This window comes from the organism of the source record quoted next, unplaced genomic scaffold (assembly GCF_019419815.1).
Source record: "Pyrus x bretschneideri cultivar Hongxiangsu unplaced genomic scaffold, Pyrus_bretschneideri_v1 Contig89, whole genome shotgun sequence".
Lineage (NCBI taxonomy): Eukaryota > Viridiplantae > Streptophyta > Magnoliopsida > Rosales > Rosaceae > Pyrus > Pyrus x bretschneideri.
Window position 1 is genome coordinate 744725 of NW_025999830.1, and position 72089 is coordinate 816813.

Consider the following 72089-nt stretch of genomic DNA (forward strand, 5'->3'; position numbering starts at 1 on the left):
CACATCATTTGATGCTCCAACAGTTTTCTCACGGAAGATGGAATGCAGAACAGCCGCAATTGTTTGTGTCCTTCCCATCACCAGGAGACCACTACTATCTCGGTCAAGTCTATGTACCTAAGAAATACAAACTTCTTATCCAGAAAAAGGGAAGGAAAAAGACAAACAAACAACACACAGAGGTTGTTCAAGGAACGGGGATAACCATGCATAGGATTCAGATTGTTGTGGCGATAGACAAGACCATGCACGTACACATTTGTTGCAATGATTGAAATTCTAAAACAAGGATAATTCTAATCTACACATATTTATCAAACTGTTTATTCTTTTCATTTCTACAATGTATTGATAAAAATTTAAACTCAGAATATTACACAGAATATATCACATATTTATCAAGTATAGATTCATAATACCAGAACGTCTAAAACATTTGGTATCTTCTCTGTTAACAAATTCATGCATTCACTCAGGCTTATGAAGCAATATAGCTCGCAACTGGTTCCACCTCGTTTAACAGGAAATGCGTGAACACGCTGCTAGACTGCTAGTCAATGAGATGGCTCTAAATTGTGGCTTGATTCCATGCAATCAATCTCCCTCTCCTCCTTCCACTCCATACTCACCCTAGATTTTTCCTATTATATGAAAGGCTCCCATTCCAAAGTTTAGAAGTCTGACAATATTTTGCGTACCATACAGCTACACATGAATTTAACATAAAGATACTAAGATTGCCTACAAACTCACCAGCCGAGGGGGTTCTGACAAGTCATAACTCAAACAAGCGGTAGCCAGTTTATCTAGACTTCGTTTGATTCCAATCCCACCCTGTGCAAACATCATTTTAATATCGGTATGAAATAAACTACCTACAAACCTAAAGTACCAACAGTAACCTTGACTGAAGCATCAACAACTCACCTGAACAGGCATTCCAGGGGGTTTATTGATGACAATGATGGCTGGATCCTAATATCAGAATAACGAGTAAGTTGGATCATATATTGTAAAAAAATTAGCTGGCTGAAATTTACACAACAGGGACCAACGTTAAGAACCTTATACAACTCCAGGCTCCGGATAAAGTTGATTTCTTCTTCACTACAATGACATTCTTGTTTATAATTGGACGACTTGTGTTTGTCAGCAGGGAACTCTTGCACACTAAAAGGAAGATGTATTCGATCTCCTATGTTCATGGAATCTTTAGCCGCCACCTTCCCATAAATTAAAATCAGATAGAAACCTTTCCCATGTTAAATTACACAAAACAAAGCTCTATCAATTTAATTTCCCAAACGAAAACATACATAAAAACCCGAAACAGTATGAATGTAAGAGAAATATCAGTTACCCTTTTAAGTGGGCGCTCATGTGCTTCAACAGCTTGACCAGAACATGATTCTCTTCGAACCTGTAACAGCAATCAAGCAACAACTTTTCAATCAACCTTGAAATCCCATATGTAATTTGCAATCAAACTTCAAATTTCAAAATAATTCAATGTGGGTGCGAGTGTGGCGACCTGTCTAAGGCGAAAGAGCTTCTGAACGAGGCTTCTAGGAAGCTCCGGGCAGCACCGAGTAACCCATTTAAGCGCCGTCGTGGTGGTGGTGTCGGCGGCGGCAGAGGCAGTATTTGTGATTGTACCTCTGCCGCCGTTTGAACGATTGCGAGAGAGCTCTTTACCCACAGCGGCGCCGTTTACAGTGGCAGTGAACGAAGGTAAAGTGAACCATTTTTGACCGCCCTTTTCTTTCTCTTCGTCAATTGTTTCAGAGGTGGCGGCGTAAGATCGGCAGTTGTAGAAGGCTGAGAAGCATATTCTGGCGCTGCCGAACTCGGCGGAGGACGGTGGTGGACGGGAGAGGAGGAGTCGGCGGAGGAGTATGGGGCCCACCATGCTAGTGATTTTGGGGTTTTAGGAGGACTCCGGGTTTTTTCCATTCGCTCTTCTTGCTGCGCAAAATAGGTTTTCAGAAACCGGGAAATTAATGAGGGTCTCCGGCGCCAGTAAATTTATGTCTTATGGGCCCCGAATTAATAATAAGCCCAAATGGGACGGTTAATAAGGGCGGGCTAAGACATCGGCAACATGATTAGTTTGGGCCAATTAGGCAAGGCCCAAACCATGCAACGTGGAAAGGCCTTGTTTGCACCAAAATTGTTTCTCAGCTTCATCACTTTCTTAATTAAGAATGTAACGGCTAGTCTGTGCACTCAATCCAAATATGATAGATGTAAGGCTGAGCTCAATTCTGGTTTTGTAAGGCAAGTATCGCGGGAGGTGAGATGTCTTCTAGCCAAATGTTGATGATGTATTTTTTTAGGTTTTCATCTAGAAACAATTTGTTTTCTTCTAAGATCATCTCTAATGGTTGGGCTAAAAGCCAAATATTTTAGCCCAGAAAATTTAACTTTTAGCCCATAAACAGTTTTTCTGTTCCAACCGTTCTGGCCTAAAATTTTAGCGCGTGATTATTAAAGAATGCACTTAGACTATTTTTTTCTTAAATTAAATTTTTTAAAAATAAATAAATATGAACACTATCATAAATTAATTTTATGAACATTTTAATCTAAAAAAATTTAAATTCCGATAAATATTGAAAAATCACTAAATTGTAAGAGAAAATTGAGTTTTGTGTGGATGTTTGAACAAATACATAGGTATTTATAGAGTTTTTGGGTGAATTTTCAGTTAAATAATTTTTTTTAAATTATTTTAGCGGTTGGATTTAAATTTGAGCCGTTAGATCTTTTTCTGTATCGTTAGATTTGATTATATTCGATCTCAGCCATTGGATTCAATAATATATAAATATAAAAACAAAAAAAAAATTTTGAATCTAGGTCGTTGGATCAACCAACGGCCTGATGATCACGACCGTTGGATGGAAGGAGCCGTTGGGCTCATGCGGAACGTGGCCGATAGGCCCACGTGGGTGGGTCCCTCGCGGTCGGAAGCCTCGTGCGTTAGGCGTGTTGGATGATTCAATAGGCTGCGTTTGGCGCCCAAATGCTGAAATGCAATCCCTTCGGTGGGGCCCACACCGACTTTTAGGCTAAATTTTGGGCGGAATTTGGCCTCAGTTCCCCATTTAGCTTTTAGCCCAAAGTTTCCCCTTCGGTTGGATTGGGTTTGGGGAGAAATTTAGCATTTAGCCCACCATTGGAGATGGTCAAATAGTTTTAGGTTAACATTTTAGCCCAAAATTATTAAATAATGAATTTAGTCAAAAAAAAAAATTAGTAATCTTTTTTAAAATAAAATTTATGTAGATTATCATATTTTATTTTTATAAATATTTTAATATGAAAATATTTAGAATTCAATAAAAGTTGAAAATTCACTAAACCGATCCCATGAAACATGTACTTATAGAGTTTTTGGGTGAATTTTGATTTAAATAATTTTTTAATTGTTTTAGCCATTGGAGTTAATTTTGGGCATTATATCTTTTTTTTTGTTATATTTGATTATATTCGACCTCAGTCCTAGGATTTAATGTGTTTAAAATTTTTAAATTAAATAGGTTTGAATCTAGACTGTTGGATGGTTCAATAATTAAAACTGTCAGATCAAGCAATAGATGTTGAGCTCATTTATGTGGTCAACATTCTTGTTAAGGGTGGGCCTACTTCCTCTAAGACCTCCCGTGTCTCGCACGTTGGGCGTGTCGCCTTGTTGCACCCTCCATTTTTCTGGGCGCGTCTATGCACATAAGTGGGCCTTTTTTAACCATAGCTAGAATTTTGAGTTCAATTTGTCCAAATTTTAGGTTTTAACCCAAATCTTATTTTAGGCCCAATCATTGTAGAACGATTGGGTTAGTTTAAAACCTAGGTTTTAAGTTTTAACCCAAGAGTTGGAGATGGTATAAGAGTTGCAACATTTAGCTAACGGCAGATGATGTTTTATAATGGGAGTTGTGAGCTATTTCTAGGGAGATTTAAAAATCTATGAAACCCTAGAAATCGATTTTCAAGTGCAATGTCTAAATCGGGCATTAGTCATCTCAGAGCTCAAATATTAAATGGATAACTATGACTTTTGGAGAAGAGCAATTACATATTAATATTTTTAATGTTTACAAATGAAAGAAAAGTAATTGTTAGATAAACTTACATGGAGCTGCTCAATTGTGTCATCCCCGGGTCGAACATAAACTTCCTTGAACATGTCGATATCTGGAATCTTAGAATCCTCCTGAAAATAAAATGTTAAAGAAATAATCAAATAATCCAAATAAAAATCAATATAATTACAATTGAGAAATAATATACTTTTACCTTTCGTCACTTCTCTATCATAAGGAGACGGGCTTCGAACCATGTGGTGGAGGAGTTTTCTTTTCAGCGTATTTGTGGAACCATGATTTTCCAGCCAGAGGTAATGCTGATTTGAATACAGTTATCTCAGAAGTCTGGTCATGTAGTCACCAGCTCCGAGTGGAGCTATATTAGACTAAGTAGTGGTGCCACCATCATTGTACTCCGGGGCACTAGGCGGAGTCTTAATGACTCTGCTGGATGACCATGCTTTTTCTGCAAGACACAGGATCTGATCCGGATATGGATAAAATCAAATCCTATAAGTCTTGGGGTTTCTTCAACCTAAGGAATGGAATGCGCGGCAAGTAATCACAACTCCTAAGAGGATGAAATATCTACTTCTAGATATGCTCTAGGATTCTTCCAGCTTAGAACGAGAATTTTATCCTAAAAATGTCTATCTCTCCACGGTATAAATATACCCCCTACGGTTCATCTATGGTAACCCAATCTAAACACTTGAATTCTCTTACCTACTGCTTGAGTCCAAATTCATTTAGTAACTTAACCATTGGAGAGCCTTTGGCCGACACCCCCCCCCCCCCCCGAGTCCTAGGCTTGCTTTTGTTTCACTATTTTGCAGGTTGCTTTTATTTACTTAGATTTATGCTCGACTACCGTTCACGGTGGTGAGCAAATTTGGTTTTAACAATTAGTGCTTTCATTGCGAGAGAACTTATATTCCTCTCGTCCAGATCACTCTGCCAACCAACATGTCAGAAAACTCGATTAATCATATCGGCTTCGCACCCTATCAGAGCAGTACCCGTTAGAAAACTGAGTTAATCATATCGTCGTCAAGATCCAAATCTCCAACACTTTGGTAAGCCACGCCTTGGTCGGCAATGGCTCCAGAGTCCACGTCATGTTCAAAGACATCGCCGAAAAGATGGTAATTCTCAACAACATCAATAAAGGGAAGACAACTCTTCACCCTTTCAATGGGTAACCGATATGATCCCAGGGAATGATGAAGGTAGCAGTCCAAGTAAAACTCTATAATCACTTCATGACTTTTCACGTGATGGATTGCCCGACTCCTTATAACGTTGTGCTGGTGTAGAAAAAAAGATGAGAAGTGGAGAGTATGTGCGGATTTTACAAATCTAAATAAGGCTTGTCCAAAAGACCTATATGCACTCTCATAGATTGACCTATTGGTAGATTCAAATGAGGGCACGAACTATTGAGCTTTATGGAAGCTTACTTTGGATACAACCAGATAAGAAAAGGAAACAACCTCCTTTGTCCTGGTCCGAGGAACATACTGCTACAAAGTTATACCTTTCGGACTAAAAAACGCAGGGGCAACATACCATCAACTTATCAATCAAATCTTCAAGGAAAAAATCGGTGACACAATGGAGGTCTACGTGGATGACATGGTTGTTAAGAGCAAAGAAAAGAAGGTTCATATAACACACCTTCAAGAGTCATTTGATTTACTCCGGAAATACAACATGAAGCTAAATCCAAATAAATCTACATTCGGAGTAACGTCAGGCGACATCTTGGGTTATATGGTTACCAAGCGAGGAATTGAAGCTAACCTGGATCAGATCAAGGCCATCATAGAAATGAGATCGCCCAAAACTATGAAAGAAATATAAAGTTTGACAGGACGAGCAACTTTTCTCAACAGATTTCTCTCACGATCTACTGACAAATGTAAACCGTTCGTCACGGCAATAAAGAAGAGAAATGGTCTACTCTAGACGGATGAATGCGAAGAAACCTTCACTAAACTCAAGGAGTACCTTTTCAAACCCCTACTGTTATCCAAGTTGATCGACAGAGATAACCTGTACTTGTTGGAAATTTTGAGTAGAATTTTCTTTGTCTCACATTAGTCATTCCCAATAGGTTTCCTCACTTTATAAGGCTTTGTCCCTTATAGAAAGTGATTGGAGTGATAGGCCTTTGAGACTAAAATTAGGCTCACCCTTGGGGTTGGGCTTTAGGATGTACTAATTAATTGGTAATTAATATATAATTAACTATCAAGATGGGCCTTGGGCCTTGGGGCTCTTAGGCTCGGGCTCTAATAATTAAATTAATTAATTATTTTTGAATTTAATTAATTATTTTTAATTAATTTCGAATTTAATTAATTAATTGTTTTTTACTAATAGACTCATCTTTTCAGATGAAGTCTGAAATGTGAAAGAACGCAGAAAGAAAACACCCATTTGAGAAGATGTCTCCCAACAGATGCATCCTTTCCTCATACTTGTTGTGAACATGCATAATCATATTATATATACATCCATCTGCATGGCATTTAGAACACGGAAAAAACAATTCTTCTTCTATAATCCAAAACATCCTCACTGAGAGAACCACATAGAAATTCGCCAGAAGTCAAGTTTTCCGATGCTGGAATTCTGACTTGATCGTTGAATCCTGGTGAAGTAGACGTCCGTAGAAATACAAGCACTAAGTAAGGACGAAATTTCTATTTCAAGGGCATTGCAATACACAAGCCTCGATCTTCAATATTTATGTTCAATATTATTTCGTTGTTCATACTCTGTTAATTTCCTATTCACATTTATTATTTATTAGTATATATAATTTTATCATAGATTGTTGACATATATCCAACAATACTTGTACTTGGCTGTATCCGACTTAGTGGTAAGCGCATCTCTGATTCAAGAAGACTCAGGGGAGCATAAACTAGTATATTGCACATCAAAAGATCTTCTCGAACCAGAGACGAGGTATCAGAAAATGGAAAAACTCATCATGGTACTAGTAACGATAGCTATAAAACTCCGACAATATTTTCAGTCATTCAGAGTAATCTACATAATCGAGTATCCATAGAGATCCATTTTACACAGCTTTGACACCTCGTCTAGAGTTACCAAATAGGCCATCCAACTAGAACAACATGAGATAATTTATCGACCGAGGACCTCAATCAAGGCTCAAGCAATGGCACACTTCGTAGCTAAATTCACACCGGTAGCTCAAGGTACCACAGACACAGTCAGTTCCCAAAGTGCCTAGGAAAACCTATGCATTTGGAAGCTCTACATAGACGGATTGTCCAATATACATGGGGCCAGCGCAAGGATGGTGCTTCAAACACCGGATGGATCCATACTTTAAACAAGCTCTGGAACATGGGTTCAAAGCAAGCAACAACGAAGCAGAGTATGAGGCCCTTTTGATGGGGCAAGAAACAACGAAGCAAAGTACGAAGCCCTCTTGGAAAGGCTCTGGGTTGCAGAAGAACTCTAGGTAAAAGAACTACTAATCCATTGTGACTTGATGCTTATAGTTAACCAAGTCACATGGGATCATGCTGCCCACCATCCCATCATAGGACTCTACCTGAGTAGAGTTAAAGCGCTACTTGAGAAGTTCAAGAAATATGAAATCACACAAATTCTCTTAGGAGAGAACAGCCACACTGACGTATTTGCCGGGATGGCTTGAAACATAGGTTACTCCCTCCAACGAGCGATCCCTTTCAAATATTTAGAAGCCCACAATATCCATCAGATGGATCTCGAGGTAGTAGCCGTCATCGATGCTTGAGAAAATTGAATGGATGAAATCATTGACTATACAGGAAGAAATACTACCAGGAGATTGCAATCTAGCCGGAAAATTAATCCAGAAGACGTCAAAATATACAGTCATCCGTGGGAAGCTCTATCCATGTTCCTACTTTGGACCCCATACCTTGCGCGTCATACCAGAGATCGGCCTGTAAATTATGAATGACATCCATTCTGGGGTCTGTGGTAATCATGCCAGAGGAAGGTTGTTAGCTCAAAAAGCAATGACCGCAAGTTATTATTGGCCCACCATCCAACAAGATGCAATTAGCTGAGCCTAAACTTGCGACAAATGTCAAAGGTACGCTTTTATGAACCATGAACACGAGGAAGAACTCAATACTCTGATAGGTTCATGGCTTTTCATGCAATGGGGCATCGATTTAGTAGGACCCCTTAAGAATGCTTCAGGAAACAGGCAGTACCTGTTCGTGGCAACATACTACTTTTCAAAATGGATAAAACTGGAGCCACTAACAATAATCACGGCCACAATCATCAAGTATTTCATTGGGAAGAACATCATTTGTCGATTCGAAATTCCCTACACCATACTAATTGACAATAGGCTACAATATACCAGCTCCGAAGTATGGACTGGTACCAGCCAATAAAATAAGTGTGCCAAACCATATTCACAGACAGTTTGAACTTTCTTCCCGCGATCTTTTAAGTGTTTATGTAGATGAAGTATGCATCTTTACCCTTAAAATAATCGAAGCTTCATTTTCATGTTTTGCTTGTTATTCTGTATTTCTTGATTCACGAGCCCATGTAGTTTGAGTTCATCAATAATGATGGATGAGCTGAAACAGGTGAAGAGCTTTGAACCCCATGCATTTTTTATTTTTATTTTTTTACATTTCTAGTCCCTTTACTTTTAACATATATGCTATTCTTGATTTAACAACTGTTGTTCATAACATTTGAGCGGAGAACTTCTTCCAGCAATTATTAACAAATAACATTAATTCATCACACAAGTATTACAGCTTGTATAATATCTAATATGATAAACTCACGAGCATATCCAACAAAAGTAAAATGAAAATAGGTGAGCTAGTGGTGCATGCTACTGGCACCAGAATAATGGTGGCCAACCCCTGGACTGGGACCAGAGTTGTCTTTGATTTGATTTAGAATAATCCGAACAGGCAACCTCCCTCTGTGTCCTCCACCACCTTTGCTTGGTCCTGAATACTTCATCATCCCAACTAACAAACCATCCGTTGTCCTTGTATGATCGGTTAATCGCCGAGCTTCCATTAATCCAAGAAGATTAAAACTCAACAGAAGAAGGAGAAGAACCATAACACCAAAATATTGAGTCCCTCGTTTTCCATCCATTTGTAATTCGAGGACTTCAAAAGTTGCATAAAAATTTCAGAATGTTGATTGGTGGTAAGCTTCACAAGATTGCAACAACTAACTCTAAGTAGGTCCTTTTATAGTTTTATGGGAACCCATGCAATTGTGAGTCTGAGGGTTTAAAAAGCAATAAGGGTTATTTTTGTTATTAATTTATTTGTATGGACGTACCTTTCACCTGCATTGACTCCGTATCAAATTTTTTTCATGGAAAACAAAGGGAACAGCGGAGTTAGGAGGAAGAGCATTATGAATTAGAAAAAAAAGCACTACAGTTTTCAATTTTCTTGTTCATGCATGTAGAAATAGACTTCGATAATTAGATTCATATCATTATTTTAAAGAAGTAACATGGTCGATCATTTTGTGATTACCACAAGGTCTGTTGACCTCTGCACAAGATAAAAATCAGCAATTGCGGTTTTGCTCGACCCACGGGATGCTCCTTTTGCACATTATGACCCCCAAAAGGTGACATTTTCTTCTCCCTCACGACATGCAAAAGAATACATCATGATCGATATATTCCTGTGTGATATTACGAGCAATGAAGAAACTCTGTAATGGTATAAGTCAAATTGGGGTAGCCGTAGCGAGGATAAACCTCCACGTACTACTCGTTAGTTTTTTATACTTTAAAATCATTTACAAAACACGTAAACGTCTTATGCAATTCTGGTTCTAATCGATTTTTTATTCGTGCAAGTTCAAACTCTTAAACAAGTTGAGCTGTTTAAGTTCGAGTATCAAATTCAAAACCAAATAATATTAGTTAGAAAGAGTAATGCAATGACGTTAAGTGCATACTAAAGTTTTTATATGCTTCAAGTAAAATATACCCTCCACATCCTCTTTTTATTCCTCTAATCCACATCAACTCTATGTGATATTGATACGCACGCAAAAAGTACAGAACTTTCGGTGTGTTACGAAATAATAATTGTTCTAGTGCCTATAACTCTCACAACATTAATTTGACTCTACAGATTTGGTCAGCACAATATATGATGGACAAAGCCACTTCCATGCAAACTTTCAAAGTTTAGTCACATAAGCAATTAAGGGCTTCATGCAAAGGATTTCGTTGAGGTTTCATTGAGATTCAAAGTCACTTTCGACGATTCCAAATCCAATTGATGATAATATACTTGGTCAGTTTCGAACTCCTGGTACCATGCATGGAAAGATTTCGTCCATTAATTTTCATGTATCGTCCCTAACATGAATGGACTCTTGCCCGATTAAATACACTCTAAGTCAGGTCTCCATCTTCCAATTTGAATTAAAACTCCTTAAAGAGCTCGAAGTTGATGGGTGTTAGTATATTTGGTGGTGTATGACTACGTACAGGATTCATTTATAGGTAGCCCCAAGTTCAAGTTATGAAGAAAGTTCATTTATGATAGATTGCTACACTAATAAACACCGACATGTGACTGTCTATATGACTGTGACACCATCATATAGTGTTACAAATATATTCTTATTATATTTATAATATTATTCTCTAGGTCCATGAAATATCAACATGTTAAGTCATTCACGCATATGTAATTGTAACACCGATTGAGTGTGAAGTTGGGGGTGATCTTCACCCACAATATAATTCGAAAGATAGAGCATTTTCTTTTGAGAGTTTTCAAAGGATGAGTGGTGAGTAGTACTACTACTGTAATTATTTTATTTGATAATTAAGCTAATGTTGACTCTAAAAATTACAAAGCCTATGTGGTGCGCATGCTTAGCAATTATGAGCTAACTACGTCCTTCTTATGACTGCGGGCATGCCAACTCACAACCGAACTTGGTCGGGCAAGTAGAATGATGGTGTCGAATGCACTGTTGACTTATGTACCGAAGTGATTACGATTAAGAAAGGAATGCGTCTTGGCTTTGGGTTCTAGAAGATAAGGTTACCAGATCACTGTGAAGCTTAATAAACAAGTTTGGCTTTTGTTATGCTGAACAAAGGGTAATAGGTACCATCTCACTTTGTCAAAGCTAATGAGATGACCTCTTTAGCCTTAAGAATTAGGATTCTTCGTTCACCAAGACTTGGATGGATAACCAACCAACGAGTAGCAGTGATGTTCACTAATCAGAATTGAAGGTACTTTTGAATCACCCAATTCTATGACTCCAGTGCTATTAATCCAAACTGAAAATGTTGCCAATTGTCAACAGAGTGTTGTAAGTCCAAACTGAAGATGTAAGATAGTGTTTTTCCCAGATAATGTGAGAAGGGTTTCTAATAAAGCAAACAATTTTTTTGCGTAGAACTTTTTTAGTTGTTTGTTAAGATGAAGGGGCTTTCAATGTTTTAGAGACATTTCTATTTATAAGTGAGGTATCTGTGATAAAACAAGCATGCCGAGGCAAAGTCCTGATGGGACTGTGTTGCTCAACATTCACTTGAATTTTCCTTTATCCCTTCTTAGCCTTCATCTTTATCCGTCTTGGCTTCTTTGATTATCACTAGTACTATGAACCTACCCCTGTTACAAGGTGTATTCATATTTACCTAGTCACGCATGCATTCTGATCCTTTGAATAATTAGCATTTATTCATATATGACTTGACCACACTACCCACACTTAATCTCTTCACAGTCCTACCTTCATAAGGACTTGGTCAATCCTATCTATGGCCAAAAGCCCATTGGCCTAAGTAAGGCATACTAGGCCAAGAACTGTGGTTCTCGAGTAAACACATCTCGGCCCAAGCTGTTATTTTAAGCCCAGATATTGCTCCCTCACTTCTGAAATACTTGGCCATGAACACTTGGCCTGAAGGTTTTTAAGAAGTGAATTTTTTCTATTTTTAAATTGCCTACTATCTTTCATTAAATGCCTTCATCTTAGTTTATATGCTAACTTCATAGTTACCTTAGCATTGGTACCATTGGGCGTATCAAAATATTGACCATAAAAATTACAAAGCCTCTGTGGTGCATAAGTCAAGTAACTATGAGCTAACTACGTCCTTCTTGTGTCTTTCTTGTGAATGCAGATGTGCCAACTCACAACCGAGCTCAGTCGAGTGAGTGAAATAGATGTGGTGGTGGTGGTGTCGAATGCACTACTGATTTCTATACCATAACAATTCTAGTCGAGGTAAGAACGTGCCTCAACCTTCTAGAACTTGAAGACAAAGTTACTAGATTATTGCGAAGTTTAATAAACAGGTTTGTCTTTTGTGTGCCAAACAAGGGGTAATAGGTAGCACTTCACTTTGCTGAAGCTAATGAGATGACCTCTATAGACAAGAGAATTAGGAATTCTCTATTTGCCGAGACCTGGATAGATAACCAACCAACGAGTAACAATATTGTTCACTGATCTGAATTGAATGTCCTTTTGAATCACTTGGTTCTATGGCTTTAGCTTTGTTAATCTAAACTGAAGATATCCATGATTGCCAACAAAGTGTTGTTAGTCCAAACTGGATATGTTGAAGGGAGCGTTAGGATAATGTTTTTTCTCAGAAGATGAGAGAAGGGTTTCAAATAGAGTGAAGGTTTTCACATAGACAGTTTGAGTTGTTTGTTGAGTTGAAAGGGCTTTCAATGTTGTGGAGCATTTTAATTTATAAGTGTAGTATCTTTGATAAAACAAGCATGTTGAGGTATAGTTCTGATGAGACTATGCTGGGTCGGCATTCGCTTGAATATTCCTTTATCCTTTCTTAGTCAAAACTTCATCTTCATCCATCTTCGCTTCTTTGATTATCGCCATGACTCTTAACCTAGCCCTATTATGAGGTTTATTCATCTTTCTCTAATCACGCAGGCATTCTAATCTTTCGAATAATTCGCATTTATCCAAGGCTCAATCTGATCTATGGAAATTCCAATTCATATACAACTCGATTGCACACCCACACTTGATCTCTTCACAATCATACCTTTATAAGGACTTGGCAGATCCTATCTATAGGCCAAAAGCCCATTGGCCTAAAGGACGCATACTGGGCCGAGAACCGTGGTCCTCAAGTAAAACCTCGCTTTTGAAACCCTTTGTCATGGACACTTGGCCTGAAGGTTTCTAAGAACCAAATATTCTTTAAATTGCCCACTATTTTGCATTAAATGCTTAAATCCCAATTTACACGTTAATCGTAGTTATCTTAGCACTGATCCCATCGGGCATGTCAAAATGTTGACTCTAAAAATTACAAAGCCTACGTTGTGCACATGTCAATTAACTATAAGCTAACTACGTCATTCTTATGAATGTGGGTGTGCTAACTCACTCTGAGCTCGGTCGGGTGGGTAAAATAGGTGGAGATGGTGTCGAATGCGTTGTTGGCTTCTGCACCAAAGCGATTACTATCGAGGGTCTCGACCTTAGGTTCTAGAACCTAAAGACAAGGTTACTAGCTCATTACAAAGTTCAATAAATAGGTTTGACTTTCGTTATGTCGAACAAGGGGTGGCAAGTAACACCTTGTTTAATCGAAGTGAATGAGATGACCTATTTAGACAAGAGATTTGGCAATTCTTTGTCCGCCAAGAGTTGGATAGATAACCAACCAACCAGTAGTAGTGTTGTTCACTAATCCGAACAGAGTAGTCTCTTGAATCACCTCATTCTACGGCTTCAGTGATATTAATCAAAATTGAAGATATTGTAGGTTGTCAATACCGTGTTGTTAGTCCAAACTAAAGATGTGTTGACGGGAAGGTTAAGATAGTAAGTTTTTTTCTCAGAAAATGTGAGAAGGGTTTCGCATAAGGTAAAGGTTTTCACGTAGAGCGTTTTGAATTTTTTGTTGAGTTGAATGGGCTTTCAATGTTGCAGAGCCTATTTTGTTGAAAGGTGAGGTATATGTTATAAAACAAGCATGTCGAGGTAAAGTCTCGATGGGACTGTGTTAGCTCGGCATTCGCTTGAATATTCCTTCATCTCTTCTTAGCTGAAAGTTCATCTTCATATGTCTTGGCTTCTTTGATTATTGCTAGGACTCTGAACCTAGCCCTGTTAGGAGGTGTATTCATCTTTACCTGATCACACATGCATTCTAATCCATAGAATAATTCACATTTATCCAAGGCTCAATCTGATCTAGCAAATTTAATTCATATGGGTTTCCACTGAACCACCCACGTTTGATCTCTTCACACTACTACCTTCATAAGAACTCGGTTGATCCTATATATGGGCTTAAAGAATATTGGCCTAAATGACTTATACTGGGCCGAGAATCCTGGTCCTCGTGTCAACCTGTCTCGGCCCAAACAGTCACACGAAAAGATTTGGCATGTAACATAAGAATATATTATTTGTTGGTTAAAGGTAATTACATGTTTAGATATCGAACTCATGCATATAATGATATATAGAACAAATAGAAAGTTATCACATAAATTGTTATATTTTGCTACTATTTTGTGAGAAATCTAAGGAGACCCTCTCAAAAGTGGAACTCTCCATGAACTTTTTGCCACCTCAAGTTTTTGGATCAATGTTTTATATTGTTGGCACATGAATTAATGTTATAGTACATGGAGAGTACGACCTTGAGAGAATCTCCTTAATATTTTTCTTATTTTATACTATCTTGAATAGTTTTCTCGGAGAGAATTAATGTCACACATGGTGTTTTGTTTTCCAGTTCATTAGGGTTTTCCAAAACCAAAATATCTGCTGTGTGCTTTGAATTTTAGGTACAAAAGGTATACTATATGTGCCATAATTAATGTTATCAATGCTTGCTTTATGCCTGGATGATGAGTACTTGAAGTTGAAGACCTGCATGTACCATAGTGCCAGATATTTTCTGTTTACAGTTGAACCCAAAATTATGATGTAAGCTCGATTCAATCAATTTAGCAATTTGAGGAATCACAGTGATAAGGATTGAGCTTGGATTGACCTCTCAATTCACCTACACAACCCTAATTGCTAGGATTAAAGTACATTAGTCTTTTTGCATGTGCTCATGTGTTACAACCCGTTCTTTAAAAATAATGTATTTTATTTCCGAGACATGTGAAATGAATATTTTGCCCTTAAGTGGGTGTCTAGATATTGTGTTCCTTTCAAGTGCAAATATAAGGATAGTATAATGGCACAAGTAAGGTATCGAACCACAGGGATTGATTAAAACTCTACAAATTACTAGCTTTATGAGAACCTTAACTAAACAATGAAAATGAACACTGAATTTAGATTTTCCAATTGGAAACTAAACTAACTTAAAAGTGCAAGAAAGATAAAGATAAATGATAGGTTGATTAAAAAATAATAGGAATGGAACTAGAGATACCGATTTCACCATTACAAGCCAATTCCATGAAAATTAAGTCAAAACACATTCAACTCTCCAATTTGCAACTAGGGTACGTTTTACTCATTTATGATCATCCATTTGATGTGTGGGTGTGATCAAGTACTCCTAATCTGCAACCTAGTTGTGATGTTCAACTTAGATTACCAACTAAGAATCCATTAAGAACAAGAAAACTTCGAAGAACAAAAAAAAAAACACATGGCAGGATGTATGCATAGCAGTTTCTTCATTCATTCACATGTCTACCAAGATTAAGCATGATGTGTACTATAATATTGATCAAATAATCAGTAAGAAACCTAATGGTCATCAAACATTAAGATAAACAAACACATTAAACTATAAAATCAGTGAATGAAACAAGAAAACAGATTGATGAATCTAATACTTCAACTTAATAATATAGAGTAGTTTTGCAAGGCTACATTGAAATCCCCAGCTATGAACTTAAATACACAACATAATTATAGAATATATACATATCAAGAACAACATGAGTGAAATTAAATTAATAGAAGAAACCCCTTGAAGCAATTCTGATGTGGAAATCCTTCAAGAACAACGTGGCTGCGTGGTTTCTTCGGTGGCAGCGAATGGTGAAGGGAAATAGGGTTTTTTTTTTAGAAGAGCCTGAGAAAGAGAAGAGAGAGAGAGCTCTAGGCAACCCCAAGGGGGGCTTGTCTAAAAGTGATTTGAAACCTTAGTATTTATGTGCTAAATGGGGCTGCAAGATATTCAAAAGTGATCCCAGCAACTTAGCCTTTATTTTGGACCTTTTTGCTTTATTTGGCACCTCCAAATCAGGCTAGATATCCCAATTCCTTTTCCATTATGCTCTTGGTCTTCTAACAAGCCAGATTCATCTTGGATTCTTTATTTGGGCTTCAAAACAGGCCATTAATCTTCTTTCCACGTTTGAATAAGGGTCAACCCCAAAAATGGTATGTTTTCATTTCTTTTGCCTTCAAATTGATCCTAAAGTACATATAACTGCACACTAACACAAAATAAGGTAAAATGAAACAAGTTTTAACTCAAAAACATCACAAAGAGACTAGAAATGCATGGTATAAATGCATGAAATAAGCTTTTAAACCTCTAGGTGTCCCTAGTCGGAGGAGGAGTGTCTCTTGAGGGTTTACAGTGATGACTAATGAACAAATCATATTTCTCGCAAGTGCACGAATTGATATGATAGTGTAGCAAGCAAATACGAGTGTCGTACCCACAGGGTTTTGTAAAGTCACCTAACTAAATCCAATTTTGTAGTACCCACTAGAATTAAAATAATGATAACAACTAAACTACGAAATTCAAATAATTAACCAAAGAGAAGTTGATCAAGTAATCTTAAGTGCAGTAAATTAAAGAGAGTTTATGTAAATAATTTCTGAAAATAATGGTTGAAACACTAGCTAGATATCCAACTTCACCATATCAATCCAATTCAATGTCATTAGATAACTTAGTAAGAATAATTCAATTCAGGTTCTGGGGTTCGTTCTCTCTTTATTATGATTATCCATTAGGTGTCCAGGTGTAACCAAGTATTCTTAATCATCAACTTAACTATGGCGTCTAGTGTAAGTCAATAACCAAAAATCCATTAAGTGAAAGAAGAACAACGAAAACCAAAAAGTGTCTTAGCATGGCGTCTGCATCAACAACAATTCATTCATCCAAGAGAGCTATCTCAAGGCTAAGCATATGGCGTGTACTATAACCTTGTCTCATACATCTAAAAATTCATATTAAAGGTAGCTAATCAACAACATGAACATAAACAATGATTTAAGCATAATGAATGAAACTATAAATGACACACCCCGACCTGGAATGTCCACTAGGACTCCGAATCGAGTTATGCTGGCCGACACCTGGGAGGTGACAAAGCCATAAAGTGTGATGATGTGGAAAAATGAGAATAAGTTTAAACCTAAGAGTGCACTGGTGAGCAGGAATGAACCCACTTCACACGTGATGTTAGAGCATAAGTAAGTACAATGGAGTGGATAAGAATTATACCCTCAAAAGTAACCACCTATCTAGAGATTTACCAAGAATCCTCGTCGATACAAACTTTTAGCAATTAAAACCTGGAGGGGTGCAAAACAGAAAGTGTGAGTGGGCAAAAACAAAGCTTTTTAAAAATCATTTCAATTATCAAAGGTAGTAACCCCTCACTGTAAAATCTGTATAATTTCCTAGAAAATATAATATATACATATATCGAAACCATACTCGAATTAGCAAAATCCACATATATGCCATGTCAAATATCTCAGCATAAAATTTGTAAGAGAGGTGATACCAATCAATGCAAATGATATGTCAGCTGGAGTCACCTAACGTGACCTGTACGACTGAATCTAGAGCTCATCCATACAGCCGGAGTCACCTAACGTGACCTGTATGCCTCAAATCCACATCTCAACAAATATACCTGCACACGAGTCGGAACCACCTAAAGTGGTCTATACGACAAGACTAGGTGTAAATAAATACCCTTAAGTGCTACGATCACGTGAAGACTATGCGAATAATCGCGGGTCACTTATGAGTCGGAACCACCTATAATGGTCTTTACGACAGGGCTGTGCACCTAACTTGGATCCAAGATAAGCGTATGGTGCGGAAGGTGAACATCATATGAAGAACTGTGCCCTAACCATGGGAGAGAGCACTAACACCGGGGTGCAGGTTTATGAGCTCTCAATACATCTCAACATACTCATCAACTTACATTAACAATCTATAACTCACCTGGTACTTACCTGAGTGTCCATAACGTCAAATCACAATATGCATACTATACTAACTCATAATCTAAGTATAAATCATGAGGCATGGCATTTGAAAACATAATTCCATTTAAACGCATTTTTTGGGAAGAATACCAAACATACATTTATATATTGAAAATAAAAGCCCACTCACCTAGAGTTCGCGCTACAACTCCCTAGCATAACCATAGAGGCGTCACAAACAATTGGCGCCTAGAACAATTATCAAATCACAACTCAGAATTCTTATCAATAAAATATGTAACCTACATAACACACATCCATATGTAGATCGATTTAGAAGATCCACAATACTGATTTTTGATTCCTTACTTCCAAAGATCCAACGATCGGATCTCCGCCTATTGCAAAAACCAAGTGGTGGTTAACATTTTATTTTATGAACTTACAAATCCAATTCGAGAAGATCGGTATATCAGATTCCGGATCCATAAGTTCCTATGGTCCTCAAATATTATGTACTATAACGTATTTAAGTTTGGTTACGATCCAACTGTTGGATCGTCGATTCACATCTTTACCAAGTAACGTATCTTAATGAATTTAGGTCAAAACGATCAACCTATGTTATACAATTACCAAAACTGAAGTCAAGACATCTAATTTAGCCTAAGAATAACATCGACGGCCCTTGGCCACGCCCCGCCACACACACCACCATGGGTGGCGGTCGGGCACCCCGACTCGCCTGAAAATCCAACTATTTCCAAAAATTACCAAAATTTATAGGAATGAAGATCTCAATGAGTAGAGTAAACTTTATACCTGTGGCCAAGTCTGAATTTGGCCGGGAAAAACTCCAATTTTGCTCAAACCCACCGGAACCCTAGAAAATGGTGGTTTTTTATTCGTCGTCTCCCAAGCTCCACTGACCCAACCACCGGTTGGGTCTTATTCTTGGGTCCAAGGGAAGGCTAACTGTGGTGGTAATCGAAGGAAATGGTTGTAGGAATGGCGGATTCGCCGTCGTGCACCCATCGGGCTCCCTGTTCGATTTCTACGAATTGGAGCCCCAATTGACTCAGGTTTTTGGTAGAAATAGGAAAGGAGAGGTCGTGGACAAGTTCCCAGGTGAAAGTTTAGTGAATTTCACCTGAAGAATTGCTAGAGGACCTCAGAATTTGGATTGGAGCCACCGGGTCTACATGTGGGTCGTGGTTCGAAATGGGTCAAGGAAAAAGGGTTCCTGGTCCCTTGTTTTTCGTTCCATCCTTGGCCCTCTCTTCCAACCTCCCGATTGGCCATCTCCTCACCTCCTTCTTCTGGTTAGTCACTCCCTCACTCTTCTTTTTGATTGGGTAGTAGCCCTTTTTTCTTCTCTTCTCCCATTCCCCACTTCTTTTTTCTCTTCTTCTTCAACTTAAAAAAATAACTAAATGATAAATAAATATAAAAATTATAAAAATATATAAATAGTGACTAAAACAAAAGTACTTCTCGAGTTTACAGTTTCGTAAAACTTTAACCGTAACCCTAAATCCTTTTCTGCTTGCGCCTAAGAGTTCGTAATGTCGAGTACTTCAGGAAAACGCTAAAGGATTAATTCATACACCTCACTATACGTTGATCAAGTCCAGACCCTCACCTCTAAGGGCATTTTCATAAAATCACGCTTTTAAAATTTGTAAAAACGTAAAACTAGGGACAAGTCGTCATAATAAACCCTTGAATTGATAAAAGAGTAGAGTTCACTAAGACATAGAATTATCATGAAGGCTATATCGGATCCCTAACAAAGAATTAGTTCATCACGACCATCAAATTATAATAAGACATAATTATCACAATCATGATCACCAAGTTTGAAAAGATGTAAAAGAAAACAATGGAGAACCCCCTCGATGTTGGTGTCTTCCTTAGGTCAATTTACTAAAACTGTATGATGAAGTGCATTCCTCCCCCTTTCCACGTTGCTGCTCTCCCCTCTTTTTTTTTCTGTGACTTTTATTTTTTTTTATTTGCAATTCCAGCACATGTTACCTCAGTACACGCCACATTCTTGATCTAGAGCTCAATCTATTTGTGTCTTTGTCACTTTAGTATTCCCCAAACTATAAGGTAGAGTTTGGTGTGGGTGATGAAAGAACTAGGCTAAAAGTGTTTGGCTGTAACAAGGGTGAATGGAGCACACAATGGGATGGGAGATAGGCCTTTTAGTGGTTAAAACATTGATAGCCTAACATCGTCTCAATGAGTTCATTCATATGTGATAATAAACACATAGTATCTGCAACATATGATTATTCTTAGCATTCAATCAAAAAGAAATAATGAGATCATTTAAAGATAGTTTGGAAGAAAAAAATAGGAATAGAAACTTTAAACCCTCTCAAAGAAGCAAATAGGCTCAAAATAGCTCACTAGGGTAGTCTCCATTATTCTTCTTCTAGAATTTGTGCATGGTACTTTTACCATCATAATTCCAAGAGTAATAGCTTTGTAAAAGAAAATAAGATACGAAACTTTTTCATGAAAACACTGTAGTTTCGTTTGTAAACAAAGCCCTCATATACATTGACATTAGTAAGCAAAAGTAAACTTAACCAAAACTAAAAAACAAACGAAAATTTTCAATCCCACACCTCCAAACCTAAACTAAGCATTGTCCTTGATGCTTAAAAATGAATGGAATGCATGCAATGTAAATAGGCAGAGCGGGTGGAATGAAAATAAAATAAAACTAAAAGACACAAGAAAACAGAAAACGAATTGATGAATGAAATTCTTTAACTTAATAACATAGAATAATTTTGCAAGGCTACATCGAAATCCCCAGCTATGAACTTAATTACACAACATGATTACAAAATATATAAAGATTAAGAACAACATGAGTGAAATTAAATTCATAGAAGAAACCTCTTGAAGCAATTCTGATGTGGAAATCTTTCAAGAACAGTGTGGCTGCATGGTTTCTTTGGTGGTAGCAGATGGTGAAGGGAAATAGATTTTTGTTTCTGGAAGAAAGGCCTGAGAAAGAGAAGAGAGAGAGCTTTGGGCGACCCCAAGGGGGGCTAGTCTAAAAGTGATTTGAAACCCTAGTATTTATATGCTAAATGGGGCTGCAATATATTCCAAAGTGATCCCAGCAACTTAGCCTTTATTTTACACGTTTTTACCTTATTTGGCACCTCCAAACTCAGGCTAGATATCCCAATTCCTTTTCCATTCTGCTCTTGGTCTTCTAACAAGCCAGATTCATCTTGGATTCTTTATTTGGACTTCAAAACAGGCCACTAAACTTCTTTCCACATTTGAATAAGGGTCAACCCCAAAAATGGCATGTTTTCATTTCTTTTGCCTTCAAATTGATCCTAAAGTACATGTAACTGCACATTAACACAAAATAAGGTAAAATGCAACAAGTTTAACTCAAAAACATCACAAAGAGACTAGAAATTGATGGTATAAATGCATGAAATATATGAGGTATCACTTGAGTATTTCTTGAGCCTCGACTTGAAATCCAATTTCTTATACTTTCCTAACTATATTCATGTACATGAATATGAAATCGAAAACGAAATTCGAATCGAAGCCTCGAGGGCTTAATTGTAATAATCTAAATTAGGGAGCGGTAATTTTGTAATTTTACTAAAATTTTAAATGGGATTAACCCACTCCATCTCTCTTTTCCCACACTTCTACAAACCCTCTCTGTCTCTAACTCTTTCACTTTCACACTCTCTCTAGCTTTGAGAGCTCTCCTCCTCACTTCATCTCAAAACTTATTAGTGTTCTAAAAATTGGCCTAGGCGGCTGCCTCTAGGCGATGGAGTGCCCCCGCAATTTAGGCCAAATCATCTAGGTAAATAGGGTAAGAGTTAGGCACCTGCCTAGATGCTTTATAGGCGGCCTAAGCAACTTGGGCGTGCTCTAGGCAGCTTGAGAGGTGGCCTAGGAGCTAACCATGGCGTTTATTTAATTAATTAATTAATTTATTTATTTATTTTGCTTTGGTTGTTGTAGGCGCATCACATCTTTCGTTTTCACTCGCCATTGTATCTTTAGCAGAACATGAATGATCTAAAGAGAAAAGGAAAGATGGGAAAGAGTACAACTCAAATTGCAAATCTGCACTCCATCGAAGAAGGAGCAAAGTTACAGAGCAAAATAGATGAAGAAAATAAAGTAGACGAAGCAAAAATGAGAGAGGAGGAAGAGGATACAAAAAAGAAACCCCAAATACAATCTTGCCGCTTTCTAATGCGTCAAATGTGTTGGTGTGTGCACTGACTCTTATCATTAAATGCTAGTGTTGATTTTTAATTTTTTTAACAAACGAGACTTGGCTGCTGAAGAATCAGCAGCACCTTCTATTGATAACCAATCACGGTTGGACTCATGTTTAAGTTGTTGATTTTTTAATCCAAATTGGACACATATCCAATCGTGATTGGTGATCAGCAAGGGATGCTGCTGATTCTTTCAGTAGCCAAGTTCTATCCTTTTTTTTACTCCATCGTATGTTTGATATAAGATTTGGAGTCTCAATTTGGGACCTTGGGTTATGTGAGAGATGTGGGATGAACCTTTGACATGGCCCCACAGTTTGGAACCTTGGATGATGTGAGGGGAAAAGGATCTGGTAGGATCATTTTCCAGGGGATCCTGAGAATTTGTGATCTTGACTGTTTATCGTACATCATATGGTCAAATTTCATTAGGTACTATTTATATTTAATTTTAAATTTTAAATTTCAAATGATTTTTAACAGCACGGTATACAATGAACGACCATGATCACGAGATCCTCATAATCATCAGAAAAAGGATCTGACGAAATTCCTTTTCCGATGTGAGGGAGGGAGGTGGTGGGGTCACCATGTGGTTTAAAGAAAGTGTATAACACTCATTTCATTCAAAATATCTTATATTATTATTATTATTATTTTATTATTAAAAATTAAATTGATTTATTTGGGAAATCCTAAATAAAGAGGGGGATTTTTTGAGATATTGAAACTTTGAAAGTTTCTCTTTTTTGAAGATCAGGTCATGGTATATACTTAAAACTCTAATGTCACACATTCTATTCTTTTGTTAAAAACAAAAAAATAAAAAATATTTAATTCGTATTTTTATTTTTTTATTATATATATATATATTATTTAGTAAATTTAATTAACTTATACAATATATAATTAAAAAAATTTAAATCCGCTTAGCCCCCCTAAGCGCTAGGTCCCAGTTCACTGCCAGACTAGCGCCTAGCGTCTTTTAGAACCCAACCATGCCCTTGCATGTGTCATTTGAGCATCGTGAGGTGCTTTGTCATTAAAGTCGAGGCCTCGATCTCTATTCTTGAAAACCAGGTAAGATTTCTCACTTAGTCTCTAAGTTCTTGAGTTTAATCTTGTTTGGTATTGAGTTGGGGTTGGTTTTGTGATAACATTTGAGGTTTTAACCTCTGTAAATTATCTGTGCATGCATGCCTAACTCCAACGACAAACTCCGATAAAAAACAGTTGAGTTCGAAGCCTGTGAAGGTTACTTCCCTTATGGTTTCTAGTTATGTGAATATGGGAAAGTAATGTGGGCTATTTGAAGTCCAAATCTTGATTTCTTACTCGTGCATGCACTCTATTCTTGTTGTCCAAAATCCAGCGAGTGCGTTCGAAGGAAATCTGTAAGTCTCTGAGCTTCTTAGTTGTAGCTTGGAAGTTAAATTCATGGCATCTAGGACTGAATTCATGCTCTACAACCCTCAGGAAATTTCTGCAGATTTCCAGTGTATTTCCAGCGCCGGCGATCGACAGCAGATGGCGGTCACCGTTAGGATTAACGGTGATGTCAGCAATTTCGTTAGACTTAACGAATCTAGTGACAGAAAAGGTATATTCTGTTAACTCTCTATACTCTCACCGTCAACCAGCGCGTGGCACCAAAACTATGGTGACCAAACGGCCGCGAGTCTTTCCTAGTGTGTGACGGTGCGTGGCATCACCAGGGCAGCACATGGTGGCGCATGACAGCTCGTGCAGGGCCTAAAACCTAACCTTAGGTTTTTTTGTGTTCGAAATTATGTGGCGCCCTCTGTTTGTGCTAATTCGATGTATAAATAATACTTTTGGATGAATTTACATTGAATGTTCATTCAAAGCTTACGTTAGCTTTACAATTAATAAACAGGCGTATTAGAGGTTAAAAAAAATCAGGCAAAAAGCCTAAAAAGGAAGGGTCCTCTACTTAACTGTAAGTGGATCCCTTCAAACTGAATGTTTTTAAATTATTAATATATGTTGATGCATATGAAAATTATTGTTAGTCTTTGAGGAGACTTATATCTAGTTAAATTATAATGGTATCTTGAGTCCATTGGTGATTTATTTTCACTACATACATATTGTATAGCTAGCTACAACCGTAGGTTACTTGTAGGAACTTATTTTCTAGTAGAGGCTTGAAACGCTAGTAGACGCTAGTTATTGATCAGGTAGATGCCACTTCACCTGCTTGCTATACATTTTGATTACTTGATTATTGTGATTGATATTACTTTCTTTGAAATGACGAGTGATCTAATGTGAACTTGACTACTATTGTTGTAGTATTATTTGTATATAGTTTTTACTATATATGTGATTTCAAAACGGTGGTTATTATATTCGAATGATTTTAACTAGATAAACTTGATCCACTCACGCTTTGTTTTCAACCTCTTAGGATGCAACGGGAAGAGAACCTCTGAGGTGACGAGTGGGCTTGGCAGTGAGGTATCCATCCTTTGGATTTTGGGTTATGATTCTATTATTGCAGTTAATTCTAGTGTGTAATAACCACATAATAATAGGACTTACTCCCCAAACATGTGTCCCTATGTAGGCCGGGTTCATCAAGAAACTTTGTAGTGGCTTTTTATTTATTAATGAATGTTTGGTTCAATTTCACTCACATCATAATTATATTACTATGGCTTCGTTATTATGTTGGGTTGTAACGTGATCTCTCGATGAGGTCATATGGTGAATTTATTAATGGCCAACGCATCATGACCTCGTAACTTGTGTTATTTGGGGCGCGTGCAAAATACATTTTTTAATCACAACGCGTTACGTACAAAATTTTACCTTTTTTCTCCACATTTGTGTTTGACGTGTTATGGTGTTACATATTCTGAAAATTCATATTTTTTTACTAAAATTCTCCCAACGACACTAAAAGTATTACTAGTCCTTGGAATCAAGTTAAGATAATAAAATGGGGAATGATAGGGAGACTAAATTTGTAAAAAACAATTTGCAAACCGAATGATGTGTTACCAATAGAAAATGAGCATATTTATCAATGTTTAAGTAAGAATCTAATCATTAACTTCTATGTCATTTAGTTTACTAAATTTTGTCTACAAATTTAGTTTCCCTAGCATTATCTAATAGAATATGAGTAATTGACAATTTTGGATGTTCGTGCTAGTTCAAGTATCTAGATGCTTATCTCCAGCTTCCCCCGCTAGTCCCTCCACATTCTATCTTTCATAGGTGTATGTGGGACCATGATTTTTCAAGGATGGAGTATGGCTGATTTGAATACAGTTACCTCAAAAGTCTAGTTATGGATTTAATAACTCCAGGCAAAGCTAGATCAGACGAAGTAGCAGTGCCTCCATCACCCTGTTCTAGGGCAATAGGCTAAGTCCTGGCCACTTCGTTTGATGACCATGCATGTTCTGTAAAACATGCAATTTGATCCTGATACCGAAATCAGATCCTTATAAGTCTTGAAGTTCCTACAGTTTAGAAACATGTGTGCGCCACAAGTAATCACAACTCCGAAGAGGGTCCAATATCTACTTCTAAATGTCCTCTAGGCTTAGAACGATGATTCTATCCTAAAAAGGTCTCTCTCCCCATTGTATAAATACACCCATCTAGGGTTCATCTATGAAACACAATCTAAACACTTCAGTTCTTTTGTCTGCTACTTGAGTCTAAAACTATTTGTTAACTTGACCGTCGAAAAGCCTTTGGCCACCCCAATTGTTTACTAGTTAGCAAGTTGCTCGAGTTTGTGCACAACCACCACTCACGGTAATGTGCGAATTTAGTTCTAATAGTGTTGCCATCACCGATTGTAACATGAAAATTTACCACATATATAAGCATGCAACGACCACTTTCAAAAATCCTTTTACCTAGCAATTCCTAGTGCATTCTACTTCTAATTGAATCCCAAAATTAATTAACCGTTAAGAATAGAGCAATTAAGTAACTAATTAGTGGATAAGAAATTTGATGAATGGTATTGCAAGGGGTTAAATGAACTACGCTTTGCAAAGACATCGTGCTTATAGCCCTGCAGTAAAGGCGGCTTTGGGGAGGGTGAAAGGTGCAATTGCATAGTCTCCAAAACATTTTGTCATCTACCATTGTACGTAATAATGCTATTTATTAAAAAAATTACTTTTATTAGCACTTTAAAATCTTATTGCGCACTCTTTATAATGTAAATCTTTCTTTTTAAAATTAAATTTGGAGTGCACAATAAGATATTAAAAGTCCCAATAACAATACCCTGAAAAACAAATTCCTTTTCAATTTTATTATATAATAATGCTATATGTTCAAGTGAAACTTTAAAGTTAGAGTTTTTGAAGCTTTTTTCTTGTTTGGTAGCCTTTGAGAAGGCACAGTTGATCCATGATTTGTGTTTCATCTTTCGTTTCCTTTTCTTGTGTTTCAAGAAATACATAGATCAATTCCATTTCTTTCTTTTCTGTAGGTTCTTTTCCGATCGAGATGTATGGATCCATGACCCTAAACCCTACATGATACCTTTACTTAAGTCAAAATGGAGAGGACAAAATTGTCTGAGTCCTTTTTATTTTTATTGGGGTTAAGTCTGACGAGAGTAATATTCCACAACTAGCAATTCATTTATTTTCAAACCAATACTGGACTAGAGACAGCCTCTTGCTGAGCCTTTCAAAATTGCGGGGTCTGGTTTACATGTGAAGGCACTCCTAATGGGTTAATGGGTTCAAGACCATATCTACAGGTTTTCCATCTTGCAAATAAGGCATATCTTAGCTAGATCAAAATTTTATTTGTATTGGCTAAATTCACAAGTTGGAGATTTAAATAAAATAAAAAAATAAAAAAAAATTTGGTCAGAGGAGTAAAAAAGCGAGGAGTTTTTATTTATTTATTTTTTATTTTGTTTATTGAAGGGGGTGGTGGGTGGTGGTAGGTGTATGTTGTCTAATCACTAGAAGACAACTATTCTCTTATATTGAATTGCTTTCATTATTTAGTTAATGTGATGTTTGTAGCGCTTTTTACTTATTACTTAATGACATATGTAAACTTACAATCTGAGAGTCTTAAAGTTTGTTTTGATTTAAGTTATTGCTTTCTAGCATCAATATACTGTCATACTTTTCTTTGGAAAATTTTAAGAATGGGTCTTTTTACAAATTTTGCACATGACCCTTGAAATCTCTGAGACGACCTGGGCAGTTTGTTATACAAAATTGATTAACTATTTCGGGGATTTTTTCTCCTACGGCTCTGTACAGAAGAAGATGCATGGAGAGGTGGAGTTTTATCCAACTGTAACGTAGTGGTAGTGATAACTGTCTTGAGCGGAGAAATTAAGGAGATCATTTGAGAGATGGAGAGGCAACTGTAAGGTAATTTAAATTTCGTCATTTTAGATTTACAATATTGCTCATACTATTTATTATTTATGTTTTCTTCACAATTGCAATTTTTTTTTTTCTGTTTCATGGTTATTTTGGTCTATTTATTTTTTAATGAAACCTTGTGACCCCAAATAAGGGGCTGCCTTTATAATAGTAGAGACAAGGTTATAAAAGAAGCTAAACTCCAGTTGGGTGGCGAGCTGGGGCCTAGGGCCTAGGCGCCTAGGCAGGGTTTAGGTAGCGCCTAGGCGGACTAGGCGGATTTAACTAAATTAATTATATTTCATATAAATAAGTGTATCTTTATACTTAAAATATATATAATTTCATCCTAAACTACAAAATAGAATGACACATATATTATGAAGTATTGGAGCATAATGAAAACACAGAGAACAAGCATATAATGTGTGCTCATTTAAATATTCAATAAGTCTCTTACAATTTATTGAAAAAAAATAAAATAAAAAGCAAAATGAAAGTTATCTATTTATTACCTAAGTGAGTTGCAACCTAGGTGGGTGTATGGACGGGTTAGGCAGGTGCCTAGGCGGTCTAGTCAGGCGCCTTAGTAGGTCTTGGCGCCCTTTCTTAATTTTTAAATGCGTAGGCATTAATCGGGACGGTGGCCAGCCGCCTAGCACTTAAGCAGCACTAAGCGGAGATTTTTAGAACAGTGAGTAGAGATAATAATATGTCGCAGACCAGTAGCCATGCAAATAAAATATATGAAAGGGTTTATCCGTTTAAGTTTTATTAGTGCTACAAGCTCTCATTTAATTAATTAGTGCCACAAGGTTGTTTTTCAGAAGTATATATATACACACACACACACACACACACACAATATATGCCCAAAAGCATAGGCAAATGTTTCATAACAATGTTGTATAGATGCCCCAATTGGCAACATATGCTATACTGGGAATCTAATAATAGTAAAAAGACAACAGAAACCCATGGGCTTTGTTAGTTCCATCGCTTTACTGCGCCAAAAAGTTCATGTTTTCGGAACATCTATAGTGAAGCAAATTGACCCAAAAAATAATAATGGTGATTTACAACCGCTGCAAGCTACTTTCCAATTCATATCTTTGGGAAACTATTCTCATCGAGACAATTTGACTCTTTTAAAGGCAATTTAGGCAGGTTGAATGTATTAAAAAAAGCAGATTGCCACCTTGGTGGGGTTAATACCGTTTTCACATACAAATAATGGAGAGAAAATTGTAGCAATGATCTCTCAAACTTTAATCATGGAGCAATGATCCCTCAACTAAAAAATTCATGACCATTGGTCTCTTAACTTATCAACACGTGTAACTATTATCCTGTTCATCAACTCAATCAGAATTCCATCAAAATGAGTCATATTAGAAGGATCATCGCTACAATTAGGTTAAAGTTGAGGGACCATTACTACAATTTTCTCATTTTGTTTTCCATATTTACCCTTTGATTCAGCATGTAACTCATTTTGATGAAAGTTCTAATAAAGTTGACGAAAATGACCATAGCTGCACGTTTTGAAGAGTTAAGAGACCAATGGTCATGAATTTTTAGTTGAGAGACCACTACTCCAGTTAAGTTAAAGTTGAAGAACCATTGCTACAATTTCATCAATAACCAATAACACTGATTGGATGTGATCCAATTCTACTCGGATAGAAAATTAAAGAAGCAATGATAACTTATATATATATAACTTATACACACACACATGAGCAGTTTTTTATAGACATTCATTATTTTTTTTCCATTAAACTATGATATTTCATTCATATATTGATAAAAGGACGTTACAAATACATATTATGAAGACTTCAGCCCCAATAGGGTCCTTGCAAATTAGATCTAAAAATATTACAATAAAGCATCAATATCGTAAAACAATGAGTAGCCTTCAAGCACTCGTTCAAGCTCATCGGGAACCACACGATTACACAGATTAATAAAATTGTTAAACTTCACAGATCAATAAAATTATTAAACTTCATGTTACAGGCAGATCATTTGAGAACAAAATTTCAAAATATAAATTGAGATAAGGAGCACGACGCTCATGAGTCTATTGCATCACCCAATCACCACCATGATCCCAAAACACCAAACAAAGTAAATCCAACAAATCAAACAGCTCTACCCTTCACAAATAGATCCAAAAAAGGTAGCACACCAAAATGAAAATTGTAAAACCCTAGAAATATATATTTAGTTATATGGAAGGTTTAGATGGGTTAAAGTGGGTTGTGTGTTAAAAAATATAAAAAATAAAATTAAAAAAAAAGGGAAAAAAAAATATTTGGGATTTCTTTTGTAAAAAGGTTGCTTATGAAATGGTTTCAATGTTATGGCTTTTGCTTGAACTCAAATGTTTATTTGGTTATTAGTTTTAGAGGCCTTGCGTATCATAAAAAATAGGAGAATTGTCGTGTTTTGAGAATGGAGCATACAACTCTCATGTGTTTTTAAGACTTGAGGCGCTGTCGTGTTACATTTTTGGGTGATGACAAAAAAAATGGTATCAAAGCATGGTTTATAACATGTTTTAAAATAACAAGCAACCAGAGAAAAAAAAAATTTTGGTATTTCAAAATTTTATTTATTTAATTTTTTTTTTGCAACATTTGTTTCCCTTGAGTCATTTGTTTTCTTTCTGTGGAAATTTTAAGTTTCTTTGAATGTATTTTTCATAGTATTGATTGAATGTGGAAGGGGGGGATATATAATGAGGTAGAAGGTTACAAGCAACCCTACCTTGGCAAATCCTACCAACCCGGTAAACCCTCAAGCTATCACTCCTTAATTTAAGGAAGTGCAACAAGTAGCTAGCACACAATTATCAACAAGTCATCTAGATGTCCATCTTCCTCAAATTAAGGGATTAGACTTAATAGAGAATCCCATGGAAAGAGGGAACATAAAATCTGGCAGCATAAGTCACCCTATATCCCATATCATCTAATATCCATATGCAGCATCAATGGGGTGACTTATGCATCATTAGTGGTATGCAGCATCAGTCACCTCATATTGTCTAATACTCCCCCGCAAGTTGGATCGAGGAGATTAATTGAGCCAAGCTTGCCCAAAAAATGATGAGATGGAGCTGATGCTAGTGCCTTGGTAAAGAGATCTGCCAGTTGATCATGGCTTCATGTGAAGATGGTCTGTATGACTTGAGTTTGAACTTGAGCTCTAATGAAATGGCAGTCCACTTCGATGTGTTTAGTTCTTTCATGAAACACAGGGTTGGCAGCGATGTGCATGGCTGCTTAATTATCGCACATAATGGGCATAGAAGACGGAGTAGGGAACCCTAAGTCTGAAAGAAGCCTTTTAAGCCAAATAAGTTCACAGGCAGTGGTTGCCATGACTCGATATTCAGCCTCTATGCTGGAATGAGCAATTACTTGTTGCTTCTTGGTCTTCCAATTAACAAGATTGCCCACCACAAATGTACAATAACATGTGGTATATTTTCTATCAAGTGCATTCCCTGCCCAATTTGCATCCGTGTAGCCACTAATGGTAGTGGACTTATTGTTATGCATGATGATTCCTTGCCCGATTGACCCTTTGAGGTAACGTAAAATTCTTTTAACAATGTGAAGGTGATCAACAGTGGGAGAGTGCATAAATTGGCTTGCCAAGCTCACTGCATAAGTGATATCTGGACGTGTGATGGTGAGATATATAAGCTTCCTTACTAACCATTGGTAATAACTCACATCATGCGTGGCTTCTCCATTTGTATTGAGCCTCAGTTTGCAATCCATGGAAGTGATGGCAAGTTTGCAGTCAAGTATGTTTTCTTCTTGAAGAAAATCTAGTACATATTTACATTGATGTAGAAATAGCCCCTTTGAAGATGTTGCCATTTCAATACCCAAAAAATACTTGAGCCACCCCAGATCATTGATAGCAAATATTTGATGTAGTGAATATTTCAGTGCCTTAGTTTCAATAGTATTGTCTCATTTGATAATGAGATCATCTATGTAAATGAGAACCACTAATTCCCCACTGGTACCAGTTCTTACAAATAGTGAGGAATTAGCATTGCTTCGCATAAAACCAGCCTTCTCGAGTCCTGAACTGAGCTTGACATAGCAAGCTCTTGGGGATTGTTTCAATCCATATATTGCCTTGTGTAATTTACACACCATGTTGCCTTCAAGACCATTATAGCCTGGAGGAGGCTACATATACACTTCTTCATGTAACTCTCCGTGAAGAAAAGCATTCTTCACATCCATTTAATAGAGAGACCACCCACAATTTACAGCAACTGAAAGTAAAACCCTCACAGAATTCATCTTGGCCATAGGTACAAATGTTTCTTTGTAATTTACCCCAAAGGTCTGGGTGAAACCTCAAGCTACAAGTCTAGCTTTGTCTCTCTCGATAGAACCATCAGCCTTGAATTTGATCTTGTAAATTCAATGACTTCTAACAATCTTTTTTCCTTGTGGTAGTTGAACTAAACTCCAGGTGTTATTTTCTTCCGGTGCATGAAGCTCATCTGCCATGGTTTGATTCCATTGTGGGAGGAGTGATGCTTCTCGGAAACTCCTAGGTTCACAGTATTTATCAAATTCACTGAGAAATGCAGCATAAGATGTAGAGAACTCACGTAAACTAATGCTTTTAGTGATAGGGTGCCGTGAGGCATAAGTAACATAATCTTGCAACCTAGTTGGAGGTTTCCTTGTTCGAGGAGGATTTCTTTTAATCACTTTAGGCTCTGTGAGAGGTTGAGAGTGATCAAAGTAAGACTCATCATTCTCTTCACGAGCAGGAATCAGACTAGCAGTGACCGAATCAATTTGCACTTCTTCACCATCAGAAATCACAGAGATTGAGCTTTCTTCCAACATAGAAGGATTAAAGTTTTGAAGGAATGGAAATAACTCAAACAATTCCTCTCCCTAACTTGTAGTAGTTTTTTTGGAAGTGAAATAAGGACAGTCTTCTTCAAACTTCACATCTCTTGACACAATGCACTTCTTAATGGCTGAATTGAAGCACGTATATCCCTTTTGGGTGAAAGAGTAACCCATAAACACACACTTGGTAGCCCTAGCATCTAATTTGTAACGATTCAAGGCATGAATGTGAACAAATAAAACACATCCAAATACCTTGAGGTGTGCCAAATCTATTTTTCTACCTTTGAGTACTTCATAAGGAGATTTGAACTTTAACACTTGACTTGGGAGTCGATTGATGAGATAAGTGGTAGTGAGGATTACAAATGACCAAAATTTCTTTGGAACATTCATGTGAAGCATAAAAGCACAAGTCTTCTCTAAGCGATCCCTATTCTTTCTCTCGACTACTCCATTTTGTTGGGGAGTTCCTACACAACTGGTTTAATGTTGCCCTGAGAAATTATGTATTGAAGCATGTTGTTGGATAGAAATTCAGTGCCATTGTCAGATCTTAAGACTTTAATGTATGATTGAAATTGAGTTTGAACATGTAGATGAAAGTCTTTCAAAATGTTTGGGACTTCGCTCTTTGACTTCATAAGGTATAAAAAACTCATTCGAGAAAAGTCATCAACAAATAGAACACAATACTTAAAACCTTCCATTGATTCAGTTGTTGGTCCCCATACATCAGTGTGTGCCATTTCAAAAAGGTTTACTTGTCCTAGACATTGAATTACCATAACGTAGTCTAGTAAACTTAGAAAATTGACAAGTATCACAAGTAAGATGAGATTTACAAAAATGTGGAAGTAGTTTTGACAAGACAACTTCTGAGGGATGAGCTAATCTCTTATGCCAAAGTTGGTTTTCATCTATGGACTTCGATTAAGCTTGAAGAGCCTAAGAAAAGCAATCATTCTTGCATAAGTAGTAAATTCCATTTATGAAGACCCCTTCACCAATCATCCTTATGGTAAGAACATCCTGAAAAATTACATTATTTTGGTGAGAAAATAGCATGGCAATTTAGGGTGTTTGTGATTTTTCCGATTGACAGAAGTTGGGAAGGAAAGGTTGGTACATATAAGGCAGTTGAGGGTGTTTTGTGTAAGAGTAAGTTTACTTCCCCTTTGCCCAAAACTAAGACATTTTTTCCATTTGTGACCTTGTTTGTCATATGATCTGTGGTGCCTGAATCTATTACCCAACAATCATTTTCAGTACTAGTCAAAAGGGTAATAGTGAAGGCTTTGAGTATATCTAGTGCTTCCTCTTATGATACCTTCTCATTTCCAACAAGAAAGTCGACAAATTATCCCAACATAGCTATATGATTGCCCTCATCCTTGCCTTGAGCTTGTGAACCTCCTCAATGTCCCTTACTTTGAAGATAGGTTGCAAATTCATTGATGAGTGACAATGGGTGAATTCCATGGATCCTTGTGAGACAGTAGGAGAGTGAGCATTAGCAAGTTGAGCCTTAGGTTGAGAGTGAAATTGTTGTGAGGATCTTGGTATCATCTTCCCAGCTTTGCTAAATTTAGGCTTGAGTTCAGGATGAAGTTCCCAACACTTGTCTTCCACATGAACAACACCATTGCAGTATTTGCATTGTAGGTGTGTATTTCTTCCCTTATACCCCTTTGCCCCTGAGTTCTTGTAGTTTGAGGCGTATGCACGAGTCTCAATCAATCTTGATTTTTGCTCAGCATTCATCATTTTTTTCTTTGATTCTTCTCATTGAATAGTTGCACAGACATTGTTGAATGTAGGTAATTCTTGACTCATCAATATATGACTCCTTAAGTCCTCGTATTCGGAGTTCAAACTCCCTAATAGCTGATAGATTCTGCTTTCCTTAGCTAGTCTCAGGAAAGTGGTAGGGCCTGTGGTATGAGGGAGATAAACATCCAACTCATTCCATATGGCCTTAAGACTCCTAAGGTGTTGAATAAACATCTTTCCTTCTTGTTAGGCACTATCAATGTCCTTCTTAAGTTGAAAAACTCGTGCATAATTATTTTGATTTCCATACATATCCTGTAAGGCTTTCCAAAGATCAAGTGACAAATCGTAATAGCTGAAAATCTCAGCAACATGTTTCTCCATGGTGTTGAGGAGTAAGGACATCACAAACTGATCCTTGCAAATCCGTGCACTATATGTTGATGAGGAGCTATCTAGAGCCATCACGCTTCCATTGACAAACCCTAATTTCCCTTTGCCTCTAAAAGCTAGTGAAACAGCTTAAGACCAAGGAAGATAATTGAACTCATTCAAGAGAATTGAACACAGATGTTGATTGGTGTTAACCTTAACGTCTGAGAAATTTGGGGAGAGGCTATGCTGAGTTTCTTTATAGCGATTTATTGAACTTTCTTCAGCTATGGCTCAAAGATGACAGGAATAACGCAGCAGCAAGAATGGCAGAGATAGGTTACGAAAGAACCCGCTCTGATACCATGTGGAAATTTTAAGTTTGTTAAATGTATTTTTCATAGTGTTGATTGAATGTACAAGAGGGGGATATATAATGAGGTAGAAGGTTGCAAGCAACCCTTCCTTGGAAATCCTACGAACTCAGTAAACCCTGAAGATATCATTCCTTAAATTAAGGGAGTGCAGCAAGTAGCTAGCACACAACTATCAACAAGTCATCTAGATGTCAATCTTCCTCAAATTAAGGGATTAGACTTAATAGAGAATTATATGAAAAGAGGGAATATAAAACCTGGCAGCATCAGTCACCCCATATCCCATATCGTCTAATATCGATATGTAGCATCAGTAGGGTGACTTATGCAGCATCAGTCATACGCAGTATCAGTGGTATGCAGCATCAGTCATACGCAGTATCAGTGATATGCAGCATCAGTGGTATGCAGCATCAGTCATACGCAGTATCAGTGATATGCAGCATCAGTCACCCCATATCGTCTAATACTTTTGATATAAATTTTCTTGAGACATGCATTTTGTTTCAGTTTATTGATTTTGTTGACAAGATGCCGCCATAACCTGAAGAAAACCCTCGCACACAACAAAGTGCCCCTGAAGAGCATCATGTCGATATACCCAATGTTCAGGCAAACCCACAAGTTTGTGAACAACAAATGGTTGAGTTATTTCAAGCCTTTTTGGCTAGTCAACTAACAAACCAGCAAAATGAGGAAGAAAAAGAAAGTGAGCAGAAGCTACCTATCTCGATTGTTTCCTGAAGTTGAAGCCTACGAAGTTTTGGGGTAAACCTAATTCTGACAAGGCGGAGACATGGATAGAACATAAAAAAAAAGCTTGATATTTTGAAGGTGCCATCTAAGAATCGAATTAAGTTAGCTACTCATGTAATGGAAGGTGAAGCTGACTTATGGTGGGATACCGTTTGTGATCAAAATACAGATAAAAAAATGACTTGGGATGATTTCAAGAAACATTTTTATGATCGATACTTTCCGGTTTCTTTGAAACAAACACGAGTAAAAGAGTTCTTTGAGCTGGAGCAAGGCGGTATGTTAATGTTTGAATATGTCTCTAAGTGTACGGAGTTGGGTAAATATGCTAAGGCTCTAGTAGCTGATGAAAATATGAAAGTAGTAAAATTTATGTTGGGCTTGAAAGATGGCATCAAAAGGTATATGTGGTCAAGGAACAAAGACTTATAGGGAGATTATAGATGTTGCTTATTCACTTGAGCAAGATCATCTTAGTTTTTTGAAGAAGAAAGCCTCAGCTGGTGCATGTGGGTGAAACAAGGGTAAAAAAAGGTGAGAAAAGAATCTGGGAGTTCAAGTGGCAGTGGAAGACCAAGTAAAAGGCAAGCTAGCCTCGAATGTTACATTTGTGGTGAATTTGGGCACATCAGCCCAAAATGGCCCAAAAGAGAAGGCTTTGATTCTGCAGTTGTTAATCGATCTCGAGTTCAGCAAGGAGCTAAAACAGAAACGGTTTAGCAACCATAACGTAGTCAGCAGGCATCGCAAAAGACCAACCAAGGGAACCAAGGTCGAGGAGCTCGAAATAGTGCACCTGTAAAAGGAAGTGGCAGAGTGTATGCTTTGACCAAAGATGATGAAGCTACTGTAAGTAACAAGATAATTCTGAATGGTACGATTCTCTTCTCCAATACTGAAGCTAGAATATTATTTGATATTGGTGCATCACATTCATTTATATCTGTATCGTTGTCTAGTTTCTTAGGGTTGAAATTTGAACTTGTGACGAAACTTTTGACCCTAAGTGTACCGTTGTTAGGGAAAGTATCTATAAATCAAATCTTTAGGGCGTGTCAGTTGGTGGTGAAAGATCAAGTTCTTAAAGCAGAGTTTATTATTAAAGAATTGTTTCCAGAACAACAAAGTATTATTATGTTATGCACTCATCGTGTCTACTGAAGAGAATGCTAATGAGTGGATGGTGATCCCTGTAGTAGATGAATTTCCTGAAGTGTTCCCAGAAGACTTACTAAGTGTTCTGCTACATCAAGAAGTGGAGTTCAGAATTGATTTGGTACCAGGAACTAAACCCATCTATTTGCCAGCATATAGGATGACATTGGTGGAATTGAAGGAAATTAAGGTGTAATTAGAAGAGTTACTCAAGAAAAGATTTGTAGGAGAAAGTACTTCACCTTGGGGAGCATCGATTCTATTTGTTATGAAACAAGATAAGACCTTGAGGTTGTGCTTCGATTATCGAAGGTTGAATTTGGTGATGATAAAGAACAAGTATGCTTTGCCAAGGATTGACGAATTGTTTGATTAACTTTTTTGGGCATGGTACTTCTCAAAGATCGACTTAAGGTCTGGTTGTCATCAGTTAAAGGTCCGAGAAGAAGATATTCCTAAAACATCTTTTCGCACTCGCTATGGTTTTTATGAATTTGTTGTTATGCCGTTTTGGATTGACGAATGCACCTGCTGCATTCATGGACCTTATGAATCGTCTGTTTCGACCTTACTTGGATAAGTTTATGATTGTCTTCATCGACGACATTCTTGTGATTCTAAGACTCGAGAGGAACATGAGACTCATTTGCGGATAGTTCTACAAACTTTACTGGATAACCAACTCTATGCAAAGAAGTCAAAGTATGCTTTTTGGCTAAGTGAAGTGCATTTCCTTGGGCATGTAATTTCTGGAGAAGGAGTTTCAGTTGATTCAAGTAAAATAGAAGTAGTGTTGAATTAGGAAACACCTAAAAATGTCTTTGAGATTCGAAGTTTTCTTGGGTTAGCTGGATATTATTGAAGGTTTGTAAATGACTTCTCCAATATTGCAACTCCATTGACTTGTTTAACGAAAAAAGAGGTAAAGTTCGCATGGAGTGAAGATTGTGAGTCTGCATTCAAAGAACATAAGACAAGGCTGACCACTGCTCCGATATTGGTGTTGCCAAATAGTGAGGATCTGTATGAAATATTCACAGATGCGTCGGGACAAGGATTAGGAGTCCTGCTGATGCAAAATGGATGGGTAGTTGCTTATGCCTCGAGATAGTAGAAAACACATGAGAAGCACTATCCTACTCATGTACTAGACTTAGCTGCTATAGTTCATGCCTTGAAGATTTGGAGGTGTTATTTATATGGTTGTAAATTTTATGTTTATTCTGACCACAAAAGCCTCAAATACTTGTTTACTTAACATGATCTGAACTTAAGGCAAAGGCGATGGATGGAGTATATAAAAGATTATGACTTTGAATTGTTGTATCATCCTAGAAAAGCCAATGTAATGGCTGATGCGTTGAGTAGAAAAACGAGAAGTACATTGTTAAGGTTAATGTTGGCTGAAAATGACATGTTTGGAACTATTGAAGCATATGATATAGAGGTTTTAGTTGAAGGTGTTTTGACAACAAGAACTGATTGTTAAATAGAAAGATGATCCAGAAATAGAGTTGTTAAAGCAAAAGATAATATCTAGAGAAGCATCAGAAGAGTGGAAAGTTCACGAAGATGATGGTCTAAGATATAAAGAAGGAATGGTTGTGCCTAAAGATAAGAGAGTAAGAGAATGAGTACTGAAGGAAGCTCACAATACTCGATTTGCAATGCATCTAGGAAGCAATAAGATGTACCGAGATTTGAAAAGAAGGTATTGGTAGAAAGGGATGAAGTGAGAGTTAGCCAATTATGTTAGTCAATGCTCAATATGTCAACGAGTGAAGATTGAACACGAAAAACCATCTGGTATGCTGCAACAATTGGCTATTCCAGAATGGAAGTGGGAGAGCATTACAATGGACTTTATACTGATCTACCGAGCTCAAATAAAGGGCATAATGGAGTTTGGGTGGTTGTAGATCGACTTGCGAGGAGTGCTCATTTCTTGCCTATGAAGATGAATTCGCCTATCGACTACTTTGCTAAGCTCTACATTGAGTAGATTATTCAATTGCATGGAATCCCTAAAACAATAGTTTTTGACTAAGACTCTCGATTTACTTTACGTTTTTGGGAAAAGCTGCAGGAGGAATTGGGTACGAAACTCAATTTAAGCACACTATACCATCCACAAACTAATGGACAATCAAAACAGGTCATCCAAATTTTGGAAGATATGTTGAGATCTTGTATTTTGGATTTTCGAGTAAAATGTAGTGTACATCTTCCACTTGCTGAATTTGTCTACAATAATAGTTACCAAAGTAGTATTGGTATGGCACCGTACGAGGCTCTATATAGGAGACCTTGTTGATCACCGATTTGTTAGGTTGATGCAGAAGATTAAATAGTTTTGGGTCTAGAGATCATAAAGGAAACAATTGAGAAGGTTAAGCTTATTCGTGATCGACTTAAGATTGCTCAAAGTAGGCAGAAGTCTTATGCAGATAGGAGAAGAAGACCATTGGAATTTCAATCTGGTGATTTTGTAATTTTGAAGGTAAGCCCTCAAAAAAATACATCAATTTGGAATGAAAGGAAAATTGGCACCTAGATATGTTGGTCCCTTCAAGATAATTGAAGGAGTATGGAATGTTGCTTACAAATTGGAGCTGCCACCCCATCTTGGTCATATTCATAATGTATTTCATGTCTCCCAATTGAAGAAAAATGCTCCAGAAATTCAGCATATTAAGCCATGGGTGGACTTACCATTGGAGCCAAATGGAATGTATGTTAAAGGTCCAATTTGTATTCTTGATCGAGAAATACAGAAGCGCTGACATCGAAGTGTACCACTTATCAAAGTAAAATGGCAACATCACGAAGTTGACGAAACTACATGGGGATTAGAATCTGATATGAAGCAGAAGTACCCCCACTTGTTCGAGTGACTATGCAAATTTCAAGGACGAAATTTATTTAACGGGGGTGGAATGTAAAACCCCACAAATATATATTTAGTTATATGGAGCTTGTAAAGGTTTAGATGGGTTAAAGTGGGTTGTGTGTAAAAAAAAAAAAAAAATAGAAATGCATTGGTTAATCTTTAGACATCCGACTTGCAATTTGTTTTCGCCTCTGTGATCATAACGTAGAGCTCTACAAACGAAGGTAAGAATTCAAAACTTATTTGCAGATTCAAAATTTTATTTTAATTGGGGATTTCATGTTAATAAGTTTGAAAATTCATGTCTGAAGTGCTATAGGGTTGAATTGAGAGTTTTGGAAGTCTCAAGGCTAGTCGAACAACATTATTGAAGAAGACAGAGGTAAAATTTTACTTGATTTAGAGTTATGGAATTCCATTGTGCTTTGGCTGTTAGATGGCATTTGATATATGGCTGCTAAATGGATTTCATGGAAAAGGTAAATTAAGCTCGGACACATATGAATAAATATTAGATTTGGTTATTTTGGGACATGCATGCACTGTGCAGATGGAATTGAGAAGTATTAGTATATGTTGGTGCATGTGAAGTGTGTATTGATATATTTTTTTTTCCGGATTAGGCACTCCTGTGGCTTAAGAGAGATCAAGTGATAAGAGTGAACAATTGTGGAAAAAATTGGAACCTGAAGCTTGGAATATCAGGTAGGGGGGACTCACACCCTGGTTAGCAATTTTTGGTATGTATTATGTAAATATTGATGCAAGCAAGCTATGCATTGGATTTTTTTTTCTTGTTAGAATGATAGGATTAAAAGCACACCACAAAGTAGCACACAAATGTCCTATTGATTTTCCTTATTAACACTACGATTTGTCAATTGTACCATATGAAAATAAGGGTCTTTCCCGCAAAAGATTGTTTTATCCAATTACTTAAAATGTCACAAAAACTGGGTTGCTGTCCATATTGACCAGCCACCGAAAAATAATTATTAGACCTACTTACACTTATCTAAAGTCTATGAAATTTTATATTTAGACACTAGACACATAGAGCTACACTTACACAAATTTTGGAGTTGATTTTCTATTTAAATTAAGTCGAACAAAAACTGAACAGAAACAGATTTTAAGTAGTTCACAAATTAAGAAAACGAGTTAGCGGAGTTGCTATCCACCAAATAATCATGCAAACATGTTATGTTTCATTCAAATTCCTTTTATTACTGGATGAAGATGCTCAAGCTGGCTCACTGTTAGTACTCAACCTATTACTCTTTCTTATGTAGTATGTTAAGAGAATGACGTTTTCAATTGAACTTAGTCTCTAGCATGCAATCTAGAGTAGCGTGTTCATAGATTTAACAAGTAGAAATAATTAAGAATGAAAGGAGTTTGAGTCATCACAAGGCATCGTAAGTACTAGCATTGTCTTACTTGTACTAGAAATTGGTTCACATGTTAATTGCAATTAACAAGTACTACTCTAGAACATATGTAGATCCTCATTCGACAAAGGCAGGCACACACATATTCATAGCATTAGAATTCTAGATATGCTTACTAAGTATGCATCTATAGAAAACAGATAAAGAATTCATCAATGAGACAAGTAGTGAACCAATTTTCATCCATTCATAAAAGTAATTCAACGAAATGTTATGACACATTTGCAATCATATGCAGGGTTTCAAAACAGCCCCTAACTACTAAAAATTTAGTTACACATTATTCTCAAATTAAACCAAAAGAAAGACATGGGTTTGAAAAGATAAAACCAAAAGAAGAGAATGCTAAGATTTCCTCATTCCTTTCCTTCCTTCCCCAACGCTGCTCCCTTGTCTTTTTTCCTTCCTTTCCGTTGCAACCTACAACCTTCTTTTTTTCTTTCTTTTCTATTTTTTTTTTCACTTTGCCACTGCAACCTGTAGCCTTTTTGTTCTTGCTTGCTACCCCAGTTTCTTCTCCATAACTCATCCCACTAAGAGCCATTTAGTGATGACAATAAGTGAGAGGAAATGGTAAAACAATTGTAACTTTTTAGGTAGCCATTGTGCCTATTACTCCCACTTAATCCTCATCTTCAATTCCATTTCCTCTAATATTTGAATTGGTGTCAGGCTTATTCTTGGCTGCATCAGTTTTGATTGCTAGATTTATTGGATTTATCGCCTTCAATGTTTTCTTGTCAATTACAAACTGCTCAGCCTTTTGGGAACCATCCAGTGTTAAAACGGCCATAACTTCTTCTAGGAAAATGATATTAGCAATCCATGAAATGATCTAGAAAATAGACATTCATAGCTTTCCAATCATGTAAGGCTCATCCTCCAATTCATTTTGAGCTGTTTGCAACTTGCTTCCAAAGTCAGCAGATCTGCACAGGCTGTTTTGACGAATTTGTTACTTGAAATCCCACTTATGCTATTTTTTTTTTCTTTGCTTGACAAATCCTACAAAACACAAAATCAAAGTACATAGCTCAAAAATATAAAGAATTAATTAAGAAAAGACAAGTGAATTTGATGTAAAATATATATAAATATGAGCTTATCAAATACCTCCAAACTTACCTTTTGCTAGTCCTTGAGCAAAACAAAGAAAACATGAAAAAGTAGCAACCTGAAAAACATTAGTTCCCCACTATGTGACCCTCATAGAATTTCACTCAAGAAAATAAATCATCAAGAACCTTAGCTAGCACCAAACAAGATAATCCAAGCTCATCTTCCTTATTCTAATGTTAGTAGTAACCTTTTAATCATCCCTGAAGTGTAGTGTGTGTAATAGGCATGCTAATGCAATTTCAAGTTTTTTTTTTTAAATACCACATGCAAACTAGTGACCTTCTCATGGGACATACACTCAATCGCACATACGTTTAGTTTAACGTGTTTCACTCAAAGAATCAAATGTGAAAGATCTACCATAAGCTTGCATAAAGATCTCATCTCCACAATCATAATTGCAAAACTTAAATCAAGAGGACTTTTATTGGTTGTAATGAGGTTTAGGGAGAGGGTTATAGAAATGAAAGATAGGTAAACACAAGCTCCAAGCTACATTGCAAGCAATTCTCTTGTTGAGATTTATAAGAACTCAAGCTCTCCAACCACTCTACTAATACATCAATACATCCCTACACCTCTAAAATAAAACTTAAAACTTTGCTTTGTATACAATTTTTCTTTTTCCTTTTTTTTTTTTTTTTTTTTTTTTTTTTTTGGAACCAATTTTGCACATAACTAAATACAAACATCAAATACCTCCACACTTATTCTTTTACCAAACTCCTTCAAAGTACTTCACAAAGATTTCTCATAAGACAATCTCACATTGCTCACTAGCTAGCTTGGATAGGGTAAGGAAAATCAAGTGATCACCCATAAACTTCAATTCTGCAATCAACTCCAAGGGTGGACATAACCAAATGTTCTTACAAAGAAAAGAAATAATTTAGTCTAGCATGCAAGAAAATTCAGAAAAAGCAAATAGAAAATAGAAAATGACAAAAAAAGACAATGAATAGAAACATTGGGTTGCCTCTCAATAAGCGCTTGCTCATTTACGTCCGTAGCCAGACGGTACCAAAAGTAATCATCCAAGGGGAGATGGTTCTCGGAGGGGTACAACCTCTACATCATTCTCCACAAAAGACTTATAATATGGCTTGAGTAAAAGACTTATAATATGGCTTGAGTCTATATCCATTCACTTTGAACACGTTTCCAGTCTTTGCACTTTGGATTTCCACTGCACCATGAGGAAAAATATTAGTTATAACAAATGGACCAACCCATCAAGAACGAAGCTTACCTGGAAATAACCGAAGGCGAGAATTAAACAGAAAAACTTTTTGTCCAATGGCAAAGCTCTTCCTTGATATCATCTTGTCATGAAATGCCTTTGATTTCTCCTTGTATATTCGACTAGACTCGTATGCATCATTTCGGATTTCGTCTAACTCATTCAATTGAAGCTTCCTCTGTTGTCTAACAACACTCATGTGCATGTTGTAAGCTTTGATCGCCCAATAAGCTTTGTGTTTTAACTCTACTGGAAGACGACATGGTTTCCCATAAACTAACTGAAATGGGGACATTCCAATTACTCTTATAGGCAGTCCTATAAGCCCACAATGCATCGTTCAAGCATATGCTCCAATCCTTCATACTAGGACTCATAGTTTTCTCCAAATTTTGCTTCACCTCACGGTTTGATACTTCTGCTTAACCACTAGTTTGCGGATGATAAGGTGTAAACACCTTATGTGTGACATTGTACTTCCTAAGAAATGCTTTAAATGTTCTATTGCCAAAGTGACTCATTCCATCGCTGATGATTGCTCTAGGTGTTCCAAATCTTGCAAAGATGTTAGTCTTAATTTTAAACAACTTTTGAAAAATTAGTTTTGGTGGCTTTCACTTCCACCTATTTAGAAACATAATCCACATCCAATAAAATGTAAAGAAAACCATTTGAAGATGGAAAAGGTCCCATGAAATCAATGCTCCACACATCAAAGATCTCAACAATCAAAATAGGGGTTTGTGGCATTTGATCTCTTGGACCCAAGTTACCAGTTCATTGACAATGATCACATGTTGCACAAAACTTGTACGCATCCTTAAACAAACTAGGCCAATAAAAACCACTCTCTAACACCTTAAAGGCTGTCCTCTTTGCTCCAAAATGGCCGCCACATGCATAAGAATGACAAAACGTTAGAATAAATTTAAACTCAAATTCGAGGACACACCTTCTAATCAATTGATTAGGGTAATATTTCCACAAATAAGGATCATCCCACTCGTAGTATTTGGCGGTTTTGACAAGCTTATCTTTTTGAGCACGTGGAAAATCATCCAGAATCTTTTTGGTGACCTTGTAATTGATAATATCTGCATACCGAGGGTCAGTGGCCTTTAATGAAAACAATTGCTCATCTGGAAAACTATCACGTAAAGGGATGAGATTTTCCTCCGTGTTTGAATGCACAAGTCTGCTAAGATGATCTACAACATTCTCATTCCATTTCTTATCCTTGATCTCCAAGTCAAACTTTTGAAGCAGAAGTATCCATCGAATGAGTCTCAATTCTGCATCATTTTTTGTGAGTAAATACTTCAAAGTTGCATGGTCAGAAAATATAATAACTTTAGTTCTAATCAAATAAGATTTAAATTTTTCTAAGGCAAAAACAACAACTAAAAGCTTCTTCTTTGTTGTTGAATAATTCAAATGTGCATCATTGAGTGTTTGAGATGCATAATAGATGGCATGTGGCACTTTGTTGACACGCTGCCCTAGAACTGCACCGATGACATAGTCTGCAGCATCGCACATCAACTCAAAAGGTAAACTCCAATCTGGTGGCATGATCACAAGAGTCGTGGATAACAACTCCTTAAGTTTGTTGAATGCTACGACACACTCTTCATTCATATCAAATGTTACATCCTTTTGAAGCAAATGGCACAAGGGTCTAGAAATCATTGAGAAGCCCTTCATAAACCTACGATAGAAACCTGCATGTCCAAGAAAAGAACAAATCTCCTTGACAGTAGTAGGGATGGGTAAAGAACTAACAAGTTCTACTTTAGATTTATCAACTTCAATTCCATTTTAAGATATGATATGCCCTAGAACTAATCCACGAAACCATAAAATGACATTTTTCCTAATTTAAGACCAGATTAGATTCTTGGCAACGTTTTAAAACTAAGGACAGATTATGTAGGCATGTATCAAAAGAATACCATAAACTGAAAAATCATCCATGAACACTTCAATGATTTTCTCAATCATATCAGAAAAGATACTTACCATACACTTTTGAAATGTGGTGGGGGCGTTGCAAAGTCCAAACGACATCCTCCTATATGCAAATGTTCCAAATGGACATATGAAAGTCGTATTTTCTTGATCCTCCGGAGCAATTGCAATTTGATTATATCCAGAATAGCCATCAAGAAAGCAATAATGAGAATGACCAGCTAGCCTTTCTAACATTTGATCAATGAATGGGACTGGAAAGTGATCCTTGCGTGTGGTGCTATTTATCTTCTGATAATTTGTACAGACTCTCCAACTATTTTGCACACGTGTAAGCACTAGCTCACTAGCTTCATTCTTAACAATTGTGATTTCAGATCTCTTAGGAACTACTTGAACAGGACTCAGCCACTTGCTGTCCGAGATAGGATATATGATGCAAAGATCAAGAAGTTTGATAATCTCCTTCTTGACGACCTCCATCATGAGTGGGTTCAAACGGCGTTGAGCTTCCCTTGTTGGTTTTGCACCTTCCTCTAACAGAATTCTATGCATACATGTAATTGGATTTATACCTTTGATATCGGCAATACTCCAAGCTATAGTAGTTTTATGATCCATCAGTACCCGGATCAGTTTTTCCCCATGTTCTGCGATGAGTATTGATGATATGATGACCGGTAATGTTTCATCCTCTCCCAAAAATGCATACTTCAAATGTTTAGGAATCAGTTTAAGCTCCATTTTAGGTGCCTAAATCACAGAAGGAAGAGTTTTTTCATTAGATGTAAGAAGAGAAATAAAATAGGAATAAGACTTACCACGAATTGGTGAAAGTGACTCAAGAGCTACCACTGTTTGGATTAATTCTTCTTCAATGTGCTCAGAATAATTAAGCTTCCCATGTGAAATGCTATGTACTAAGGCCTTCTCTAAATTATCTTGTCCTATACCTTCATTAAAATAAGCATGCAAAAAATAGTCAAACACACCAATAGAAAAACGAGATTCAAAATCACTAGGGTACCTCATAGCATTGAAGATTCTAAACTTGACGCTTTCTCCATCAATTTTCATGGTTAAGGTACCATCGTAGACATCAATCTTCGTACGCGCCGTTCTAAGGAATGGTTTTCCCAATATAAGAGGAAATGGAGTAGGCATAGGGTCATGTTCCATCTTAAGAATAAAAAAGTCAATGGGAAAAATGAGCTCATTCACTTGCAAAAGTTCATCCTCTAATAGGCCTTTAGGATATCTATTTGAATGATAGCCAACTGGAGTACTGCCTTTGTTTTCTTCAAGTCTCCAAGGTTCAATGATTCATACACTGAATATGGCATCAGAGTGATGGATGCCCCCAAATCACACAATGCTCTACCAAATTATTTCCTTTTGATTACACATGGAATGGTGAAGCTACCAGCATTTTTCAACTTCAATGGCAGCTTCCTCTGCAAAACAGCTGATACTTCCTCGCTTAATGCCACTATTCTTGATCATTGAATCTCCTCTTATTCGTACAAAGCTCTTTAAGGAACTTTGCGTACTTAGGCATTTGTTTTTTGGCATCTAAAAGAGGTAAGTTCACTTGGACTTTCCAGAAAGTATCCAAGATTTCCTTATCGGTTTGCTCTTTCTTAAACTTTATAAACCTACGAGGAAAAAGAAAGGGGACACATGAGTTAAATGAATTTTGAACTTCCTTACTTACCTTATCCAAATCTTTTTTGTTCAATTCTGTAGCTTCAGGAGATTTTTCAGTTTCTGTTGAAGCTTTATCTTGCTCAAGATTTTTGGTTTGTTGCTCCCTTTGTTCATTTGTATCTTTTCTAATTCTCTTTTGCACTCAGCTACTTAAAAACTTCTTTTGCACTTCTTAAAGTCACAACATTCATCTACTCTACATTTGGATTCACCACGGTCTGGCTAGGCAACCTTCTTGGTTGGTGTTGTTGCCCCCATCAAACTTGCTAACTAACTCATTTGGCACTCAAGGTTTTCAATTGCTTTGTCTCTTTTCTGTTGATGAGATTAAGTAGAGTTAGCTAATGAAGCAATTAAATCCTCAAGAAACTTACGTGGAGCTTGTTGTTGTTGAGGCTAAAATGGTGCTTGCAATCTTGCTTGAAAGAAGCCAGGTGGATGGTTATAGTTGTTGGGAATAGATTGTTGTTCATTGTCATGATTGTTCCACTTTAAGTGTGGATGATAATGCCAGCTTGCGTTTTAGTTATTGGAGTATGGATCATACTTTTGCCTTTGATGCCCCTGAAACCCTCATAATGCATTAGCTTACTCAAGACCACCTTGATCCATCAACGAAGGGCACATGTCCGTGCCATGTCCTATCATTGAACATACACCACACAATTGTTTTGGAGCCACCATAACCTGTTGCAGAAGATTAGTCAAGTTAGCTAATTGTAATTCAATACTAGAGTTAGCACTTACCTCGTTAACTTTCTTAAGAGGTAGCTCATCTCTCCCTCCAAATTGTCGTGTGTTGCAAGCAAAGTTTTTTAATAATGCATTAGTATTTGTTGGTGTCTTGTCCATGAATGCTTCTCCACTTGCTGCATCAAGCATTACACGATCAGTACCACACAATCCTTCATAAAAATACTGTATTAAAAGATGCTCTGAAATTTGATGATTAGGACAAGATGCGACCAAATGTGTGAATCGTTCATAGTAATCTCCAAATGGCTCTCCATGTTGTTGTTGGATTGCACATATGTCTTTCTTTATGCTTGCAACTTTTGTGGCCGGAAAATATTGCTCCAAGAATGCTTGCTTCACCTGGTTCCATGTGTTCATTGATCCCGGAGGTAAATTGTAAGGCCAATCCTTTGTCTTAGCTTCTAATGTAAATGGGAATGCCCTCAACTTAACTTGCTCCTCATCCACATTTGTTGGCCTCATTCCCGAGCATACCACGTGAAACTCCATGAGATGCTTGTTAGCATCTTCTGTGGAGAAGCCATGGAACTTAGGCAAGTGGTGAATCATGAAAGACTTGAGCTTAAATCCTCATTCTGCATTTGGATATGTGATGCACAATGGTTGTTGATTCGTATTTGGCGTTGCCAATTCCCTCAAAGTACGGTTATCAGCCATACCTTTTTGTGGTTTTTCCTCCTCTTTCGAACTCAAATATGGTGGAGAAGATGGTGGTAAAGACATTGATGCACACTTCTGCTTGATTTTTCTCTAAAGCTTTCGAAGTGTTCGGTCAAGCTCAGGATCGTAGGAAGCTAGATCAATGCTCTTGCACCTTCGAGTATGCATGTCTACAAAGATTACCTAAAATAAAAACAAAAACACTAATTAGACAAGAAAAGAAAACAATAGAAAAATGAGTAATTAGAAATAACAATCCCTGGCAACACAGCACCAAAAATTTGATAGGATTAAAAGCACACCACAAAGTAGCACACAAATGTCCTATTGATTTTCCTTATAAACACTAAGATTTGTCAATTGTAGCATATGAAAATAAGGGTCTTTGCCGCAGAAGATTGTTTCATCCAACTACTTAAAATGTCACAAAAACTGGGTTGCTGTCCCGACTGACCAGCCACCAAAAAATAATTATTAGACCGACTTACACATATCTAAAGTCTACGAAATTTTATATACAGATACTAGACACACAGAGCTACACTCAAATGTTTGGGATTTTTGGACTTGATTTGATATTTAAATTAAATCGAACAAAAACAGAACAGAAATAGATTTTAAGTAGTTCACAAATTAAGAAAAACGAGTTAAGGGAATTGCTATCCACCACCAAATAATCATGCAAACATGCTTTGTTTCATTCAAATTCCTTTTATATCTGGATGAAGATGCTCAAGTTGGCTCACTGTTAGAACTCAACCTATTACTCTTTCTTATATAGTATATTAAGAGAATGACGTTTTCAATTGAATTTAGTCCCTAGCATGCAATCTAGAATATCGTGTTCATAGATTTAAAAAGTAGAAATCATTAAAAACGAAAAGAGTTTGAGTCATCACAAGGCATCATAAGTATTAGCGTTGTCTTACTTATACTAGAAATTGGTTCACATGTTAATCGCAATTAACAAGTACTACTCTACAATATATGTAGGTCCTCATTCTACAAGGGCAGGCACACACATATTTATAGCATTAGAATCCTAGATATGCTTACTAAGTATGCATTCATAGAAAACATATAAAGAATTCATCAATGAGACAAGTAATGAACCAATTTTCAACCATTCATAAAAGTAATTCAACGAAATGTCATAACACATTCGCAATCATATTCGGGGCTTCAAAACAGCCCCTAACTACTAAAAATTTTGTTACAAATTATTCTCAAATTAAACAAAAGAAAGCCGTGGGTTTGAAAAAATAAAACCAAAAGAAGTAAATGCCAAGATTTCCTCCTTCCTATCCTTCCTTCCCCAACGTTACTGCCTTGTCTTTTTTCCTTCCTTTCTGCTGCAACCTGCAACCTTTTTGTTCTTGCTTGCTGCCTCAGTTTCTTCTCCATAACTCACCCCACTAACAGCCATTTAATGATGACAATAAGTGAGAAGAAATGGTACAACAATTGTTACTCTTTGATGCGTTACGAATACACATAAATTAAACCCTATTTGTGACAATTGTAGTAGTGATGTAAGTAGGGATCGTTCTAACCGGGGATTAACTAGGGGTGCTAAACACTTGACTCAAATAAATAAAACCAATCTTTAAACATTTAATTCACTTAACGAAAACTCAAAATAAGTCCACAAGACTCCAAATACTTAAAAACATAAAATAAGATAGATTAAGACTAAACAAAATATGGGGGGGGGGATTGAGGTTTTGACGAAATTAAACTAAAATGCACAGATTGTAATTAAGGGCAAAATGTAAATATGAATGTGATGAAAATATGGATGAATGCTAGCTAGAAGGTTCTTCTCCACACATGTTACACTTGCATACAAGATGATTTTCGGTTGGTCTTTCGATGAATTATGAAACTCAACACCCTGGGTTAATTAGGTCCGCTTAAGTTAACCGTCAAGTTTTCCTTAAGTTAATGAATTGGATGATTGCATGCGACAACCCAAAGCATTCCCCACAAGTTCCCTACATGAATTGCATAATAGAGATACAAGCAAGAATCATTAAGCATCATGAAAACTATAAGTGGTGACGAGGCATTCGTTACTATGATGAGCATGAAACTAGTGCCAAGAATTCATTTAACGCGATTGTTTATAAGCAACCTCCACTACTTGTGAATATAAGTTCATAACTATTAGGTGAAACTCACTTATATTCTAGCGTCATATTCATGCATGAAAATTAAGCGTGCACTCTTAATAAACATACATAAATAAGTTATCAATCGAACAGTTAAACAAATTGAATCCACAACTCATGAAATTCCAACCAAAGATAATCAATTCATATTGCAAGCATAAACATGGTTTCGAATCACCCCCTAGCTAATGGGGGGTTTAGTTCCTCATACGTACAAAACAAAGATAAGTAAATTTAACCATTGGAATCGAGGAAAAGAAACACCTAAAAATTCCAACAACTCAAACTTGAATTGTATGAACGTTTAGGCACTCTTCTCCACCTCTTTGTTGTAGCACAAGGTCTAAGGATAGTGTTTTGGAGGGTATTTGTATGTGGAATGGAGTAGGGAATGGTGTGAAGTGTGTTGGAGGGATGGGGAGTGCTGGAAATGGAAGTGATGGTGTGTGAATTGTGTACGGGTTTTGCTTTGTTTTCTAGTGGAAATGAATGTGAAAGCCACGGGTTGGATTGTGTTTGTTGTTGTTGTAATGTGTATGCACGGCTTTGGGGTTGTGATGGTGTAGATTATGGAAGAATTTCTGTGGTGAATGGAGGTGTGGAATCCTCCCCATGTGTGATGGGATTGCATGGTTTTATAGGGAGAGAATGTGAGAGAGTGTGAGAGAATGTGGCTGAATGATTAAAGAGGGAATGCATGTGGAATGGCAGCTAGGTTGGTTGGTGGAAAGCTGGAATTGCAAAGGGGGGTGCACGGCAATGAAGGGAGAATGTGGCTGATTGTTTTTGGAAGAATGCTATTGAAATGGGAAAGCATGTGGCTGCCAACTAGGGTGAATGATTGAAGTGGGAATGGAAAAATGTGGCTGCAATGATGGAGAAAAGCTGGAATGGATGTGTGATGCACGGCAAAGGGCTGTTTGATGCTGGAAATGAATGTGTTTGCATGTGAATTAAAGCTAAGGTGAATGATGAAGAATGCATGTGGATTAAAGAGGGAATATGGAAGAGAATGTGGTGCAATGATGCAGTGGGAAGGCTGGAAAGTTGAATGGGAGGCACGGCAAAGGGAAGTTGGTGCTGAAATGGGTGTTGTTTTGCATGCCAAGGGATGTGTGATGGAGTAATGTCATTTATTTCTGAAATTTAGGCAAGAACTTTGGAATATAAAAGGATATGTGAGTTATGGCTGAGCTTGATATGAAAAAGGAAGGTGTTTATGTTGGAAATGTGCCCTAAAACCAATCATATGATGATACTTTACGGACATTTCAAACTAATGTAGTTTAAATGTAAAGGGCAAAGATTATTGTTTGAGCCGTCTCATATAAATGTTATATGCTTAAACGATAAGTCCAAGGAATATGTGATTGGAAGAATGCGATCTAAAGAAGTTAGATTCATGAGACCATTCTTTCGTTGACACATCCTAAACGTTCCTGATCATAGGATTGTCAATTGGGCATTGACAGTCCGTTAAGATCAGTACGTGCTATGTCTTCTCTCAGGGAGAGTGACTAGTCTCGAGTCATTGGTGTGTGTGACATCAAGACAAGTACGTAGGTGCTCAATAGAGAATGAGTTCACTGAACACGATCAACGAAGAGTTCTCATATTCATGTCACATGAGAACTCATGGTTGGGATAATGCAAATTAGTCTTTTGACCTGAGGCATCACAGTTGTCTTGTGGTTAGGTCCTTAATCTTTGATTATGTCAAAGTCACTCCATCAGGAGGGTGTCCACGGCATCGTTGGGGTTAAGCCACTTAGCCATGGAGTCAAGTGAATGCGCAACAAGGGATTTAGGAATGATTAAGAATCTTTGGCCAAAGTATGAATGAGATTTAGGAATGTGTTCCAAATCACATTCAAGGTAATCATATAAGCACAAGACTCACATTGGATAGTAGACATGAATAAACTATCAAACCAAACAATGTGGTCAAGAGTATTGTATTAGAGAAATACCGTATTGCATTTGTAATCCTAAAACTGAATAGGTTCTCCACCTCTTCTGATTAGCTTGGGTAACCATGACATGCTGCTAGGCGTCAACCATGGTTTGTGGAAGCCCTAAAAGTGTATTATCACTAACGGGAGAATTGAAAGTAAGTTTCAATTCACAATCGATTTAAAAGAGTTTGAATCGCCCACTGCCTCGCTAAAAGGAACCTAATGGATCGTACACCGTGTAAGGTAGAAATTGAAGATTCAACGGAGATGAGTAAGAATAATTAAATGGTTTAATTATTTATGGCAAGGATTAATTAATATGATTATTAATCAAAGGAATAAGTTCGTTGAAGACCTCGGGATAGTTTTGGACCTTAAGGCACATTTTTTGCTCCAAGCATATGCTATCCATTCCAAGCCCAATTTTGCTCCAAAATGCACATTTTTTCTTCCTTAGCCATATGAACCTAGAAACACACGAAAATGGCATAAAGGACTAAAATAACTAAAGAAACACAACGTAAATGCACGAGAACAAGCCAATTAAGTCGCATAAATATGCTCCTATCAAATTCCCCCACACTTAGCTTTTGCTAGTCCTTGAGCAAAACAGAAAAACAAAACAAAACAAAACAAAACAAACAAAAGACAATCTAAACCTTCCAACGTTGCCTCAGGGATTTCCAATGCACATGACATGTTAAAAATTCATTATCTCCACAGATTTTAGTCATCTTCACACTTAAGTACATTCTTAATCATAGTCACCACATACTAGTTCACAATTAAGCATTTAAAACCATGTTTTGAATGTAGTAACATGCCTTAGAGAATTTGCTCAAATCCTTACAAGATATGCACTCAATTTTCACTCAGATTTTCTAACTACACACCCAAATCTAGTCATATGTGAGAAGATTGATGTAAACATGAAAACGAACACTCACATATATGTATCGCAAAGAAAGCAATTTCTAGAGTTAATAAGCATGTTTAGATATGATCTCATGAATGGAATGCTACCAATTAGATGCGAGAACCAGGGACACCATATGCTTACATCAATTCCAAACTCCACATTATTGACAACATAATGATCAAGATTGAAGCATAAGGATTATAACGGGGTAAGGGTGATTGGCTAACAATGAAAGGTAAGGATAACAAACGTTCTTTAAGCAATAGCAAGCAAAGTAATGAAATTTTACACTTAGAACCACTTATGATAGCAGAAACTTACTTAGACACAAAAGGGGAAAATTCACACAACTCTTAGGGTCATATTGAACGTTTTGGACCCTTTCTTTAACTACCACAAACATGTGAGCTTATTTTCAGTTATTTCATCCTCTTTTTCTTTCTTTTCACAACTTTTCTTTTCTTTTTCTTTTTCCACGAAATTTTTTTTTTCATGCCTTATTTCTTTTCGTGGCATGTCAACACACACATACAAATTCCCCCACACTTGTTGTTTTGCATATTCGAAAGGATTCCCTCTAAGTCATGCTTACTATGCTTCAAGAACAAAGGTATGGGTGGTCCTAATCTAGGCTAGGTGGGGATGATATGGGTAAACAAAGAACAAAGGCTAACAATGGCTCAATGGGGGTTATGACCTACACTATATATATAGTGCATGGGTTCGCTGTTTGGTTGACGGCTTCACTACACACTTCATCTTGATATATCTTATGCAATCATGCTTTGACTGGAATGGATGCAAGTTCTAGCATTTGGAACTAAATGATGAAACGCCTTCTAATTAGCAACCAAGCAAGAATAATGAGATCATGCAACGAGTTTGAAAACAAGAATCACAGATTAATACTCTCCAAAGAATGTTTAAAGCTCAAGTCTCTTAGGGTTGTAATGTTTGTTTGAGTTCCTTCCTTCAAGCATGTTACAAAAACTAATTTTTCTTTTAGGATTGCATGTGAAGTCATACATTATAACCATAACCAAGCATATACCAAGAGTATATCAAACTTTTCTCCATGTTTATAACTCTTCTTAACAGTCATGCAATTAAAAATCAAATCCTTATCATTGTGTTGGAAGGTACCCTAAGACACAAACACACAAAAACGACTCAAAACACTCTTTTTAGGCTTTTCAAAACATGTTTTTCAAATTTTTATGTGATTTTCGGAGTTATAAAACAAAACACACTAAAACACTCCAAATCAGCTTAAAAACATTTTAAAACAGCAAGGAACAACACTTGAAGTTATAGGTGATAAAATCCAACGAATTTGCATCAACATACTTAGTTACCCCCCCACACTTCAATCAAACATTGTCCTCAATGTTTTAAGCCTAAATTCACACCAAACAAAAGTAAACACATAAACAGCAACTAAACATACTAAACATGGCAGAATGTATCTAACAAAGAGAAGAGTTTAGGGACGCAAATCTGGTTATGGAGTGTAAATTCCATATTCTCCTTGGTGATTGCATTGAGGCTTGATCTTTAGTTTGACTGGAAGATTTTCTGGTTTCTTCCAATCGTTGATTTTCCACAGGCTACTCTTGAACTGGGCTGGAGGATTTTGACACATGGCAGGCAAGCACGAGGTGGAGGTGATGACCTGTTTCTTTGTTCAATCTTTCCAATTCGTATTGAAGAGGGTTAGAGGATAACTCAGCATATGCAGTTGTTGCGTTTGCTGACTATCCACAAGATTGATGTTTCCTTGTCACTCGTCTTAGTTGTTCTCCAAGCAGATGTGGTCCCTTCTCTGGAAGTGTATCAACCGTTGAAGATGACTACTCGAGAGCAACGCTAGGTAAGCAACCAGGGAATAGATTCCAGGTAGTCGGTCCCAGATCGGAAGACTGACTCCAAGTGCCGGCTGATTGCTCTTTTCACTTTGCCATGCGAGTAATAACAAGGACAAAGGAAAAGACAGGGAAAGAGCATGATATGAGATACCTTTGCTTTCGCCCTTGATGATATGAGATACTTTTGCTTTTAAAGAAGCAGCGAATGAATCAGCACATATATTTGTTGCGCTTGTCTCCACATGCTTCGATCCACCGTTTCCTCTTGCCTCATCTGTACTCCAGGCATCTGGTATCTTCTTTGGGGGTACATCATTGGTTGAATAGGTGTTCTCAAGAGAAGAAGAAAACTGAGCATGTTGAGAGGTTTGGTTGCAGCTACATTCTCGGCCGAGAAGAAAAGTCATGCGTTTTTGGGTGTATGCCTTGCCATGAATGTTGATGTATATAGGAATTGTAATGGCAAGTAGTAGTGCGGATGCGGCAATGACCTCCACGCATCTTCAACTTTGTCAGAGATCTTTTGACAAAGTTGCACGCATTATCTGAAAAGCCGGGATTGCGGCTTTGTCACCCACGCTTGTCGGCAAAAGTGTGTAGCTGCATTCTCGGCCTCCACGCGTCTTCAACTTTGCCAGAGATCTTTTGACAAAGTTGCACGCTTTATCTGAAAAGCTGAGATTGTGTCTGAAGAGTTGGCGAACTTTACGCAGAAAAATCCGGCTTTGAAGAGTGGTGTCTCTTCAATTTTGAATCGGTGATTGTGTCGCCTCTCATTTTATAGAGGTGATCGATCACCTCTAACATGCACACTTTGAAGATTGCCCATTCGTGAAAATCGTCTCCGACCCTTTGAGATTTTACTCCATCCAACCCTTCTCTTTTAACTTCTTGAAAAATGGCTAGCCCATCTAACCTATCTAACATTTGCTTAGATTTGAGTCTCAGCAGTGATCCGGTTGCGCCGCGTCAGGGTAAGGTATGGTGCCCGTTTTTCTTATCTTCTAATGGCCCTCTTACAGGTGAAGACTCTGTGATGACGGATGCAACAACAGCTACGATAGTAGCTCGGAACCTCCTCACTCCTAAAGATAGTCAGCTGCTTTCAGGATGGTCCGATGAGTTGGCCGTTCAAGAGTCCCTAGCTCTCAGTGTTCAGTGTGCGGGCTCTGTGTCTAACATGGGTCAACGCCTACTTGCTCGATCCCGTCAAGTTGAATCATTGATGGCAGAGGTGGAAAATCTCAAGCAAGAGATCAAACAGCTTAAGCACGAGAATAGAAGTTTGCACGTGCTTGCAAATAACTATTCGACAAGCATGAAGAGGAAGCTTGATCAGCTGCAAGAATCTGAAGGTCGAATTCAAAGTGACCGTCAAAGGTTTGCGGCTTTCTTCCAGAGGCACCTTTTTCCTGCGTCATCTAGCGTTCCACCAAGTATTGAGGCCTCGAATGGTCTATCTTTGATGCCTCTCGCTCTGATGCCTCCCGCTCCGATGCCTCCCGCTCCGAGAGTTTTGCCACGTAGTGGGGCTTCACGTAAACAACCTTTGTGAAGGCTCCATCATTCTGCCTTTTTTTTTTTTTTTTTTTTTTTAATTTTTTTATTTTGCACTCACTTGAAATTTCTCGGAGATCAATGAACATGCTTTGTTTTATTCAGTGTATTGGGTTGCCTCCCAAGTAACGCTTTCTTTTACGTCTTGCAGCCGGACGAGACCTTCTTTTCTCACTTAGGACCCACGACATGGAATTGATCTATGAATGGGGGATGATACTTGAGATGATCCGGTAATGGTTTAAATTCTAGAGTGGGTGCCTGAATCATTAACAATATATTATTATAAAACAAAATTGAAATTCGGGGAGGTGGCTTACCTGTGTGCTCCGACATAAACTCAAGAATAAACACCCCTTCGAAAGTTGTAGGACTAGAAAATTCAGCTAGATTTGGTGTTTTGAGAGTTATGACTTGTCCTGTGTCATAAAATCCAATTTCTTTGCGAATTGTTGTCTCAAGTATATCCTCTTTGATGAATTCTAGACATTCCCCAGTCACATCTTGCTCTTGATTCTTTGGAAAGGATTCGAATATGCCTTTCTCACCCTCTTCTTCCTTGGATTGCATGATCCTGCAAGGAATAGGGACATTCGGTGGAACGGGGTTAGAAATAATTAAATTTGGAACAACCTTACCTAAATTGGATGGTGTAGGAGCAATAGGTGCCTGCAACAATGGTGTTTCCCCCCTTGCCATAGTTTGCGTGTGTTCCTCTTCCTCAAATTGCAATCTTTCATCTTCCTTGTAATTTGATTTTGATGGTTTAGGGTCTGTTCCAACCTCCTTGCTACTTCTCAAGATGATTTCCTTGGCAGTTTCAAATCCTTCCTTCGGATTTGCAATGGTTGAAATAGGGAGTTTGCCTTGGTCTTGAAATTGTCTTATGAACTCCGTTATCTGCCCAATTTGCTTTTCCAAGTGGTCCAACCTTTTGTCTCGATTTTGCATTGCTTTGTTTTGATCTTCTTGCCCCTGAGACAAATTGGTGAGTAACTTACTAACCGTATCATTATACAAAGACTTACTTGAATTTGTTTGGGCAGGTTGTGGTGGCTGCATAGGTGTTGTATAGAACTCCTCGTATGGTTGCCAATATTCTCTTTGTTGAGCCTCCTTGACTTGGTTTTGTGAGCCCTGCACCAAAGAAATTAATTCATTAAGAACTTGATTATAATCTATTAACAAACCTGAGTTTGGTTGGGAATATTGTATATAAGGTTGTGGTGGATGCATGGACGTTGAATAGAACTCCTCATATGGCTGCCAATATCCTTCTTGTTGAATATGTTGAGGTTCCCACCACATAGAGTTTGAATGATCACTCCAATCTGAATTGTAAGTATTGGAAAACACGTCATTCCTTGATTGATTATGATCAAATGTACCAACTCTTTGCATTTGGGACCTTTCCATAAGCTGTGACAAAAGAGAAGCACTATCAAGTGCCATGTCTTGCTTCTCTAGTACCTAAACACAAGAGCAAACAAGATAAGTAACCAACTTAATAGACTTGGCACAAGTAAGAAAATAGGTAGCCACACACGGCACAAAAACAAAACACATACACACGGTGCCAAAAATTAAAACAAAACAGAAACCAAACAATTTAAACAAGACTCAAGACAAGGGATTAGCAACTTTGCTAATCCCCGGCAACGGCGCCAAAATTTGATGCGTTACGAATGTGCCACCTAAATTAAACCCGATTTGTGACAATTGTAGTAGTGATGTAAGTAGGGATCGTTCTAACCGGGGATTAACTAGGGGTGCTAAACACTTGACTCAAATAAATAAAACTAATCTTTAAACACTTAATTCACTTAACGAAAACTCAAAATAAGTCCACAAGACTCCAAATACTTAAAAACACAAAATAAGATAGATTAAGACTAAACAAAATATGGGTGGGGGGGGATTGAGATTTTGACGAAATTAAACTAAAATGCACAGATTGTAATTAAGGGCAAAATGTAATTATGAATGTGATGAAAATATGGATGAATGCTAGCTAGAAGGTTCTTCTCCACACATGTTACACTTGCATACAAGATGATTTTCGGTTGGTCTTTCGATGAATTATGAAACTCAACACCCCGGGTTAATTAGGTCCGCTTAAATTAACCGTCAAGTTTTCCTTAAGTTAATGAATTGGATGATTGCATGCAACAACCCAAAGCATTCCCCACAAGTTCCCTACATGAATTGCATAATAGAGATACAAGCAAGAATCATTAAGCATCATGAAAACTATAAGTGTTGACGAGGCATTCGTTACTATGATGAGCATGAAACTAGTGCCAAGAATTCATTTAACGCGATTGTTTATAAGCAACCTCCACTACTTGTGAATATAAGTTCATAACTATTAGGTGAAACTCACTTATATTCTAGCGTCATATTCATGCATGAAAATTAAGCGTGCACTCTTAATAAACATACATAAATAAGTTATCAATCGAACAGTTAAACAAATTGAATCCACAACTCATGAAATTCCAACCAAAGGTAATCAATTCATATTGCAAGTATAAACATGGTTTCGAATCACCCCCTAGCTAATGGGGGGTTTAGTTCCTCATACGTACAAAACAAAGATTAGTAAATTTAACCATTGGAATCGAGGAAAAGAAACACCTAAAAATTCCAACAACTCAAACTTGAATTGTATGAACGTTTAGGCACTCTTCTCCTCCTCTTTGTTGTAGCACAAGGTCTAAGGATAGTGTTTTGGAGGGTATTTGTATGTGGAATGGAGTAGGGAATGGTGTGAAGTGTGTTGGAGGGATGGGGAGTGCTGGAAATGGAAGTGATGGTGTGTGAATTGTGTACGGGTTTTGCTTTGTTTTCTGGTGGAAATGAATGTGAAAGCCACGGGTTGGATTGTGTTTGTTGTTGTTGTAATGTGTATGCACGGCTTTGGGGTTGTGATGGTGTAGATTATGGAAGAATTTCTGTGGTGAATGGAGGTGTGGAATCCTCCCCATGTGTGATGGGATTGCATGGTTTTATAGGGAGAGAATGTGAGAGAGTGTGAGAGAATGTGGCTGAATGATTAAAGAGGGAATGCATGTGGAATAGCAGCTAGGTTGGTTGGTGGAAAGCTGGAATTGCAAAGGGGGGTGCACGGCAATGAAGGGAGAATGTGGCTGATTGTTTTTGGAAGAATGATATTGAAATGGGAAAGCATGTGGCTGCCAACTAGGGTGAATGATTGAAGTGGGAATGGAAAAATGTGGCTGCAATGATGGAGAAAAGCTGGAATGGATGTGTGATGCACGGCAAAGGGCTGTTTGGTGCTGGAAATGAATGTGTTTGCATGTGAATTAAAGCTAAGGTGAATGATGAAGAATGCATGTGGATTAAAGAGGGAATATGGAATAGAATGTGGTGCAATGATGCAGTGGGAAGGCTGGAAAGTTGAATGGGAGGCACGGCAAAGGGAAGTTGGTGCTGAAATGGGTGTTGTTTTGCATGCCAAGGGATGTGTGATGGAGTAATGTCATTTATTTCTGAAATTTAGGCAAGAACTTTGGAATATAAAAGGATATGTGAGTTATGGCTGAGCTTGATATGAAGAAGGAAGGTGTTTAAGTGGTTTAAAACAGGAAACAAGGCCCTTCCTTGCCGTGCAAGGAAGGGAAACACCAAGGGACACACGGCAAGGGCTTTAATGTTGCAAGGGACATTGTTTTGTGACCTAGAATAGGTAGGAGTCCTTGATATTGCTCAAACATAAGATCTTTAGGTCTTCAATTTCGTCCATTCCTTTTGCTCCAAGCATATGCTATCCATTCCAAGCCCAATTTTGCTCCAAAATGCTCCAAAATGCACCTTTTTTCTTCCTTGGCCATATGAACCTAGAAACACACGAAAATGGCATAAAAGACTAAAATAACTAAAGAAACACAACGTAAATGCACGAGAACAAGCCAATTAAGTCGCATAAATATGCTCCTATCACTTTTTAGGTAGCCTTTATGCCTATTAGTCTCACTTAATCCTCATCTTTAATTCCATTTCCTCTGATATTTGAATAGGTGTCAGCTGGCTTGTTCTTGGCTGCATTAGTTTTGGCTGCTAGATTTATTGGATTTATTGCCTTCAATACTTTCCTGTCAGTTACAAACTGTTCAGCCTCTTGGGAACCTTTCAATGTTAAAATGACCATAACTTCTTCTAGAAAAATGATATTAGCAAATCGTGAAATGCTCCAAAAAATAGACATCCATAACTTTATAACATATAAGGCTCATTCTCTAATTCATTATGCGCTATTCGCAACTTGCTTCCAAAGTCAGCGGATCTGCACAAGCAGTTTTGACAAATTAGTTACTTAAAATCCCATTTGTGCTATTTTTTTTTTTATTTTCTAGACAAATCCTACAAGACACAAAAACAAGGTAAATAGCTCAAAAATATAAGGAACTAATTAGGAAAAGATAAGTGAATTTGATATAAAATATATATATATATATATACACACACATATGAGCTTGTCAAAGAACTGCATGTTAGGAAAAGGAGTTTGATTTTTCTAGCATGTGATTTATATTATTCTATATTGTAATGATGACCTGAGAGTGAGGGGGGCTGTGTGACTACCTTGGACTTCGATTCCCTAAACCTTCGGAGGGTCCTATACAAATGGACTCGTACCATAAACCGTAAGGGGAGGGTACTTGTGTCTATGTGGTATAGGTTGTAAGTGGACACTCTCACTACCCTACCTTGTGTTGGTATTACTTGAGAATTTTATTTTAGGTATGGGTAGTCGGTTGTCAGAACAAAAAGAATTTCAAGATCCCACTATAGTTACTTGTATGAGCATGAAATAAATTTTAACTCAAGCCAAAGGATTTTGTTGTGCAAAATGTTTTCTTTATATGTAGTACTAAGGTACATCTAGTTTCAAACCAAGCTAGGGTGCCTCCCGAAGGGGTGTAAAAGATTGGATGTGATACTCACCCCTACATTTTCAGGTCGTGAGAGATACAATGGAAGAGTTGGACTAAAGTGTGCGGTTGTAGCTTGTCAACATCAAAGCTTTTGAGTCAGAAAATCAGCTTTTGAAATGTAAATATTGATTTTCTAGTTTCAGTGAAAATTGTTTATGTATAGCCTCTTTTGCTTATGGATATATTTATCTAAACCCATTACTTCTTTGGCTTTTGTAAACTGAAAATTTGGGATTTCTTTTGTAAAAAGGTTGCTTATGAGATGGTTTGAATGTTATGGCTTTTGCTTGAACTTGAATATTTATTTGGTTATTAGTTTTAGAGGCCTTGCGTATCTTAAAAATATAGGAGAATTGTCGTGTTTTGAGAATGGAGCATACAACTCTCATGTGTTTTTAAGATTCGTGGCACTGTTGCGTTACATTTTTGGGCTGTGACAAAAATTAAAATCAATGACTCTCCTATAGAGATCAATCAAACTAGCAAACTCTCCTAGAAAGAGAAATCAAACCAAACTCCAAGACAATTCTTGAAAATTATTGAACAAAAACAAAATAAAATAATAAAATCATGTCCCCGCTCCACATCCTCTGAACATTCGAAAGACATATCTTTGCACTGGCTAAAACCCAAAGTGTCGTACTGACTAAATTTGATCCCAATGCAATTCGACATATTCCATGACTTATACCTTCAACCCTATATCGAATGTGATAACTGGATCCAAAACCTGTAATATCTGTGTACATGGGTCAAAAAATGATGACTATCAAAGTAACTAAAACGTTTCACGCTAACAATTAAACGCAAAATAAAGTAAACAAAAAGTGAGAGGCAAAAGACGAATAATGATTTTTAAAAAGATTGCCATTGGCTCCAAAGCCAAAGGTAGGAGCCGACAGCAGAGAATTTTTCCTTTAGCTGGGATCTATTTTACTATAGTAAAAACGAGTATCCATTTTTGTAGCAAGGATCTGTTTTACTGTATTAAAAATGAGATAAGGATACGAAGATTCTTGTTTCTCTCCATTTAGGAAAGGGATCCGCTTCGGATCCCTTCCTCCTAATTGACTAAATCAGGAAATCATTACCGTTGAAAATTGATCAAATGGTTGAAATTATTATAACTTTTAAAGTGGGTCCCTATTTGTAGCCGTTGAATCAAATTTCAACGGCACGAATCTTCTAATGGTGAATTAGGAGGAAGGATCCTTTTCCCTCCATTTAAGTATATATACATACCTAATCAATCAAATCACTCATTAAGTGATGGTCTGATATTTTGCATTATTCTCATGTCTTTGTGCCGTCTAAAGGGCTACAAAAGATCCCATAATTTCCAATTCTGAACTCCTGAAATTGGGAGGTTAAAATGCATTATCTATGATATCCTTACGTATCACGTAAAATATATCTTACAGAATACGACCTACATGGATCTTCCAATACTGGGACAGCAATATATGAATGTATCATTTGACTTTGCTTCATGGTGGCTCTTTTACAAACAAAACTTGTACTGCCAAATTCTTAATTTCTAAAGTAGCCGCCTCTCCCAGGTCCTGAACAAAAGCAGACGCCACATCAACATATATGACTTCATTTGTCACATCGCATTCTCATGATGAGCAGGGTACGTGCATTTATATCAAATTATCTGACCACAACTACATGTAATCATACGAAAGCAATTCAAGGTTTTTCATCACATAATGAATTGATAAAATGAGAAATGGTCCAACCCTCGTAAAGTTTGATTGTTTTTTAATGTGGGATTTTAACTTTTATATTCTCACATATTTTTACATGTGAGATGAATTTTCAATCCTACTATGTAGAAACACAAATTAAATAAACTGGAGTATGGGTGACCCTCAGACTTCCCTTGCAATCCAATCTACTCGGGTAGAATGAAAACGACCAATATTATGTGTTCCTCGTGTGACAGTACACCTATTCTGACATGCATTCTCCAGCTCAGGTGTCCATACTTGGCAGACAACGTACATGGGCGTTGGCTCAACAATTGAGTTGATTCGTTAAAATTCCTCATAAGGTGGGGCAATACGTGATGACATGCCTCAAAGAGCCGACATAGGCATTTTTATTGTATCAGTATTTAAATGCCTTCACGAAAAAAAATACAAAAATTCATGGATCTGCCACCACTTACTATATCCTCTCCTACTGTTCTTGAAACCTTTCGACCTAACTCGTGAGCAATTTTCCATGCCACATGTAACATAACTCAAAACGCCGGCCCTCTGCCCTTACAGAAAAATTTCACCACCTAAAAGCACTATAAATAGACCCCAACCTTGCCACTTTTCCATAGGCATCATTAACTCGGAGAAAAAGCTTGAGCCTTAGTGACTAATATTACCAAAATGGCTATGGGACTCAAGTCTATTGCCTCGTTCTTTCTTATTCTTCTTATTACTTTCTTCCTCTCATGCTCCAATCTTGCTCTAATAGAAGCTCGACCACTCAGCAGTTCATCAAGGTTGTCACGCAATGGTACTGGAGAGATTGAGAGCTTATTCTTCAAGGCAGTGAACAATTCAGGACCGAGCCCTGGTACCGGAGGACACGAAGTTGTAAACCTTACAACTCCTCTAGGAATTCGTGTCAAGAATTCTGGCCCTAGCCCTGGTGAAGGACATCATTGAAATTGACAGACACAAACTCAATGGCATAAACCAGGGATCGGCCCCTTTGTCGATGGTTCCCTAAATAGCGTGAACAAGATCACACATAAATTAAATAAACATAACTTAAATAATTATTTAGTAAATAAGTTACAACTATTTTCCTTGTTGTAATTAACCTATTAATATATACATGTAGCCACTAGCCAGCAAAGCGTTCGTGACTGCAATTGGCACATTCAGGTGTTTATAACTTTCATTTGTAATATATATAATTCCCTCAATACAAGCACAGTGTAGCTATTACTATCCATATATGGTGTACTTGTAAATTGGGATTTTTCTCCTGTAAAATTAAGTTAAATTTATGTACTGTGAACTTATATAATTTTCAGTTATTAGGTTTTCTTTCACTTTGAAAATTTTAAAAAAATATTGAAAACTTATTTAGTAACGGTTTTTAGTCCAATTTTCAAGAAAATGAAAATTTAAAAACCAACAGAAAAAGTTTTCCAAAAAACAAGAACTAAAAAACTGAATTGAAGTTGTGATCAAACGGCATAACAACTATGTTCCATGCATTTGATGTTTTATTTTTTTAATCCTCATCCTCTAATATTTTCTTGTATGAGAAAAAAAAAAAAGAATTTTTCCGCTGCACAAGAAAAAAATAATGTAGGATGAAAATTCCAAGTCGTGCCACTTTATATCCACGAGAGTATGAAAGGACCCATATGACCTCTAACTAGTTAACCTTTAAAACGCAAAGCCCAATGTCAAAACATGGAAGACAAAATTGATTGATTCAAAACATAAAGGGCCAAAATTATGTTTTGCAATACATAAATGACTATTTGAATAAAATTAGTGTACATAATATCATTTATTTAAAAAATAAAAAATAAAAAATAAGAACACCATTTCTTCTTATCGTATACAACCAAATAGTGCTACTGTTAAACTATAATTGAGCTCACACAATAAAGGGGATTGTTCGGAATGCATTCCACAGTTATAGGAGAATTGACCTTTCATGTGCTTATAATAAGTTCTACGTAAACCTTTAAGAAGTACAAGATCAAGTATTTTCAAAACTTAATGTCCTAAAATATACTTTAGAAGCATATTTTGAGAGAGAGTTGAATTGAGAAATAGAAGTTTTGTTCGGTTAGAAAATAGTAATTGTCAAAGTAAAAAAAAAAAAAACCTAAATATGTATTATGAATATTTATGTTTTATTTCTTTTATTTATTTCGTCAATTATTAATTTATATATTTGTTGGGTCTTAAAGGATGTTGGGGACCTTTTGATCCTGTTGGATTTGAGCCTTGGTGGAAATTCTCAGCTCTCCTAGTTCGTTTATGGTACTAAGTCCTGAGATACCTTGAAAGAATTAGCGTGTCTTAGGAAGTACCTCAGTTGAAGCAATGGCTCAAAGACTGAATAATTGCAATAAATTATAACTTGCCTAAGTGAGGCTTGGCATGGAAGCTAAAAGCTTATTGGTTTAGCATGAGAGAGAACTCAATGCATGCTTGCATGGTTTTGGGAATAGCTAATCTAAGGTTCTTGATGTTCTGTGAGTATTCGTAGTGGCTAAGGAAATCTAAGGAAACCTAAAGAAATCCCTGGAAAGCTAGGAGAATTCTTTCTTCAAGAATCAAGGTTTCCTACACTTAGAGAAAAGCTTGCTTTGCCTGGTGCATCTTGCCTTGATTCTCCCTACGTTGTCTATGTTGTTTTCCCACGTTGTGTCCTCTCCCCCTATTATGCTAACTTCCTTCCAATTTTATAGGCACAAGACTCCTTTCTAGCCTTCCCTAAGGAATCTTTTGGTTTCCTTATTTCTTCATCTTTTTGCTATGTCTTCCCTTCTCCTTTCCATAGGCGCATCTATGACTTTCCTTTTTGGTGTATCGTTTGAAGGACACTGCTAACCTCGTAAAGACTAGGTTAAGGGCATTGCCCACAACACCCTCATCCGTGGTCAATTTCCATAGGCTTCTCTTTTGGCAATGTGTTTTCCATCCTCATTTTCCTGTGTAATTGTGGAAGGGAAAGGTCCCTTCTCTCGTCATTAATAGAGCGTGATCCACTATGTTTGAACATGATCTTGTAGGCAACCCAACTTTGGATTTTGGTTTCTTCCTATGTGTCCTAATTGGTTTGCAAGGAAAAGGGAAATTTAGTCTCTCATACTTACCCACATGAAACAAAAAGTTATAGGCTTGGACTTTTGATGCTCCTAAGCAGTCCAATGTCTTCCATAACTTTAACCTTGTGTGGGCCCAATAAACTTTTGTAACAATCCATTCCACGATCCACTTGGGAAGCCCCAATATGACTTGGGCCCACTTTAGCATGTAGCATGCTTGGCATGATTTAATTACAATGATGGTGTCGTAACATGGCTTGGCATGATAAATGTGCATGACTTTTCATGGGCTTGGTGCGGCTATACAAACATCCATTTTATAGATTATTATTTTATTGGCATGGTGTGATCGGAAATTCACATACCCCTCGATTTCGCACTTTTACATGTATTTAGGTTTGGCTCATAGTATTTTTACAACGATCGAGCATTGAGATGTAGCTGGGCTTATAAGTAAGATTTTTGAGGCCTAACATTAGCCCTTTTCTTTTTTGGGTTGTGAGAATTGAATTGGGCCAAATATAATCAAACCTAGGCCGAAAAGTTTTCAAAACATGCTCCACTCTAATAGGACTCTTTCCCTTCCCACGTACCGGACTACATCGTGATGATGTCATTCTTCTAGTTTCCCATGCATGACACATTACCCTATGGAAACTCGTTACCTTTTAAAAACAGTGGTTTAATTTAAAGCTCTTCTTTCCCTAAAAGAAGTCTTTAATTCCCCTCTGTTTTGCTCATTTTTATTTAATTTGTATCTTGCCGAACCTCTTGTCCTTCTTAGCTTTTTTTTTCCTTTTCCCATAAATCGTCGCTAACTTTGCACCACTCTACTTCTGCGTCTTCTCTAAGCCTCGGTTCACAGCTTCCACAGATAAGAGAAAACTTCGGCTTCTGATTCCATTACTGTTGCATGCGTGTTCTCTTCTCGTTGAACCTTGTGACGAGAGTATTGACTCCACCACCAATCTCTCCACAGCATCTACTGTCAAGACATGATCCCACCAATCTCTCCATAGTGTTTATGTAAATAATCAAGAGTTATTAGTTACCTTTTATGTTGCATAAAGTCAACTATAGGCTTGTATATATCTTGTATCAATATGTTAAGCAGATTATTAAATTCATTAGTAAAACAAATTGCTTCTCCCTACTAAACCCTAAACCCTACTATTCTCTATATGGTATCATCCTTTCTCACGAGCTAACGCCTCCCAACGTTCGATCCTCTCCACGCCCCACCACCCCAATCTCCACTGCCTCTTCTGATTCCTCTCATCCTTCAACCATGGCCGCATCTATTGCTTCCCTTCCCACCTCCTTCAACATCTCCCACACCATCAATACTCCCATGGACAGAAATAATTATCTCAGTTGGCGTTCTTAATTTTCTGACATTCTTGAACTTCATGGTCTGGAAGATGTCGTGACCCTCAATACCAAACCTCCCAAGAAACTTGATGATGGATCTCTTAATCGGAATTATTCTCGCGACAAACTTGTCCTCAGTTGGATCAAGTCTACTTGCTCATCCTCTATCCGCTTTATCCTGCTTCTTTGCACCTATGCCTTCGATGCTTGGTCTCTTCTCGAAAAACGTTTGTCTCCTGTCTCCAAAACTCACATCCGCACCCTTCGTGAACAACTCCGCACCCTCAAAAAGGATTTCGAGAAGTCCATGTCTGACTATTTGCTGCATGCCAAAAGCCTTGCAGATTCACTTACTGCTGCTGGCTCCATTATTTCTGACGAAGACCTCATTGACAGTCTCTTGGACGGTCTTGGTCCTGAATATAAAGAGTTCACCATCGCAGTTCATCTTCGATCTCCTCTCATTTACGATGATTGCTACGACTTGCTCCTTCAAGAAGAACATCTTATACACAAGATGTCCACTCTCTCCTTGTCCAGTAACGCTGCTTTTGCTGCCTCTCGTCACCCTGCTGGTTCGTCTCCGTCTGCTCACAATAGCCATTGCTCCTCTTCCTCACATCACTCCTTTGGGCAAGGCAATGGTCGTGGTCGACCTTGGCGTTATTCCAAACAAACCGTCAAGCCCACTGGAATCCTCCTCGGCCTACTCCCCGTTCCTCGATCGACACTCGCCCACCTCTTCTTCCCACACCGTCGCTGCCCCCTAAGCCACCAACTTTTGAATATGATGGCTACTGTCAACTTTGTGAAGAATATGGTCACAAAGCCTGCCAGTGTCCTACTCGAGGCAACTTTGCCTATTTAGCCACTGCGGACTCTCCTTCGTCAACACCTTGGGTGGTCGATTCCGGCGCCACAAACCACATAACTAATGATCCTTCCGCTCTCACACAAATCCGTCCATACACAGGTACTGATACTATTATTGTGGGCAACGACAATCACCTGCCTATCTCTCATGTCGATAAATCCTCCATCTCTGGTTTACATGGACCTATGTTACTCAAAGATGTGTTATATGTCCCTGCCATTAAGAAGAATCTATTATCTCTTCGTCGATTTTGTTATGACAATAACTGTTTTTTTGAGATGGATGATCGTTTTTTTCGTGTGAAGGACAAGAAAACGGGCCAACTCCTTTTGATTGGGCATAACTATGGCGAACTTTACTACATTAGAGCTGCTCCTCATGTTACTCCCAAGCTTGTGTTTTATGGTGAACGGACGACTAGCGATGTGTGGCATGCTCGCTTGGGTCACCCATCCACTGCTATCTTTCAAGTTTTAGCTCATAAATACCATATTCCCATTAGTGGTGCCGTTTCCTCTAATAACAAATGTCATGTTTGTCCCATAGGAAAGGCATGTCGCCTTCCATTCTCCTTTCGGACGTCCATGACTCACTATCCTTTAGACATCTTACACCTTGATGTATGGGGCCCTGCTCCGATGATATCTAATTTTGGCTATAAGTACTATTTATCTATAGTGGATGATTATTCAAGATTTGTGTAGTTGTTCCCTCTTGTTCGTAAGTCCGATGTCATGCCTACCTTTGTCACTTTCAAACGCATGATTGAAAATCGTTTGAATCGCACTATTACAGTATTACAAACAGATGGTGGTGGTGAATTCACTAGCCTTGCATTTCGGCATTTTCTTCGTGATCACGGCATCACACACGAACTCTCTTGCCTACATACGCCGCAACAAAATGGTATAGTTGAGCGCAAACATCGCCATGTTATCGAAATGGGTCTATGTCTCCTTGCTCAATCTCATCTCCCGCAAAAATTTTGGGTGGAGGCCTTCACAACTGCTGCATTTCTTATCAACCGGTTGCCTCTTCATCATCTTGGGAATGTTTCTCCTTATGAAAAACTTTTTGCCAAAGTTCCTGATTATCGGTTTCTTAAGACATTTGGATGCACATGCTTTCCTCACTTGGTTCCTTACAACAAACATAAGTTGATGCCTAAGTCCATCCCATGTGTCTTCATTGGTTACGACAACAACTACAAAGGCTACCGTTGTCTCGATGTTGCTTCTGGTAAGGTGTATATTTCTCGCAATGTACAATTTGATGAACTCCCTTTTTCGTACAACAATCGCATGGCAAATTCTCCTCCTCCTGAGCAGTCTCCTCCACCATTATTTTTGGAGCCACTAATGCCTGCAGCCGCACCTATGTCTCCCAGCAACCTTCCACCGCCTGCATCTGCTCCTTTTACGCCTCACGCTTTATCCACGGCTATTGAAGCACCTATACCCACTTCACCTGCCGCACATTTTCCGTCATCTGCCACCACCCTTGCTGCATCACCGCAACATGTCACCTCTCCAGACTCTACTCCTCCACGCAAATTTGGGAGCATCAATGCCCTTACTTATGACTTGCCCCAGCATCCACTTCCTCACGGATTAACTGCAGTCCTTGAAGATCCTATGTCCATTGAGCCCACTAGCTACACTCAGGCCTCCAAATTTCCCCATTGGCAACAAGCGACGAAAGAGGAACATGATGCACTTCTTCAGAATCACACTTGGTCTCTTGTTCCTGTTACTCCCAATATGAATATTGTGGGATACAAATGGGTATTTCGTGTTAAACGAAATGCCGACGGCTCCATTGACCGCCATAAGGCTTGTCTTGTCGCCAAGGGGTTCAATCACAAGTTAGGGTTGACTACGACGAGACCTTTAGTCCTGTCGTTAAACCAGGTACTATTCGTACCATTCTTGCCTTAGCAGTCTCACACAATTGGTCATTATAGCAACTTGATGTTCGGAATGCTTTCTTGAATGGTATTCTCCAGAAGGAGGTTTGTATGAAACAACCACTTAGCTTTGTTGATCCCAACCACTCCCAGTATGTTTGTTGCCTTCACAAAGCTCTTTATGGCCTCAAACAAGCACCTTGCGCTTGGTTCCAGCATCTAGCCTCCTTCTTGTGTAATCAAGGCTTTTCCCATAGCAAATCGGATGCATCCCTGCTTATTTACCATTCCTCTACATACTCCCTCTATGTTCTGGTATACGTTGATGATCTCATTGTCACAGGTTCAAACAATGATGCTATTCACAGGTTCCTTGATCAACTATGTACCACCTTTGCTAGCCGCAAGCTAGGTGACCTCCATTTTTTTCTTGGCATGGAAGTTACTCGCCGAGGCAGCCACTTATCTCTCGCTCAAAGCCGTTATGCATCTGATTTACTCCAGAAATTTAAGATGGACCAGTGCAAGCCCAGCCCCACTCCATTCCTCTCCTCCTTGCGTCTGTCGGCTTATGAT

The 72089-nt window shown here is 37.5% G+C and overlaps 1 protein-coding gene across 3 annotated transcripts in view; it reads right to left on the reverse strand.

Annotated features, from left to right (window-relative positions):
* Nucleotides 1-2000, reverse strand: part of LOC103933383 (RNA pseudouridine synthase 4, mitochondrial) — a 3366-nt gene extending 1366 nt beyond the window's left edge. The window contains exons 1-6 of one of the 3 annotated variants that reach the window (XM_048576301.1): nt 1532-2000; nt 1361-1420; nt 1056-1223; nt 928-975; nt 754-834; nt 4-117 (exon numbers count right to left, since the gene is read on the reverse strand). In XM_048576301.1, the coding sequence (XP_048432258.1) occupies nt 4-117; nt 754-834; nt 928-975; nt 1056-1223; nt 1361-1420; nt 1532-1909 (849 nt within the window). In that variant the 5' untranslated portion in view covers nt 1910-2000. The remainder of the gene's footprint in view (nt 1-3; nt 118-753; nt 835-927; nt 976-1055; nt 1224-1360; nt 1421-1531) is intronic. The other 2 variants (XM_009343069.3, XM_048576302.1) reach the window with 2 other exon arrangements.
* Between the last annotated feature and the right edge of the window lie 70089 nt (nt 2001-72089).